We start from the raw sequence: 72,089 nt of genomic DNA on the forward strand, positions 1-72,089 counted from the left end.
ATTGTGGTTAAATACTTCATACACAACAGTTAAAATGTCGTCTTGGTGCTGTCTGTTCGTAATCAGTTACAAGAAACTTCATGTTTTCTGATTGGAAAAATAACAGTTAGCATATTAACTCAATATTTTCACATGAAATATAAAATACCGTTGCGGAACGCAGGAAGTCCGCGTCCGCCTTTCATGGAATACAAACAGTAAAACGTGAGGCGCCAATTGCCTCATTTGTCTTGAAACAATAGAATTCTTTTTTATATCATTAATCGATACATGTACATAGAGATTTACAGACACCGCGCAAGAACGGCAAAGATAAAGAATAATAGATTCTGTCGCTGCTACGCGATGGTTCATTTCTTTTACTTTACAATTGTTCGATAACTTTAGGCCATCAGGCGTGTACTGTTGAGCGTAGATTGATGTTTGTTAGACGAAAATTACTAATATTACACTGATGGATTAGTATGTTCCGGTAGTCAGCCTCGCTACAACGACCTTGTGATTACTAACCCTGTCTCCACTATGCTCTCTATTTCCTGCGGATTGTTCGTCGGTGGGACGCCTAGTATGTTATTCCATTTTTACTTATTGTAATTGCTTATATTAATTTTAGGAGAAAGAATTTTACACAATTTCGTACGACTTTAACCTTGTATTATCGCCGAAATGTCGAGGGTGGATCGACAACTCCACAAACTTTTCCTGTGTTAGTCGCCTACCTATTTGAAATGGGACAAAAAATTTTCTCGAATTTCACAGCAACGGCATCATTTAAATGGGGGGGGGGGGGAGGGGGGGAGGAAGATCGGCAAAAGGCGCCAATAAGTAAAGTTCGGTTGTCGTGTGACATTTCACACTTTATTGCGCTACACTGCGTTTGAGAAGAATTGGTGTAAGTGTCATAAGTGTGTGATTTGTTCCTCTCAGTTTACGATTGTACTCGTCAGTTCCCATAGAGTAGAACAGTGTTCACACACTTATACTTTAATAGTGTTCCGTTTCGTGGATTATTTTTATTGAAACGAAAGTTTGCAGATTTTGATTTCACATGAACATAGGCAGGAACTGATAGAAAAACGTACCATTGCACAAGATGAATCACCTAAAACTTCAAACTTCCTGGCAGATTAAAACTGTGTGCCGGACCGAGACTCGACCTCGGGACCTTTGCCTTTCGCGGGCAAGTGCTCTACCAACTGAGCTACCCAAGAACGAATCGCGCCCCGTCCTCGCAGCTTTAATTCCGTCAGTACCCCGTCTCCTACCTTCCAAACTTCACAGAACTCTTCTGCGAACTCGCCCTATAACAACCTCGTACCTAGCTTCTGCGCAGGTTGACTGACAGAAACTAGAATCGATGTCAAAACTTTTCAAAGTACGATATTTCGCACAAGAATTTTTCAGTGAACACCACTGACATTCTAATTTACCCTACTTTTAGTTTTTTAATGTCAACAGTCGTTGTTCCATTTAAAAAAGTGTATCTCTTTAAAAAAATGTACTTCTTAAGTATCATTACAATCTGTAGATTGGCTAACGATACAATCACCTGGCTATCAATCCATTCTGTGAAAACCGCATACGTGAATAGCACTTTCCGTTTCCGCAGTATCAACGGTGCAAGTCTTAAATGATTCACCCTCTATTGTCTTGACATTTCATTGATTATCTTACTAGGCACCATGAAAGTGTATTAAAAAAATAAGAATAAAAATAGAATTGTCTTTCGCTTGTTGTAAATTAGTGTATCTGTATAAACTCGTTACTAATTTTTTTTTATTCCTTTAGTCACCCAACGTAAAATTGAGCGTAAACGTCTGGTTAAAGACCTACTCACATTAATGCTACTGAAATGCAGTACGTCTGGAAGCGAAGCGCCCAGCGCAGATAGATGCTTCTTTTTCGTAGTATAAAGGAAAAAAGGTAAAAAAAAGTAGTATCGAGAAAAGAGAGAACAAAGTGTATTTTTGTTATCAGCTGAGGTTCCTGTCTTAACGTTATAATATGATAAAGAAACATACGAGGGTTGTCTCGAAAGTAAGTTCCGATCGGTCGCGAAATGTACACCACAGTGAAAACCCGATGAAGCACAGATGTTTTGGGTAGTGTCTCTAGTATGACCGTCGATCCCATCAAGACGCTCTTTTCAGCTGTGAGCGCACTGTGAGCGAGTAAAGGTGCCTAGAACAACTATGTTTCCCGCCAAGTAGGAGGGCCCACTGAGAGGCTTCGCCTTAATGCATGCAGCCCACCTAACACAATTGCCACGCACTTCCTTCTTCATGGCAATTATCAGCCGCACTCTGCAGGGACAGTGAAGGCGCTCCTGCAGCCTTTCCGATGCGAAGTGTTCGATAAACAACAACACAGCCCTAATTGGCTCGTCCTTAGTATCATCTCTGTTCACATGAAACTTGGTCGCTAGCTACGCACTACAGACCAGCTAGAGAATTATCGGAAAGCACAGACAGCTGCCTTCTATGACGATGGTGTTGGAAATTTGGTATAACGCTCCGAAAAATGTTTAAGTCGGAACGGCGACGCTGTAGAGAAGTATCTGGAAAGTGTAGCTAACTCTTGCAAATAAAATGTTTCTGATTTTCACTGTGGTTTCTATTTAGCGACTGATCGGAACTTACTTTCTGGACAGCCCTCGTATTTTATGTTAACTATATGTTGAAATGTAATCGCCAGCGCTCGAAACAACAACGAAATGACAATGTAGTGAACCATAATAGACATATGAGCGAAAAGACAAGGGAAAATGTTAAAAATGTTCCAAAACTACGTAAAAATCTTCTTATGTTCCTAATACCAGAGCTGTTCATTATAGTCGAGTATAACTCGTACTAACTCACCAAAACTGTCTACTTAAATTTCACTATTCGATAAACTATTTCTTCCAGCAATAAACGCACCACCACCAACTGAATATGTCTACCTTCTCTGTACGCTGTTAGATCCTTGATAAAAATTTGTCTTAACTTCTCTCCGCTTTTAGCCAGCTTTCAGTACAAATAAAGATTTCTACTTCAGTGTAGTGAAAGTGTTTGTGCCGCAACATCAGATCACATGTTCACCGGCCCTGATATTTTACTGTTTCTGACACATGAAGACTTCGGCCTCCCCCATGGTACCTCACTTCGTTTTCAATTGACGAAGGGAATTCATTCTCTGGCAAATCTGTCATTTGTTTTGACATCGTGTTAGTTAGCACCTCCTATGCTCTAAATGGTGGCTACCAGTTAACGTCTTGTTATCACGTCACATAGCAACGTCATCTATATCAAAAACAAGGAGCCGGAAGGAAGATAGTCTAGAATTCTTTCTAGGCTTTGGAAACGTATTTAAAACTAACGAGGGAGGGTGACATGTCCCCACTGAACGAAAGAGAACACCATAGCTTCCCGGTTGTCCAAGGAAATAAATCTGAAGAGTTGCAGGAGACCACACTACGATGTCCTCAAAAAGCTGTAGAGGCAGGAGGTAGATTACAAAGTGAAGATTATGTGGGAGGTGCTGTCAACAGACGATTCGCCCCCACACAGCTTGCCATGTGGCTTGTTCAGCAGCAGTAACAGAAACAACATTGTCGAACTAGCGGACATTTTACGTAGTCGGAGCCGTTAATACGAAGAAAGTGCGGTTATGAAATTTACAACTTTCACTTAACAAATGGTGTACAACATTTTGGTATCTGATGTTTCCTGACATGTAACCTGATCATCGGATCATTTTCCTTTGCAGAAAAAAGAAGAAAGTTAATCGTTTAACATCCCATTGACCACGATTTCATTAGAGACAAGACACAAGCCCTTTAAAAGGTATCACCCCGGCATTCTTGTAGGCGATATAGAGACAACAAGGAAAGCAATTTGAGGCCAGTACCTTAGGACGTCTTCAAGTCGCACATTTTTGTTCCGTAGAGAAGACTATGAAATCCTCAGTGTACTTAACTATGCTGGCTATCATTACGCAAGATATATGTCTTCAGAGGGACATCTGATTTCAGTAGGACGGTATCCCACACACAATGGCCGTTGGACATGTAGACTGACGTTTATGAAATTAACATAGGATAGTGATCGTGAGGAAATGGACCTTTGACGTGACCAGTACTTTCCTGCACGTCAAGTCTAATAATTTCTTCAAGTGCGGTTAAGATATCAATCAGTTTGATGGACTTTTTTTTTTTTTAAGTCACCAGTCGTCTGACCGCTTTGATGCGGCCGGCCATGATTTCCATTCCCGCAGCAACCACTTCAACTCAAAGAAACACTTGCTACCTACTTGATCAGTTATTTGCTGGATGCATTCCAACCTCTGTGTCTTTGTCTTTTTCTACAGTTTTACCCTCTACAGCTCTCTCTAGTACCGTGAAAGTTATTCCCTGATGTCGAAACACACGTCCTACCATCCCGTCCCTTCTTCTCGTCAGTGTTTTCTACATGCTCCACTCTTCGCCGATTCCAAGGAAAACCTTCTCATGCCTTATCTTATCAGTCTACCTAATTTTCAGCATTCTTCTGCAGCACCCCATCTTAGACGCTTCGCTTTTCTTGTGTTCCGGTTTCGTACAGTCCGTGATTCACAACCAACAATGTTTAAGGAATACAAACAACGTTCAAATGAAGGCCTATGTTTGACTCCTTTTGGTAGTGAATGTCCTCTTTTACTGTGCTAGTCTGTTTCTTGTCTTCCAAGCTTTGTACCTCAAGGGTTACTTTTCTTCCAAGGTAGCAGAATTCCTTATCTTCGTCTGCTTTGTGATCACCAATTTTTGTGTTTAGTTTCTCGTTATTCTGATTTCTGCAGCTTCGCATTACTTTCGACGTCCGTCAATTTACTTTCAATCTGTATTCTGTACACATTAACGTGTTTATTCCATTGAACAGGTATTGTAATTCCTCTTCATCTTCAGTCAGGATAGCAATGTGAACAGCGAATCTTATCACTGGTATGCTTTGACCAGAATTTTACTCCCACATTCAAACCTTTCTTTTATTTCCGTCATTACGTTTTAGATGTACAAACTGAACAGTAGCGCAGACAGAGTGCATCCTTGTATTACCACGTTTTTAAATCGAGCTTGTCTTTTTCTTCTTTTTTACAACGGAGGGGTATATGTTGAGAGGCCAGACAAACGTGTGGTTCCTGAAGAGGGGTAGCAGCCTTTTCTGTAGTTTTAGCCTCAACAGTCTGGATGATTGACTGATCTAGCCTTGTAACATCAACCAAAACCGCCTTGCTGTGCTGCTACTACGAATGGCTGAAGCCAAGGGGAAACTACAGTCGTAATTTTTCCCGAGGACATGCAACTTTACGGCATTGTTAAGTGATGATGGCGTCCTCTTGGGTAATATACTGCGGAGGTAAAATAGTCCCCCATTCGGATCTCCTAGCGGGGACTACTCAAGAGGACGTCGTTATCAGCAGAAACAAAACCGACGTTCAACGGATCGGTCCCTTAATCGGGCAGGTAGGTTAGAAAATTTAAAAAGGGAAGTGGATAGGTTATAGTTGGATATAGTGTGTATTAGAGAGGCTCGGTGGCAGGAGAAACAAGACTACAGGTTAGATGAATAAAGGGTTATAAATAATAAATCAAATAAGAGTAATACAGGAGTATGTTTAATAATAAATAAAAAATAGGAACACGGATAAGCTCCTATGAACAGCTTAGTGAACGCATGGTTGTAGCAAAGATAGACACGAAGCAGTACAAGTTTATATGCCAACTGGCTCCGCTGATGATGAAGAAATGTATGATGCGATGAAAGAAATAGTTAAGAGAGACGAAAATTTAATACTGCTGAGGAAAAGGAAGAGAAGGAAAAGTAGTAGGTGAAAATGGACTGGGAGTAAGGAATGAAAGATGAAGTCGCCTAGTTGAATTTTGCACAAAGCATTATTTAATCGTAGCTAACACTTGGCTTAAAAATGATGAAAGAAGGTTGCATAAGTAGAAGAGGTATGGAGACACTGGAAGATTTCAGATAGATTACATAAAGGTAAAAATGATAATGAGTGTATGCCATCGTTGGCCGGGAGGCCACCAAGTGCAAGTCTTACTTCATTCGATGCCACATTGGGTGACTTGCGCGCCGGTGATGAGGATGAAATGATGATGACAGTCCACGCGCGGAAATAAAATCCCCCGGCCGGGAATCGAACCCGGGCCCGCTTGCATGAGTGGCAAGCACGTTACCAACCACAAATCAGGAGGGCTGCATAATGGTAAGGCGGAGATTTACGAAACCGATTTCAAATTGTAACACTTCCAGGAGTAGGTGTCGACTCTGACCACAATTAATTGGTTATGAACTGTAGGTTAAACCTGAAGAAACGGCAAAAAGGTAGGAATTTAAGGAGATGGGACCTGGATGAACTGTAAGAACAGAGGCTGTAGAGAGTTTCACAGAGAGCATTAGGGAACGATTGACAAGAAAAGCGGAAAGAGATACAGTAGAAGAAGAATGGATAACTTCGAGAGATGAAGTAGTGAAGACAGCAGAGGATCAAGTGGCTAAAATGGCGAAGACTAGTAGAAATCAATGAGCAACAGAAGAGATATTGAATTTAATGGATGAAAGGAGAAAATATAAAAATGCAGTGAAAGAAACAGGCGAAACGGAACACAAACGTCTCAAAAATGAAACCGACAGGTAGTGCGAAATGGCTGAGCAGGAATGGCTAGAGGACAAACGTAAGGATGTAGAACCATGTATCACTAGGGGTAAGATAAATACTGTCTGCAGGAAAATGAAAGAGACTTTTGGAGAGAAGAGAACCACCTGTATGAATATCAAGAGCTCAGATGGAAAACCAGTTCTAAGCAAAGAAGGGAAAACAGAAAGGTGGCGGGAGTATATAGAGGATGTAGTTGAGAGAAATATTATGGAAATGGAAGAGGACGTGGATGAAGACGAAATGGGAGATATGATACTGCGTGAAGCATTTGACAGAGCACTGAAATACCTAAGTCGAAACAAGGCCCCGGGAGTAGACAATACCCCATTAGAACTACTGAAAGCCTTGGGAGAGCCAGGCATGTCAAAACTATTACATCTGGTGAGCAAGATGTATGAGAGAGGCGAAATACCTTTCCCTACCGAACTATCACTATAATAAGTCACGGCTGCAAAATACTAACACAAATTATTTACAGTCGAATGGAAGAACTGGTAGAAGCCGAAGATCAGTTTGGATTCCGTAGAGATGTTTGAACACGCGAGACAATACTGGCCCTACAACTCACATTAGAAGTTAGGTTAAGGAAAGACAAATCTACGTTCCTAGCATTTGTAGACTTAGAGAAAGCTTTTGACAATGCTGACTGGAATACTCTAGTTCCAGTTCTGAAGGTCGAAGGGGTAAAATACAGGGATCGAAAGGCTATTTACAATTTTTACAGAAACCAGATGGCAGTTATAAGAGTCGAGGGGCGCGAAAGGGAAGCAGTGGTTGAGAAAAGAGTGAGACAGGCTTCTGGTCTGTCCCAGATATTATTCAATCTGTATATTGGGAAAGCAGTAAATGAAACTAAAGAAAAATATGGAGAAGAAATAAAAAACTTAGAGGTTTGCCGACGACATTATAATTCTGCCAGAGACAGCAAAGGACCTGGAAGAGCAGCTGAATGGAATGGACAGTCCCTCGACAGGAGTATATGGACATCAACAAAAGCAAAACGAGGATAATGGAACGCAGTCTAATTAAGTCGGGTGATCCCGAGGTAATTAGATTAGAGAATGAGACACTTAATAGAGTAAATGAGTTTTGCTATTTTGGGAGTGAAATAACTGATGATGGTGGAAGTAGAGAGGATTTAAAATGTAGACTGGTTATGGCAAGGAAAGCGTTTCTGAAGCAGAGAAATTTATTAACATCGAGTATAGATTTAAGTGTCAGGAAGTCTTTCTGAAAATATTTTTATGGAGTGAAAGTGAAACATGGACGACAAGTAGTTCAGACAAGAAGAGAATAGAAGCTTTCGAAATTTGGTGCTACAGAATAACGCTGAAGATTAGATGGGTAGATCACGTAGCTAATGAGAAGGTACTGAATAGGATTGGGAAGAAGAGGGATTTGTCTCACAACTTGACTAGACGAAGGGATCTGTTGGTAGGACACCTTCTGAGTCATCAGAAAATCATGACTTTAGTACTGGAGGCGAGCGTGGAGGGTAAAAATCAAAGAGGGAGATCAAGGAATGAATACACTAAGCAGATTCAGAAGGATGTAGATTGCAGTAGTTATTCGGCGATGAAGAGGCCTGCACAGGATAGAGTAGCTTTGGAAGACGTCTGGCCAAATAAAGCAGAAGGCATAGATAACTCTTCTTTGCAATGTCTAAAATCATTGTGAGAGTGGCAACCAAACGGGAATTGGTTTGTTGAATCTTCGAGTCTTGAGAAATACTGTAGGTATTTCTGAAAAATACTACCCACACGTATTCGAAGATAACAGGAGCAGACAAGCGCGAGAACTATCTCGTTATTAGGTTAACAGTTTATTGAACGAAGTTGCTGACAAGAATAACACACTGAAGAACGAAAACCGAAGTTGCAGTTTTAGTACGTGATGATCTATTTGGCTTCAGGAAGGATAAAGTCACCAGAGAGGCATTTCTGACGTTGCGCTTGATACAGGAAGCAAGACGTAAGATAAATCAAGACACGTTCATAAGATCTGCTAGTCAAGAGAAAGCGCTCGACAACGTAAAAAGATGCAAGAGGTCCGAAATTAAGTGTAAGCCATAAGGAGATACAGGGTGGTCAGAAATAGTCTGAAAAATTTGTAAGGGTGGTTGTGCCGAATTATCTATCACTGCAGTTGGTCAACCAGGCTGATGTGCGTGCAAATTCAAGTGGCCTGCCAGAGGCAGTGTTATCAAACTTGTTCTCCGTTTGATTTCCTCAGACCTAACAAACATAACTTTTGCTCACCTTTCTTAAATTTATCACTTCCCATAGAGGCACATTGTACGTGGTGATGAGCGTTTGATCAAGTGATAACTCACTGACGCACAGAAGTCTGTGCATTACCGCATTTTAGCGCGTGCAAGTGCTTGGATTTTCGTGCGCAACGAATTAATTGACTAACTTCAGCTCTAAATAACTCAGTAACAGCGCAACGTATGTAATTTTTTTCTTAATAATTATTCTTGAGCACACGCTGTACTGCAAAAGTCTTACAAGTTTTTCAGACTGTTTCTGTCCACCCAATATACAGTACTTACGAGAAAAAGAGGAAAAGGTAAGAGCAGAAGACCAAGAAAGAAGCGCTATGGTTAGAAGCGGTACAGGAATGGAGTGTAGTCTTTGCCATCTACTGTTCCATCCACAAATCGAAAAAGCAGTTACGGAAATAATAAAAGGTTCTGGAGTGGGATTAAAGTTCAGGGTGGAAGAATATTGATAATAAAATTCGCTGATGACATTGACGTCCTAAGTGAAAGCGAGGACCTGTTAAATGGAATTGACTATTTAATGAGCACATACCATGGATTAAGAATAAACCGTAGAAAGATGAAAGTAATTAATAGCAGTATCTAAATTAGCAACAAAGTTAACATCAGATTCACGGACCAGTAATTAAAAGGTGGGATTCCCACAGCCTTGGAAACAAAATAATAAATGACGGACGAAGGAAGGACGACATGACAGCCATATTGCCACCGGCAAGGAGTGCGTTCTTGGTCAAAAGAAGTCCACTAGTATCAAACATCTGTATTAATTTGAGGACGAAATTTTTGAGAATGTACGTTCAGACCACCGCATAGTATGTAAGTGAATCGTGGACTGTAGAAAATCGGGAAAGAAGAGAATAGAATGGTTGAGATGTGGTACTATAGAAGGATGTTGGAAATCAGGTTGTCTGAAAAGATAAAGCATGAGAAAATTCTCTGTGGAATCGACGAGAAGAGAAGCATGTGGAAAATATTGACGCCTGGAAGAAACAAGATGAAAGGACATGAGTTAAGACGTCGATGAATAACTGCCATGGTACTTGAGGGTAAAAGCCGTAGGAGAAAACAGAGGCTGGAATATATCGAACGAATGATTGAACATGATGGCCTCCCTACTCTGAAATGAAGATGTTGGTACAAGAGAGGAATTCATGGCAGGACACAGCAAACTAGAAAAAATGGTTCAAATGGCTCTGAGCACTGTGGGACTTAACTGCTGTGGTCATCAGTCCCCTAGAACTTAGAACAACCTAAACCTAACCAACCTAAGGACGTCATACACATCCATGCCCGAGGCAGGATTCGAACCTGCGACCGTAGCGGTCGAGCGGTTCCTGACTGTAGCGCCTAGAACCGCTCGGCCACTCTGGCCGGCTAGCAAATTAGACAGAAGGCTGAGGGAAAAAAATACAAACGGGTTTCTCGAGAACAACGTCGCCTTTCTTCTAAAGATCTCATATAATCTTCGTGTGCGTCACAACAACACTTACCGATCTGTTACATTTCTAACAGCACGTTTGTATGTCTGTTTTCACAGCTCTCTCACTAGTTACTTAAAACGTTGGAACAATAAAATCAGTCACACTCGCGTCTTGTACAAGATTTCCTCTACAGATACTTTGCACTTTGCCAGAACCCTTCCAACAAATCCAAGTATTCTATTTCCTTTCCGCAGTATTAATTTCTTATAACTTCTTAGCATTACTCCTAATTGTTTATACTGTGTGACGTAGTCCAGAAGTCCACCACTAATCTTGTAACCAAATAATGTCAGGTTCATTCTTTGATGTAGTCATTTCATTACACAAAATGGAAATTTTGTCCAAGTCTTTCTGCATTTCTTTACGGTAGTCGGACGACGTGTTCCTGTGAGCAACAGAATCGCCAGCGAACAGTCAAATAATGCTAATGGCCCTGTCTGCATAATGCGTTTGTTAGCAGGAATCCTCGCAACTCTCCGTAAAGGACGGCGCGCCCTGCGACGACGTTTCGCCGATATTTGCGCCGCACAGGTGGGCGGGCGGCATCCTCGCAGGCGCTGTATGTCTCCAGGGAGCGGCCTCCGTTAAGCCAATAGAGCGACCCACGCCCCGGAATCTCGTCGCAGCGTCGCGATGGAGGCGGCGGAGAGCACCGGCGGCAGCAGCGCGCGTGGGCGGAGACCTGCTGTTAGCAGTAGAGGCGCTCTCGCTGACGTCACGCGCAGGGGACACGAAATTCCAGAGGTCTTGCAGAATCACTCGGCACTTAACACTCTAACCGCTTGTAATTTCTGTGCTGTAACCACAATAAAAATCTAGAAGATAACGTTTCACGTTACGAATGCTTGTAACCGTCATCTTACAGTTACAGCTAAGACCATACAAAAAGAAAAGAAAAGAAAAGAAAAGAAAAACATAAGAAAAGTCGATGAAGTGAAGCGTCACAGTAATATCATACCCAGGAATAAAAGACAGTTTTATGCAACTATTGAGATTTCCTACTTTCATTCCTTGTCTTCGAAGGTTTCTCGAAAGGAAGAAAAAGTACTGTGACCAATTCTGAACATTATTTGTTTGCTGTTTTAGTTGCTCTGCTCGTTATAAAGAAGTGTGCACAATTTTGCCTCTCCATCTTTTTATGCCTTCTGCCACTGTTTTCATCATTACATAACGAATTGCAATTTCGATTTGCCTGTCATCTGGTGTGTATTGCTTTCACAATCCTTTCTAAAGAATTAGTCAGTAATATTATTATCTTACAAACTGTACTAATCAGTTCATTTATCTCTTTAACATCTCCTAAGAGATTTGTCTTTTCCACTTATCTTTACTAATACGTCTCCATTCTTAACTGTTTTTGCCGAAATAATCTTCTCCAACCTCCTCTACATCCACATTTCAATTGCCTCCAGACTTTTTTCATCTTTTTGTCTCAATGTCAACATTTATGCACCACACAAAACCACAGTCCATACAAAATATTTAATCAGTATTTTTCACAGTTGTCTATTGAGTTTTTCATACAGCAGCAGCTTCTTCCTGTTGAACGCTTCTTCAACCATTGCTGTTTTGTCGTTTATTTCTTGAGAGCGTGGCGTACCCTAATTTACTAACGTTCTAACTATTAGAAATATTTTACTTTTTCAATTGTGACAAGTTCTGACCTTGTGATTGCAATATGAGGGCAACAGATAAACTACCCATCACAATAGACCAGAATGCAATTGATGGTCATATTCTCGCGACGTTTCGACTCTCTGTGAACGAAGATGCAATCGACAGCTTAAAGAACAGACTTGCGATTTACATCTTTTTGGTTTATTTTCATCTGCCACAAAAATCAAGATTCAAAAATAAGAGAAAAGAAATATATACATTTCTCGCCGCTGTGTCGTAAGGATGGCGACAGTTCAATATATCGTCTAAACACATCAGTGTACGAGCTACTTACTGTCAAAACTCTCCTCTTATTGACTTAAACCAACAGACACAAGAAATACAGAAATGAAAAGTGACAGAAATACGAACTGGCAGGAAGATCGAAATGTCAAAGTTCGGTGTCCCACTGATACCAAGGCCATTAGCAAGAGAACCCTAAGGTCGTATACAACGATCGGTGTACGAATGAACCGTTGCGTTTCTGAGGAAAACAACGCTTCGTACGCGTCAAGCGATTAAACGAATATCAATACAATATAATATTACTGTGATAAGAGGCACATATGAAGCCCGTGCCTCAGAAATATTTCTGCTTGATGCACTGTCTTAACCGAAATGCTATTTGCCTTGGTTAAGATAGTTTTCAGGTATTAATCAGATAACACATCACTTCTCTGATTCTAAATAAACCAGAACTAAATTGTATTTTCGCACTAAAAAGTGTAAAACCGGGAAAGAACAATTACATAATAAAATATAATACTGTGAGAACATGAGTAGTCAATTGAGTAAGGACCAATAAAACGTTGGCAGACGCGAATAACCACGGACATAGTGTGGTACGAGTAAACAAACTATTTCCATAATCATGAATGTAGGCAGTCACAAATAATATTTGCCGCGAAGAACGCATGACGATGACTGATTTGAGTGAATTAGAGATGCAGCAAGCAATAAAATGAAACTAACACATGCCCAGCGGTCCAACATGAACCGTTTTCATCATGTTCCAACACCATAACTTCGTTGTTAAGAGCCCTTAGTTTCCTTTTGAGTAAGATCTGGCACGTTCAGTAGATATTTTTGAAAGGCAGAAGCAGGAACATACTCCAAGTTGTTCGCTGTGAGATGAATCCGAGTCGGGCAGCTACCTCACGTTAATGGTGATTCTGTATGTGGCAGTGTTCACTTAGGGCGCGTTTTTGAAATGAAAATGCTGAAATTTGAGCCTTTTTTGTTTAAAATTTCCTCCATCCATTGATGTTATTCAAATGCAAACTGGAATTATTCTCCTGTAGTATGCTGCCAAACTCCATAAATATTGTTTATTCTGGAAGCCGTGACACGTTACGGCAAATCTCGATAAACTGACGTGCAACACAAAATGCTGACAGGGCGGTAATAAATTACAAAAAGTTATCACCAGTTTTTAAATTAATAATCCGGAATGAAACCCAACGCTTGATTGACACTAACACGCAGACAGCCTGTCTGAATACTGTTGAAATCTTCCACTGAAATTTTCACCCGAATAAAGACGGGGTGAACGGTTGATTTATTGCCTGGCAGCCTTTTCGTGGGAGATAATACCTCTCAGGTTAACACTCAAAGGATCTTGGAAGCTAATGGTTGCACCTGGCCTGACCAGAAAAATGTTAACAATTATCTGTTGAGGACTCAGTCAGTTATAAAACATCTGTGAAGTTCATAACTAATTTAACCCTTTATTTAGACGGATAGCAAAAAGCTGACTTCTGTGAAAGTTAATGGCAGAGACAAATAAATTGTGATTGAGTACATGAAGTCTATTTATTGGTCTACTGTTATTAAAGCGTTGTCATTAGTACATTGCAATGTGCACTTAAAATGTATTTAGGTAAGTTTATACTTGTTGTGTTGGCTCTTTGGGAGTCGAGATATACACAAACGAGGAAAGAGAGAAGTTGCGATGTCCGGGGCAGGAATTTAAAATGATCTGTACTTCACAGTTTTAGATCAATAGAACACTCTATTTCTAAAAAGGAAAGAAACATAACTTAACGTCTCGTTACGAAGTGGCTCCCTCTGCCTTCTTGTGCCCCCTACTTGCAATTACATTGACTTTCTATCACTATTTTGCAGCCTGCAGGCTAAGTATCGTCTTCCTATTACTCAGTACTGATGCTCTCGAAGTCTGCCACCGAACTGAGGCCGACTGGCTGTGGGCGGCTGGTTAAATCAGGCACTGAAGTCAGTCTTCCTGGAGGTATGGCGACGCCCGCTCATTCCACTGATGCCGTTTCGCGGCGCTGCGCTGTTCTACTAATCTGTTGCCTGTGTTACGCATTGCAGTGCCAGGTGACCCCCACAGAAGAAAGTGAGTACTGATGTCTCAGTGTTTTCTGATGAGGTACACAGCTGATAGTCATGCACGTTTTATTCAACCAAGAACAAGTAACACGACATCTTAATGCAGTGCAAGTTGCTAGGGTGGTCTATTTGTTAAAAAAAAAAAAAAAATTCTCGGAATTTCGACGTGTTGCTGCAGGTGCCAGTGCCTTTCCCTCTCTCATCCAAAGATTGTGGACACGATACAACTACACGAGACGAGTTGGACAAGTTCACCGATGGATTACAACCCCCTCGTGAAGACCGATATCTGGACAACTCTGCGCTGTGGCGCCGTACGGCTATCTCCAGACCACTACAGGGCAATCTCAAAAGGCCAATGGAGCCGCTGCATCTGATCAATGCGTCCGATCCGACTAAGGAACAAGTTACGAAAAAGGACCTTACGATCCACGCATCATGGACGAATACCAGGCTTGGCACGACAACAACTCGCAGCTCGCCTTCAGTTCTGCCGTTATTATGTCAATTGCCAGTTTTATCACTGGTGAAAATTGGTATTCACAGACAAGTCCAGATTTCCTCGGACGCAAGGTGATTACCCTATTTGTGTGTGCAGGCGCCGTAGTGAGCAGTACCTGCCAAATGCTCAGGAAATCGACCGTGGTCCACAAGCACTTTACCACTAGGAGTACATCGAATAGATCCTGCAGGACCATGTGGTGGCTGCAGCATACGGTGGTGCCCCTGAATTCCTTCTAATGCCAGGGTCTATGTGGCGGGTGTCAGCAGAGATGGTTAGCGAAGTCTGGACATACAAGTAATGGAACGGTCGCCGGTGAATTCCGGCCTAAACCCCACCTTTTGCACGTAGGACACTCTTGACAGACGTGTTCCTGTACCACCAGAGACTCTCCAAGAACTTAAATGCTCTCTCGTTGAAAAGTCGGTTCGGATATCACAGGGTGACCTCCGTAGACTTACGCAGAGCAAGCCACTTAGGTTTCAGGCAATGATAAACACTTATGGAGGGCATACACGTTACTAAAGTTCTCAAAATCCCATGAAAAGCACACAGGATAACGGGATCGCCGCGAGGGTTTAGTCGAGCGGTTTGAGGCGCTGCAGTCATGGACTGTGCGGCTGGTCCCGGCGGAGGTTCGAGTCCTCCCTCGGGCATGGGTGTGTGTGTTTGTCCTTAGGATAATTTAGGTTAAGTAGTGTGTAAGCTTAGGGACTGATGACCTTAGCAGTTAAGTCCCATAAGATTTCACACACACATTTTTGATAACGGGATCAATTATTGTTCTCACTTTGTTTTCGACATCTGTCTGACATTTCATTTTCTTTTATGTAAGCCAGCGAGGATGTATTGATGTTTTCTTGTTTACTTCATTTGTGTAATCTGTTAACATACCAAGTCCTCTGTTATTGCTCAATACAATATGGCTGACTCCCAAAGTCACATTCCTCTAATTTTTCGGAGCAGCGCTTTTTGTTAGACACTTTCAATAACAACGGCATAAAAATGAACGTATGAGTCGTCAACTAAGATGTTAAAGCATTTAATCAACACATACTTCATCAGCTCTGAGCGAGTAGTCCGTTATACTGATCTAAAGGAACTAAAAATAACTACCATAAAATTTACAGACGTTTCACTGATAATTCGAATTACTGCATACCTTACGTGAGTTCCCAATTAATTTTGTGTTCACTAATACTGAACTTACAAAAGATAACTGTTTTCCAATGTCTCAAATCACCTACTCGCGCCAGCTTCATTCCAGTGGGTACACAGTTTATGACGGATATGATATTTATGTTTGAACGCGGCTACGCTGTGTTTCCATTTGCTGTAATCCTGGCCGCGGTATTGTGATTTGTCCCTGGACACACACAAGCCATGTTTCCAGGTGGTGCGGCTATCGGTTTACTCTGCACACACCGGGGCCGGGTCACGTGACCTCGTGTGTGCTCGGGGGCTTCCAGCAAAATACGCCATGTTACGAGTCACTCCCTGGAGGACGCTGACAGGTCGTCGCGGACCCTGTGGACACCAACAGCTATTTTTGGTGCCCCGCGTTACTGTGAATCTGCAACACAAACAAAATCAATTTTGCACAGTGAATTTAATTTTGAATGTTTACCAAACCTGAGAGTGGTGGATGCAGATGTGAAACCCGATGAATGTATGCTGTGGTCGTACCGGTGTTCTTCCCACTTATTTTTTATGTGCCAAAAGGACAATAAAATGCATTTTCGAAGATAATGAAGCATGGAGTTGAATCTGTTGAAGAACGAGCAGCAATTACGGTGCCATTTAAAAAAATATGGCTTGAATTCGAGAAAACTGAGTTTCAAATACCTGCCCCATTAAGATGAATTACTTTTATGTGCTTATGATAAATCATTGTAAATGAGGGCTCAAATGCTTACTTCAGTGACGTCAGCACTAATGTTCTGCTCAAAATATTTTCATATCCAGCAACACTGATATCGATGGGACGTAAAAATTAATCTGTCTTGTAACAGGACTGACATGTGCTTACTTAAGATGGAATTCAAAAATCACATTTCTCAATGAACGCAAAAAATTTCTCATATTATTCTTGAAGTCAGGTGCTGTGAAAAAAGGGAAGTAAGAACATTTCTTACAAATATGTATTAAAATTGCCTTGATAGATGAATTGTAACATGTGGAAGTATGAATTAGAAAAGGCTACGAAATAAATATCTGATAAGGCTTAGTAAGAAACAAGATAGATTCATCGAATACGAGCTTGAAAAAGGCACCTTATCATTGTTTAGTGTCTCCCACTTACTTTGGACTTTAGGGTCATTTAGAATGTTCTATTAGAACCGTTATTGGTTCAAAATCCTCTCTCAGGGCAAAAAATCCACGAAAGAGGTAGACAAATTGGTTACAAATTGATATTTATACAGGTATCAATGGAAAATGCAAAATTGTGAACTTTGGTTGCCAATGGATGATTGAGCGATGCTGTAGCTTAGTTTCACCGTGCAGTTGGCAAACATAGTTACAGAGGATATGCCAGTATCAAAGCATGAAGTCTTTGCGAATTCCATTCCATGTACTCTGTTGTACAGTAACTATGCCTTGCAGACGGGTGCAGATGTCAAGATTTGAGAGAGGACGTGTACTTGGGGTCAAAGAAGGTTGGTTTAATCGGCGAATCGTTCGACATTTGAATAGGAGCGATGCCACTATTCGACGATAGTGGCGGAATGGGTGAACCCTGGCCGAACATATTGTAAAGAAGGAAGTGGTCGACATAGACAGACGACAGGCGTGAGGACCAAGGAGTGGTCCATGAGGTTCTCAGAACACTGGGTCCATCACTAACATCGATCCGACCTGCTAGTAATGCTTCTGTGACCACAAGGGCCATTGATAACCGGCTCACAGAAAGTGGACGGAGCTCATAGAGCCTCTTGCGCCGGCTATCCTTGTCCTCTGTATACCAAACTAGCCCGTTTGAGATGGTGTTTGGAACATTCAACCTGAAATCTCACTGACTGGGGTAGAATTGTTTTCAGTGATGAGGCTCGCTTCCAAGTGAGCCTCCATGACCAGTGAGGACGCTGGACAGTAATCTGATACCAGCCTGATTGTGCTCACCATACGGTCTGACAACAAGGAGTGATGATCTGGAGTGCCACTTCATTTCATTGCAGGACCGCTTTGGTTTTCATCCGCAGCACTCTTCCAGCACAGTGATACATCGGTGATATTCTACGTCCCATTTGGTTGCCCTTTATGGCAAACCAACCTCGGCTTGCATTTCAGCGAAATAATACCAACCCCCACAAGACGAAAGTTTCAACTGCCTGTTTTCAGGCTTGCCAAACCCTACCATGGCCAGCAATGTCACCAGATCTCCCCCCAGTTGGAAGAATTATGGGTAGGGACCTCTCACTAGCTCGGGATTTTAATGATCTAACACAGAGATCGAAAATAATTTGGGACAATATTCTTCAGCATATCCAACAAGTTTATAAGTCAACGTGAAGCCGAATAAATGCCTGCATAAAGGCCAGAAGTGGATCAACGCGGTATTGACTTACTCAGTTTGTGAAGCTCTTTCTCTTGAATAAATCATCCAATTTTTGTGCAACTGTCATCATTTTTTTTCTGTGTTCATCACATCTACGGAATTCCGTCCCATCAAGATAATTTCTTCGCGGTGCATCTTTTTTTTCTTCTTCTTCTTTTTGTTTTTTCCCTTGGCACGTATATTGAAGATAGCGACTTTCAAGCATACACTATGAATGATGTTTTCAAAATGTTCTAAAATGGAGTTCGAAAGTCTATTCACAATGGAGTTTCAGAAGATAGGAAAGGACAAAACACGTCGGAGAACGACAGACTGACTACGCTTCGGTATCATGATATCATGAAGGAAGAGTTATGGGCAGCTGTTATCACACGTAGACTTGGGAAGCAGTAAAAGTTGTTTCTCGGTGGCTCGGTGATTGGACCTCAAATCCTTAGGTTCAGAGTTCAATTCTTGGCCGGTACTTCGATAATGTCAGCGACTTGTCGCTTCCTTCCTTTGTGGCAGTTACTGTAACTGAGAAATGCTCAGTGATACCTTGGTTGCGAATCCACGTAAAACTGTTGGTTTCTACGTTACTGGGTGCTTATACCAATTCGAAGTTCAGAGGAAGATAGGAGCATACCATTTCCAATTAATCATCTCTAATAAAGCATCGTGATGATCAAATCAACCCTCAGAGTAATGACAACTTTACCTTTTACAGTAAATGAAATTCTAACTTTTTAGATATTTTAATGGTAGAGTGTTTAGACCTGGAGTGTTCTCAGTCATAACAAAATTTTACCAAGGCTTAAAGCAAATTATTCATGAGAAAGAAAAGTGACCAAATGCAGATATTTCTTCCAGTTCTGTTATTATTTCACATCATACTTTAATGTATTCAGCTATAACTGCTCCACTCAAGTGTATGAGTTTGTTAAAAAGACTCTCCTGGGTTTATGGCCACGTCGTATTTTATAAACGAACATTACGGCCCCTGTTTGCACTTTGGAGAGGCCACTTAGTGAAATGTCAAAACAGGACATGTGGAATGGGAGTGGAGGCCGAGGCCACAGAAGCAAAATAACAGTGAACAATCTTTATTTCACACAGTGTCTAGGCTGTACACGCCACAAATAAGTACATCTGACAAGGGATCACAGGAGCAATACATATATACAGTAAGTGAGTGGGAAAGAAACAATGTAGCTTACAACTAAGTATTCTGATTTATCATTTACCGAAACCAAGGCCGTAGGCAGAATTTATTTTGAGGGAATGGCCCGATTTAAAATATTATTTAATTAAAAAGCTTGATAAGAAAATTCCACACCTTATAATTAATTTTCTTAAAGATCTCTTTATAAGAAACACAAAAATGACACAAACATCATCCATTGTCAGAGACTATGGCATCACAGGCAAATATATATACATTTCATAACAAAAGAACTACCGAAGAAATTCAACCCATTTCAACAATTTCAGAAACCACTTAAATAATACCAGATTTATACTGGCTCACCAACAGGCACACACGACCAGACCCAGATGGCCCTACCTTACACTTCAAGTTGTCTTTCACTAAACACACAGCCAATGACGCCTGATAACGCTGCTCGTCACAGTAGCAAATAAAGCTTCCTAAGACACGGAAAGTCAGCAAGTAACTCTCCGATAAAGTACTAGACGCAATATGTGCACGTTACCAACTCTTTAGTGCACAAATGAAAGGTGTTGCATATTAATTGTACTCACTGCAAACCTCTTGTGCTTCAATAAACAATGTTATTCGGCGGGTCGATATCAAAAACTAAACAATAATAGTTGACCACGGAAATTCCTTGCCATTTTAATGAAGTATGTTCATCAATTGAAGATGAATTGGCGCACCCAAACTACTGCTGCACAGTTAAATTTAATATGTTATGGCACACATCTTGCCCTTTAATAACACATAACCATTAGTTAGAGAACAAAGCGACAACACAGTTATTAAGTACATCGAAGAAAAGGGCTGCTTCATTAATCTTGTTAACAGAAGAAGTCGCATGGGAATCACTTTTAGGAAACACAATTTTGACTTTAGGCAAAGTCAGATCGACATCATTACCCTTTTGTACAGGGTGTTTCAAAAATGACCGGTATATTTGAAACGGCAATACAAACTAAACGAGCAGCGATAGAAATACACCGTTTGTTGCAATATGCTTGGGACAACAGTACATTTTCAGGCGGACAAACTTTCGAAATTACAGTAGTTACAATTTTCAACAACACATGGCGCTGCAAGTAATGTGAAAGATATAGAAGACAACGCAGTCTGTGGGTGCGCCATTCTGTACGTCGTCTTTCTGCTGTAAGCGTGTGCTGTTCACAAGGTGCAAGTGTGCTGTGGACAACATGGTTTATTCCTTAGAACAGAGGATTTTTCTGGTGTTGGAATTCCACTGCCTAGAACACAGTGTTGTTGCAACAAGACGAAGTATTCAACGGCGGTTTAATGTAACAAAAGGACCGAAAAGCGATACAATAAAGGACCTGTTTGAAAAATTTCAACGGACTGGGAATGTGATGGATGAACGTGCTGGAAAGGTAGGGCGACCGCGTACGGCAACCACAGAGGGCAACGCGCAGCTAGTGCAGCAGGTGATCCAACAGCGGCCTCGGGTTTCCGTTCGCCGTGTTGCAGCTGCGGTCCAAATGACGCCAACGTCCACGTATCGTCTCATGCGCCAGAGTTTACACCTCTATCCATACAAAATTCAAACGCGGCAACCCCTCATTGCCGCTACCATTGCTGCACGAGAGACATTCGCTAACGATATAGGGCACAGGATTGATGACGGCGATATGCATGTGGGCAGCATTTGGTTTACTGACGAAGATTATTTTTACCTGGACGGATTCGTCAATAAACAGAACTGGCGCATATGGGGAACCGAAAAGCCCCATGTTGTAGTCCCATCGTCCCTGCATCCTCAAAAAGTACTGGTCTGGGCCGCCATTTCTTCCAAAGGAATCATTGGCCCATTTTTCAGATCCGAAACGATTACTGCATCACGCTATCTGGACATTCTTCGTGAATTTGTGGCTGTACAAACTGCCTTAGACGACACTGCGAACACCTCGTGGTTTATGCAAAATGGTGCCCGGCCACATCGCACGGCCGACGTCTTTAATTTCCTGAATGAATATTTCGATGATCGTGTGATTGCTTTGGGCTATCCTAAACATACAGGAGGCGGCGTGGATTGGCCTCCCTATTCGCCAGACATGAACCCCTGTGACTTCTTTCTGTGGGGACACTTGAAAGAATAGGTGTACCACCAGAATCCAGAAACAATTGAACAGCTGAAGCAGTACATCTCATCTGCATGTGAAGCCATTCCGCCAGACACGTTGTCAAAGGTTTCGGGTAATTTCATTCAGAGACTACGCCATATTATTGCTGCGCATGGTAGATATGTGGAAAATATCGTACTATAGAGTTTCCCAGACCGCAGCACCATCTGTTGTTGACAATTGTAACTACTGTAATTTCGAAAGTTTGTCTGCCTGAAAATTTACTGTTGTCCCAAGCATATTGCAACAAACGGTGTATTTCTATCGCTGCTCGTTTAGTTTGTATTGCCGTTTCAAATATACCGGTCATTTTTGAAACACCCTGTATTTTGATGTGTGTATATAGCCCAACATTTCGGCAACTATTGTTGAAATGCCTGGGCTAACAGGACAGAGCGGGATATGGTTGTGGAAAGGGGCCAAAATATGTTTCTGTCAGTTGTACTCAACAAACAAAATTTATTTGTCAACACACAATATTAAAACAAGGATGCAAAGCACTCAAAACTTTAATCGACCTCCGTTGATTAACTTTAGATCGTCTGAAGGACACACTCAAAATCCGAGACTCAAGGCCTAAGCAAGAAATTGAAACGCAAGGTTCTTCTGCAGGTTTTACCCAAAAATATTTCTAAATCCTCAATCTAAACAGGCTGAAGACCTTAGCAATTTAATTTTAATGGAACTTATCTGGTGGCCACATATTAAGCAATAAGAAGTGTTTCAGTCAAACGGCAGAAGGCCTTATCTTAAAATATTCCATGCAAAATTCGGCTGAAGGCCCTGTACAAAAGCATGACAATCTTACACCTTAAGAGCAAGACAACAAAATTAATTTAAGAGATATTAAAGCTCGGCTGAAGGCCGCACATCAGCAAATAATTTAACAGCTTAAGCCCTAGAAAGAAGAGTTTCAGTTTTAAAAGGCAGAAGGCCGTATCTTAAAATATTTCATATAAAATTCGGCTGAAGGCCACTATAAAGAATAACAATCTCATGCCTTATGAGCAAGACAAGAACGTTAATTTAAGAGATATTGATTCTCGGCTGAAGGCCAAACATCTACCAGATAACTAAAACCCAAGGAATGGCGCTCAGAAGTTTCCATGGGTCGGCCTGGCATTGTAACACTAACGCCCATTTATGTGAGACAGGGAGCCTGTCCTACGACTTCTTAATCTGAAGGCAACCCAACCGACAAACAACCGATCGATCAATCAACAACATCAGTTCTGCTACGTGCAACCAGCAAACGACCACAAGATTTCAATACAACGACACACAGAATATTGGCGCCCACAACGACCAACAACACCTCAGCTGTCGAACTACATGCCGCGCTGGACAGCAACAACACGGCGAGGAAAATATGCTGCAGAAAATTACGTGAATGACCAGGGCAGGTAATCCGAACGTCAACAGCCACAAGGCAGAAGATACCACTGGTCAACTTGAATAAGAGGGAATAAATTACGTTAAACTCCACGGGAAGACGGCTGGAATCTTAGCCGACTTGAATACACAAACGTTGTTGCTGGTGGAATGTCCCAAAAACGACAACCAGGATTAAACGAAGAAAAGTAAACAGTTGAGGCTCGACAGTAGGTTAAGTGAGAAGTCAACTTTCATGTCCAAGATCGGTGGGCAACGAACTTCGTGGCACTCGCAAGCAACACTTCACACTACAACCTCGCGTGCACACCGCTGCGGCCCTGGCCATACTCCGCCTGAGGGAGACTTCCTTCCTGCTCCACTCCAGCCCACCTACTGCCCAGGCCCGGAAACGGTGAAAGGACCAAATATACGTCGGCCAATGAGACGACCAACCGAACGACAAACCAACGGTCGTCCCGCTCCAATCTCCCTTCCTCGGACAGCTCATGTGTGTCGTCAGCGGTTGGTGAGCACAGGCTGTCCGCGCCTCACCGGCGCTCCACCCCCGACTTCACTGGTGCTGCGTCCCGACTGCTCCGATGGTCCGTCTCCAGGCGACTGCCATCCACACGACGACCCAGAAATACTATCGGGCGCTCCAGAGATGGTACGACAGTGTACTTATCGATACGAGCTGCTGCTGCCGCTCACGGACAAGTAAGCCAGGAAGTTAGAGACACGAGTATATTGAATAAGAAAAAGAGGTGGCAATATGGTAATAGAAGATGACAAACAATAAATGGCATGAACACAAGCCGTGCACGGCTCAATTGTAAGTAATTCTTCCGTATCCATATTCGGGTCGGGAATACGTCTTTACCGGCGTTGAGTTATCGGTTCAAAGCAGGAGGGTGTCTCGAGCGCTGGTGAGGAAAGTAATGGAGCCAGCGCATGCGCGCAGTGGGCGGTGTTGCTACAGCCGAGGCCGCCGATGGACGGTTGGCCACGGGAAGCGCGGCGGGAGGTACAGACGTGGAAGAGCGTTTTTCTGTCCCGTATGTGGATGATGGTGTGACGGAGAATCGCGCGAAGCTTTTCGTTTCCTGTGATTCCTCTTGGTGCGAGTGGGCCTATATAATACTCTATTCACTTCCTGTTGTTCGTGGCCCGTCGCGCCTATCTATACGGTCGTCAGTCCTTCAAACGTGCACCTCTTCCTGCTGTCTTGCTCTTGGTGTTTCTTGACACTTTGACATCAGGTTACAGATTACATGTTATAGTGATGCATCATACAGGGTGTTTCAAAAATGACCGGTATATTTGAAACGGCAATACAAACTAAACGAGCAGCGATAGAAATACACCGTTTGTTGCAATATGCTTGGGACAACAGTACATTTTCAGGCAGACAAACTTTCGAAATTACAGTAGTTACAATTGTCAACAACAGATGGCGCTGCGGTCTGGGAAACTCTATAGTACGATATTTTCCACATATCCACCATGCGTAGATATAATATGGCGTAGTCTCTGAATGAAATTACCCGAAACCTTTGACAACGTGTCTGGCGGAATGGCTTCACCTGCAGATGAGATGTACTGCTTCAGCTGTTCAATTGTTTCTAGATTCTGGCGGTACACCTATTCTTTCAAGTGTCCCCACAGAAAGAAGTCACAGGGGTTCATGTCTGGCGAATAGGGAGGCCAATCCACGCCGCCTCCTGTATGTTTAGGATAGCCCAAAGCAATCACACGATCATCGAAATATTCATTCAGGAAATTAAAGACGTCGGCCGTGCGATGTGGCCAGGCACCATTTTGCATAAACCACGAGGTGTTCGCAGTGTCGTCTAAGGCAGTTTGTACAGCCACAAATTCACGAAGAATGTCCAGATAGCGTGATGCAGTAATCGTTTCGGATCTGAAAAATGGGCCAATGATTCCTTTGGAAGAAATGGCGGCCCAGACCAGTACTTTTTGAGGATGCAGGGACGATGGGACTACAACATGGGGCTTTTCGGTTCCCCATATGCGCCAGTTCTGTTTATTGACGAATCCGTCCAGGTAAAAATAATCTTCGTCAGTAAACCAAATGCTGCCCACATGCATATCGCCGTCATCAATCCTGTGCCCTATATCGTTAGCGAATGTCTCTCGTGCAGCAATGGTAGCGGCAATGAGGGGTTGCCGCGTTTGAATTTTGTATGGATAGAGGTGTAAACTCTGGCGCATGAGACGATACGTGGACGTTGGCGTCATTTGGACCGCAGCTGCAACACGGCGAACGGAAACCCGAGGCCGCTGTTGGATCACCTGCTGCACTAGCTGCGCGTTGCCCTCTGTGGTTGCCGTACGCGGTCGCCCTACCTTTCCAGCACGTTCATCCATCACATTCCCAGTCCTTTGAAATTTTTCAAACAGGTCCTTTATTGTATCGCTTTTCGGTCCTTTGGTTACATTAAACCTCCGTTGAATACTTCGTCTTGTTGCAACAACACTGTGTTCTAGGCGGTGGAATTCCAACACCAGAAAAATCCTCTGTTCTAAGGAATAAACCATGTTGTCCACAGCACACTTGCACCTTGTGAACAGCACACGCTTACAGCAGAAAGACGACGTACAGAATGGCGCATCCACAGACTGCGTTGTCTTCTATATCTTTCACATCACTTGCAGCGCCATCTGTTGTTGAAAATTGTAACTACTGTAATTTCGAAAGTTTGTCCGCCTGAAAATGTACTGTTGTCCCAAGCATATTGCAACAAACGGTGTATTTCTATCGCTGCTCGTTTAGTTTGTATTGCCGTTTCAAATACACCGGTCATTTTTGAAACACTCTGTAAGTTTTGCATCACCCCGGTTCCCAGAAATCCTGAAAATAGGCATTGATCACAGACACAGTCCCTTTGACTCTTCAGAGATGTCACTAAAAGCCGCCCAAAGATGTAAACAACCGAGCATGAGCAGCGACTATTAGATGGAGGGGGTCTGACAGAAGATGAGTTCCAGTCGTTCCACCAGGAAGGAGGTACACGTGTTGTCTGTGGTTCATCAATGCCTAGACGGTCAATAACACGGTTTGATCGCTTCCGTATTGTTACTTCGTGCCAGGAAGAGCTCTCAACAAGGGAAGTGTCCAGGCGTCTTGGCGTGAACCAAAGCGACATTGTTCGGACATGGAGGAGATACAGAGAAACAGTAACTGTCGATGAAATGCCTCGCTCAGGCGTCCCAAGGGCAACTATTGCAGTGGACGACCGCTACCTAAGGATTACGGCTCGGAGGAACCCTGACAGCAACGCCATCACGTTTAATAATGCTTCTCGTGTACCCACAGGACGTCGTGTTACGACTCCAACTGTGCGCAGTAGGCTGCATGATGCAGCATTTTACTCCCGACATCCATAGCGAGGTCCATATTTGCAACCACGACACCATGCGGCGCGCTACAGACGGGCCCAAAATCATGCCGATTGGACCGCTCTGGACTGCCATCACGTTCTCTTCACCGATGAGTGTCGCATAAGCCTTCAACCAGACAATCGTCGAAGACGTTTGAAGGCAATCCCCGGCCAGGCTGAACGCCCTAGACACACTGTCCAGAGAGTGCAACAAGGTGGAGGTTCCCTGCTGTTTCGGGGTGGCATTATGTTGGGCCGACGTACGCCGCTGGTGGTAATGGAAGGCATCGTAACGGCTGTACGATACGTGAATGCCATCCTCCGTCCGATAGTGCAACCATATTGTCATCATATTGCCGAGGTATTCGTCTTCATGGAGGACAATTCACGCCGCCATGGTGCATATTTTGTGAATGACTTCCTTCTGGATAACGATATCGCTGGACTAGATTGGCCAGCATGTTCTCGAGACATAAACCCTATCGAACATGCCTGGGATATGTTGAAAAGGGCTGTTTATGGAACACGTGACCCACCAACCACTCTGAGAGATCTACGCCGAATCGCCGTTGAGCAGTGGGACAACGTGGACCAACAGTGCCTTGATGAACTTGTCGTTAGTGTGCCACGATAAATACAGGCATATTAATTCAAGACGACGTGCAACTGGGTATTAGAGGTACCGGTGTTTACAGTAATCTGGGCCACCACCTCTGAAGGTCTTCCAGTGGTTCAAATGGCTCTAAGACCATGGGACTTAACATCTGAGGTCATCAGCCCCTAGACTTAGAGCTACTTAAACCTAACGAACCTAAGGACATCACACGCATCCATGCCCAAGGCAGGAGTCGAACCTGCGACCGTAGCAGCAGCGCGGTTCCGGACTGAAGCGCCTAGAACCGCTCGGCCACAGCGGCCGGCTCTGAAGGTGTCTCTGTATGGTGGCACAATATGCAATGTGTGGTTTTCATGAGCAATAAAAAGGGCGGAAATGGTTTATGCTGATCTCTATTCCAATTTTCTGTACAGGTTCCAGAACTCTCGGAACTGACGTGAGGCAAAACCTTTTTTTGATGTGTGTAGTAGTATGACGATGCAGTAACGTGTCAGGGAAAGTTTCATTGAACGTAAAAACAGTTGTGGAAGCTCACACTTACATGTAAGCATGAAGAAACAGTTTTGGGTGCACCGAGGACACCACGCTAATATCGTGTAGCATCTCCTGTCACCTTCGTAATGGCTTTCAGAAGGAGAATTCTCTAGTTTCTTGAGGTACACCAGACACATCTCACTGACTATTGGGTCCTCTCCAGCTAAAAAATCACGCGGATGATGAGTGATACGTTGTGCTCAGTGAGGCAGAGTCCCAGATATTTTTTGTGTTGCTTAGGTCGAGTATTGTAGTAGACCAGTCGAAGCGTGTTGGGTGACCGACTTTTCGTCATAACAAAAAGCGTAAACTATCCAACCAAAATTATCAGGACAACAATCAGTGGACATTAATATGAGGTGTGTCCACTCTTATGACGCCTTTAAACCATCTAGGGAAGTAGTGGCAAAGAGGTTTCATTGCTTGTGGAGGTACGGCAGCCCGTTCTTCTTCAGGAGCAGAAACCAATAAAGGTAGTGAGGTTGGACAATGGTATCTGGAGCGAAGCGATGTTATGAAGTGTTCCTATGGGTTCAGATTCGGACTCCGGGCAGAACAGTCCATATCAGGTATTTTAATGTCCACAAATAGTTGCCTCACAGGTGGTGCTTTTTGACACGGTGAACTGTCATGCAGATAACAACAAATATCGTTCCCAGATTGTTTTTATACTGTAGTCAGTAATCAATCCTATAAAATGTGTTCATATCTTTCCGTATTTAGCGGTTTCTTAAGCGCAATAAGGGGGCCATACCCTAATAATTAAAACATTCCCACGTCTCGTCCGTAACTCGCTACTTGCGTTACACATGAAAATAGGTGATGTTCTAAATGCATTCGCCAAGCCCAGACCCTTCCATCGGATTCCACAGGGAGCAGCGTGATCCATCACTGCAAGTCACTTGTTATAAGTCATCCACTGTCTGCATCACATTGGGCGAGGCTCAGCACTGACTACAGAAGTGTGCGGCTTATGAGGAATAAAATTGTATCTCATTGATTTTAACTCGCTACACCCAGTCACTGTGCTAACTAGACTAGTGGTAGTTCTGGAACTCCTTCTGCTGATATGAAATTTCTTACAAACACAGGCCTCAGAGCTCGACTTCCCGTGCCCGTATTACGAGAGATCTACGAAAAAAAAGTGGTTCAACTGGCTCTGAGCACTATGGGACTTAACATCTGTGGTCAGCAGACCCCTTGACTTAGAACTACTTAAACCTAACTAACCTAAGGACATCACACACATCCATGCTCGAGGCAGGATTCGAACCTGCGAACGTAGAGATCGCGTGGTTCCAGACTGAAGCGCCTAGAACCGCTCGGCCACTCCGGCCGGCTGTGAGGTCTATGTGTCTTGATTTAGATGTGATTGTTTCTTCATCTTTCCACATCACAGTGACATGACTATGGCAGCTTTAGAAGAGTTGAAATGTCCTTAATAGATTCGTTACTCAGATGACTTCCAATGACGAGACAACCTTCGCCGAGCTCCCATGACTTGTCACATCCTGCTGCTATTTCTTCGCTACTGGCAACAGTCCCTGTCTGCTTTTATACTGGCCGATCCCCCACTCGTGAGACCTATTAATCAGTTCCGCTTTACAGGGGGTACTTGGGTACATGTGATCTGGTACTCTACACGTGCAGACCTGCGAACACATTGTTACCATTTTGTGAGATGGTGGTGTCATCAGAATACTCACCATGAAGATGTGTAAGATAGAACAATGTCTTGTGATCGAGAATGTTGAAATGTACATCTTGGTTCCTCTTTATAGTAATCTGATTGAATGAGCGCAAGTCATGTGCTAGGTTGACGGGTGATGTGCGTAGCATACCCCTAAGATGCTACAGATCTGATCGTCGGTGACCTACAGCGAAGGGAAGTTTCCCATAAAATCATACAAATTTAAAAGAATCAAGGTTGAGCGACGGATAACGTGTAATTAAGTACAGATTACTACAGGTGGCCCAGTTAAGCTTGAAAGTGTGGGTACCACACTTCACACGGATTGATTAATGACTACGAAAGGAAACAAAACGTCACTATAACAAATTGGTTTACTGGCGTAAGGCATCAAACAAAATGATTTGTCTACTCAGTCGAGTATTGACAAATATGTAATAGGTGTGACTGTTGAAGCTTTCCCGGCGGAGACAGATACGTAATGCTGTCAGGCCCAGGCGAGTTCAGTCTATGGAGCAGAATGAAGATATGAAGACACCCACCACTTCGACCTTCTGGCCGTTTTTTGGTGCCATGTTGTCAAGAATCGGAAGAGTCCTCGGAAGATACGGCATTAAGTATGTTTTTCAACCATCTGCAAAACTGAGAAACTTTTTGGGTTCGCTTAAGAATGATCTTGGTCAGAGGAATTGTGGTGTATACAAGATTTCTTGTCTCTGTGGGGCAGCTTATATAGGCCAGACATGTCGCACAGTACTAGAACGCTGCGATGAACATCAGCGTCATACACGCCTTCGTCAAGCAGAAAAGTCGGAAAGTGTTGAATATCCGTACAGCCGATAATCTCATCAACAGGGATCCGGGATTTCAACCGAGTGCAGCTTGGAACCCTGCTATTAAATCACGACGCCAAAATCAAGAATTTTCGGTAACAGACCCTGCATAACATTGGTTTAGTACTATCTTTGGTGAGTAACGTCTGGCTGCACTGTTAGTAAACTCAGCGTATAGCGCACGCACAGGGGAGCAGCTCTGTGAATTTCGGTTTGAGTATGGCAACATCCATCTGCAAATCATTGCGCATGCGCGATTTCCGCGCCTGCGCATTCATCGCATGCGTGTTCTAGAAACGGGGCGACGGTCAGTGGTACCAAACACCAGTAACGTTGAACCATCTGAAGATGTCCGATAGTTGCTCCGAGGAAATATTGTGGAATTTGCACAACGTGATCCGTCGGTAAACACGTAAAGACGATGTAATAAGTGGATTATAGCCTTGGCAAAGCAGGGTGGGTGCCAAAAGAAAGGGATAAAATAATGTCGCAAATATCGTCAGTAACAGCGAGAAAGTTTTTAATTGAAGAAAACGGTCAAGAAAAGCATGAACGAACATCAGTTGTTTGGTTAAAGCGCATAATGGGTATAGCTAGCTGTCTGTGAAAATTATTAGATTCGTGAAATGAAAACCTGAGGCAAATTGACTAACTTCACACATCCTTTCTATCGGTGGCTGCAATGACCGTGCATGTTTACCACTCATAAGCTGCGTCAGTGCAAGAGACGGCAGCAGTTGTGAATGAAAATTCTGCTTTCAGCTCGGCCTCTGTACTCTGCTCTAACTTGGAGACATCTCGCTCTTCGAAGAAATAAATTTTTAACCATTAGCTGTTTATTTTAAAACATATACGTCTACCAATTTCCGTAATGGCCCATCTTCGCAGGACGTCCGCCAACATCAAAAGTGAAAACCTGTTATGTACACAAAAATAACAAATCGTAACGAGAATGTGGCTACAACATTAAAAAGTGGAAACAGATGAGGCGGAAGCATATTTCCTGTTAGGCTGATAGAGCGTCAAAGGTATCTTAGTGAGAACCCACAATCAACAGTCAAATACAACACTTAACAGTAGTAACGAGCACACTTCACAATGAATAATTTCAAAGAGACAAACAATTGTAGAGGAATATATACAAGCGTCTTATCATAGATGGTAATGCCTACGATACATCTACTGGTGATAGTAGTGTAACTTTTTACCAGAGAGCTTCGTTTCAATTGCAGAAAACTAAGTGGAATATCTCTAATGATCATCTTTGGTTAGATAATTAGGGAGCCAGTGACACTGAAAGTCATCGTACTGACATAACTTCATAAGAAAGAAATGAAAAATCATCGCAACAGTGGAGATTCACGAAGATCTGCAAATATTTTAATGTATTATTCTTCAAGTAAAACTAAAGAAACAAATTCTTATAAACATAGGTCCACAAATGTCTGGTAACAGAGTTACAGCTAATAAAAGTTTTTGCCTGAAATTTAGCCACTTCGCTAATATGAAGCCATCACATAATTGTACGAGGTTAAAGTAAAGCACGATTTCCATTAATTTTGTTCTTATTGACCTGGTGAATGTAATAAAACATGTCCCAGACGTGTATCTGCAGTAGTTTTCCAGAACATCCAGAGAAGCAAAGAAATAATTTCGTAAAACTTTTAATTTATTAGCTACTTGGTCCAATTTGTTCGCTAAATTCCAGACAACTGCACAAAGTTTTTAACAGAAGTTGTATACAATTAAATTTTGAAAAAATGATGGTATTAACGTTAAGTGAAACTGTATGAATGTGTCTGTAAATTTGAGAAGCATCCCTATTTCATAAATAATCTACAAACTACAACAGCTACTATGTGGTTTCTCTTAAATAGACTATTGTTATTTTGTTCTTTCACTGAACAATATAGAAAACTATCTTGTTTCAAGGTTACGAAACGACTTAAACAACTCGCTAATGGTTGCCAACAATGACATAAACGTTTCTACGTTCTTAATGGAAAGTAAACGAATTTTCTTGTGTAATAAACTTTACTTCTCTGGGTGTTGTGGAAAACTGCTGCAGATACACATCTGGGACATGTTTTATTAGATTCACCAGGCCAATAACAACAAAATAAATGGAAATCGTGCATTACTTTAACTTTGTACAGTTTTGCAATGGCTTCATATTAGCGAAGTTGCTAAATTTCAGGCAAAATCTTTTATTAGCCATAACTCTGTAACTGAACAATTGCGGACCGTTGTTTATCTGAACTTTTTCCTTCAATTTTACTTGTAGAATGACATATGAAAGTAGCTGCATATCTTCGTGAATCATCCTGTATACCGAAACCTCATGCTACATGTCATCCTAAACTGGATGCAAAAATGACTAGTGTCAGCACAAGTAATCCAAAAATCATTATCCTGCTGACATAAAAAATTAAAGTAACTGTAATCTAACTGTGAAGAAGTGAACATCACTGATCGTATAAAATTGCTTTATAATTACTAGATATGTTTCTGTTGTCCAGTTTTGATGCTAGAGGCAATCTTTTCAAGGTACTACCTTCTTTGTTTCTACTTAATGCAACCATGAGGTCTTAAGCAGTTACACGTTACAATATTGGATGTTGATCATATTCATTGATTTAACGTCGCTCTTAATGCCATATAAATTGTGTTAACTTTGTTTTAGATTTAAGTGTCAAAAACAGATAATAATCAATGTACTATTTCACGACAGTTGGGTACCTGTGCACTCAGTAAGAAATGACGTGTAGCTCATGGTCTACATAGATGTTGACATATTGACATTGTATCCTTATTTCATTAAGAAATTTGCTTTTCTATGTTATCATCATGTGTCAACACAATAATTACTTTTTAATATACTTGACAGTTGTATATTTTTGCACTCAGTACAGGATGATGTGTAAGCCTGTGGTCTAGATATACAGTACGTTTACATTGCACCCATATGTTGTCAGCTAATGTACTTTCGTATGTTAACAGGATTACGACTTTTGGGTTATACATTAGTGCCCTTCTCCGGTCTAAGTACCTTGAAATGACCATCACATGTCACACAGAAACATGAGATAAATCATTATAGTTATTTTGACCATTCTATTCTAGCATATAAAATTGGGGAGCTACTTGACTGAGAAACGGTGGTCACAAAAACTGTCAATGGCCAGGAGAGTAATGTGCTGACCACATGCTCCATTGTATGCACATACCATGACACGTAAGGGCTGAAAATGACATAGCGGCCGAACGGTACCATTGGGTTTTCAAGGCCTGTACGGATAGTGTTACTGTAGTTTCTTTGTTTTTTTTTTTTAACTGGCATAGAAGAAAGTATATGAGTCTTTATCTAACCACTGTATAACCTGCCTTTGATTGTTGTATAAGGTTTATTTGTGATCATTCAGCCACTACCTAGATTATGACATATTTATGAGTTTCACTGTTGGTTCATTATTGATTATTTTGCACCCTGAGTACGATGCAAGTATAGTCATAGTTGTTTGGTTGTTAAGTTCCACTAGTACAATGGTTTTTAATTTGCTTGTTATGTAGCAAGGTCAACACGATAACTTTCACTGTCTCTGGTTCTCTAGCAATAAAACCAAAGGTGGTCAGTACAGATATTCCACTTAGCTCCTTGGAACTGAAACGAAGCACTCTGTTAAAAAGATACGTCATTACTGCCAGTAGATGTCTTACAGACGTTACCACCTATGACGTTAACTATAGACAATTATCTTTGCTCGTTTCATGTGCATATGATCCTCTATGATTTTTGTCCCTTCCACATTAATCACTGTGAAGCACGTTCATTACTACTGTAAATGCTGTATTTGACTTTTCATTGCGGTTTCTCACTATGACAGCTTTGAGATTGTATCAGCCTGGAAGGAAATATAAATCTATCTGACCTGTTTTCACTTAATAAGTACATATACGTATCTTCTACCCACATTCTTGTTAGATTATATTATGTTTTAGTACATTATATGTTTTAAGTTTCGAGTTGATAGACATCCTGTGAAGACTCTATATGACTGGTCCAGTTTTAAAATAAACAGCTGATGGTTGTAAATTACTTAATGGTTCTTGGTTGCCACTTAATCAAAACATCAAACATGTCGCTCTCTCTGGAGCCCTGGCTCAAGTGCGGAAACAAGTGTAGCCTGCAGCACCCCTGTAGCGAATATGTCGAGCACTGCTCCTGGGGCAAGTGTGTTCTCACATTACAAAACTTAGCTGGATCTATCAGTGTCTGAATCTCACCAGCCAGCTGTTGCAGACCTCGCAAGTTCTGACCAATGATAAATTTAACAATATCCTAATCTTCTGGACTTTGTCACGGTTAACCAGTAAAGTGTGGCATAAGGAAGAAGACAGATAATTTCTCCCACTACATAACAGGTACTTCTGCCAAAGTAATTACTATGAGCCAATCACAAAAACCCTTACTACAAATTGAAAAAAAAACAGCCCATCAAAGTGTAACAGCATTAAATGGCTGCTCCTATGCTCTGAAGGATCACGTTTCTCCTTTCCTTGACTCTTATCTGAGCTAAAAAGGACTCTTTTCTTTCTTTTCACATAATGAAGTTTTTACGGCAAACCACGCAGCCTCCTGGATGCTCATGCTAGACAGATATGGCAGATCTGTGCTGCTCTACACCTGTGTGCAGGTTGACTTACAGTGCCAAACAGCTTTATGACTCCACTGTTAATTTCCCTTGTCAACCAAAAGCCCTCAAGACTTACTCACTGTGTCAATATGGAAGGAGAAGTATAAATAATTAGCAATTTAGTTGTTAGTAGTAATGAATACCGCTTGCAGTTTTCATGTAGTGTAAATGATTTGGCGTTACTGATTACTGGTATCGACATATTGAACTATAAATCGGGTTGTGTGACTGTTTGGACACAAACTGACATGCAATACTTTAATACATGGTACAAAAAACACCCCCAGAACATCAGAGAACTACCAGTTGCCGTAACCACATCCTTAACACACCACGAGCTAAACGTATCATTCGGCCGTAGGTGCGCTCGATGCCTTTATCGCTTTAAGATGAGACAAAATTGCCACTCGCTAGATCACCTTACACGCCTCCAGTCAACTTTTGTTTGTCTTTGGGTCATCAGTCTTCTGATTGATACGATGCGGCCCTCAACGAAATCCTCTCCTGTGCCAACCACTTCATCCCACAGTAGTACTTGCAACCCATGTCCTCAATTTTTTGCCGGATTTATTCCATTCTCTGTCTTTCCCTACAGTTTTTGCCCTCTACACCTCCCTCTAGTAGCATGGAAGTCATTTCCTGACGTCTTAGCAGATATCCTATCAGCCTACCCCTTCTCACTGTCAGTGTTTTCCACATATTCCTTTCCTCTCCCATTCAGAAACTCCTTATTCCTCACTTTCTCAGTCCACCTAATTTTCAACATTCGTCTATAGCACCACATATCGATTCTCTTCTGCTCCTGTTTTCCCAGTCCATGTTACACTACTATACAACGCTGTGCCCAAACGCAGTTCTCAGAAATTTCTTCCTCAATTTCAGGCCTGTGTTTGGTATTAGTACGCTTCCCTTGGCCAGGAAAGCCCTTTTTTGCCAGTTTTAGTCAGCTTCCGATGTCCTCCCTATTCCGTCCATCAGAGGTTATTTTTCTGCCTCGATAGTAGAATTCCTTAACTTCATCTACTTCGTGACATCAATCCCTATGTTAGGTTTCTCACTGTTGTCATTTATGCTACTTCTCATTACTTTCGTTTTTTTTTCGATTTGGTCTCAATCCATATTCTGTACTCATTAGATTGTTCATTCCATTCAGCATATCATGTAATACTTCTTCTCTTTCACTCAGTATAGCAATGTCATCAGCGAATCGTATCACTGATGTCTTTTCACCTTGAATTTTAATACCACTCCTGCAATTTTTTTTTTTTCACATAATTACTTCTTTGATGTAAAGGTTGAACAATAGGGGAGAAAGACAACATCCGTGTCTTACACCCGTTTTAATCCCAGCACTTCGTTCTTGAACGTCCACTCTTATTATTCCCTTTCGGCTCTTGTGCATATTGTATATTACCCGCCTCTCCCTATAGCTTACCCCTATTTTTCTCAGGATGTCGCACATCTTCCACCATTTTACATTGTCGAGTGCTATTTCCAGGTCGATAAATCCTATGAAAGAGTTTAATTTTTCTTTACTCTTGATTTCATTATCAACCGCAACGTCAGAATTACCTCGTTGGTGCCTTTATCTTTCATAAAGGCAGACTGATTATCGTCGAACACATCCTCAATTTGCTTTTCCTTTCTTCTGTCTACTACACCTGTAACCAACTTGGAAGCATGGTTGTGCGATACTTCCCACACTTTACAGCTCTTGCAGTCTATGGAACTTGTGGATGACATTTTTCCGAAAATCAGATTGTATAGACTCTTACATTCAACATACCAACGTGAATAGTCGTTTTGGTGCCATTTCCACCAATGATTTTAGAAATTCTGGTGGAATGTTATCCTTCCCTTCTGCCTTATTTGGTATTAAGTCCTCCAAAGCTCTCTTAAATTCTGTTCGAATCTCCTATCTATTGTATATGGACTCCTGTTTCTTCTGCTATCACATCAGACAAATCTTCCCCCTGACAGAGGTCTTCATTGTACTCTTTCCACCTATCCACTCTCTCGTCTGCACTTTACAATGGAATTCCCCTTGCGCTCTTAATGTTACCACCTTTACTTTTAATTTTGCCGAAGGTTGTTTTGGCTTTCGTATATACTGAGTCAGTCCTGTCAACAATCACATATCGTTCGATTTCTGTACATTTGCTATGCAGCTATTTCGTCGTAGCTTCCCTGCACTTCCTGTTTATTTCATTTCTCGGCGCCTTGTACAGTTCGTAAATTTCCTTGCTCATTTTTGTACTTCCTTCTTTCATGAATCAACTGAAGTATTTCTTCTGTTACCCATGGCTTCTTTGCAGTTACTTTCTTTGTACCTATGGTTTTTTTTTCATCTTCTGTGACTGCCGTTTTTAGAGATATCCATTCCTGTTCAACTGTACTGCCTACTGGGCTATTCTTTATTGCTGTATCTACAGCCTTAGAGAACTTAAAGAGTATCTCGTCGTTCGTTAGTACTTCCGTATCCGACTTTTTTGTGTATTGATTATTCCTGACTAATCCCTTAAGCTTCAGCCTACTCTTCATCACTACTACATTGTGATCAGAGTCTATATCTGCTCCTTCGCATACCTTACAGTCGAGTATATCATTTCGGAATCTCTATCTGACGATGATGTAATCTAACTGAAATCTTCTGTATCACCCGGCCTTTTCCAAATATGCCTTCTCGTCTTGTGATTCTCGAACAGAGTATTTGCTATTACTAGCTGTAACTTATCACAGAACTCAGTTAGTCTTTCTCCTCTCTCGTTCCTTGTCCCAAGCCGATATTCTCCTGTAGCTTTTCCGCCTACTCCTTCTGCTAAACTGCAGTCCACTCCCCCATAACTATTAGATCGTCATCTCCATTTACATACTGCATTACCCTTCCTGTATCCTAATATAGTTTTTTTCTGTCTCTTCATGTTCAGCATGCGACGTTGGCATCCGTTGCTGAACTATCGTTGTCTATGTTGATTTGCTGTCGATTCTGATAAGAACAATCCTACCACTGAACTGTCACAGTAATACACTCTCTACCCTGCCTTCCCATTCATAAATAATCCTACTCCCATCATGCCATTTTCCGCTGCTGTTGATATTACCCTATACTCATCTGACCAGAAATTCTTTTCATTTTTACATTTGACTTCAATAACCTCTACTATATCTAGATTTAGCTCTTGCACTCCCCTTTTCAGATTTGCTAGCTTCTCTACCACGTTCAAGGTTATGACATTCCAAGCCCCGACTCGTAGATCGTTATTCTTCTGTTTGTTATTCTTGCTCTCACGGTCACCCCTCCGGAGTCTCTTGCCAATGGAGAGATTTTTCAGTTACGGGCCACATGTCCTAAAGATACGTATTATGTTTCTTTAATGCAGTGGTCTCCATTGCCTTCTGCATCCACATGCCATTGATAACTGTCAATTTTTTCGCTTTTAGGGGCAGTTTTCCACACCAAGGATAAGAGAGTGCCCTGAACCCTGTACGCTAATCCGCCCTCTTTGACAAGGGCTTTGGCAGAATGAGGATGACTTCTTATGGCGGAAGTCTTCCGGCGCCAATGCTGATTATGACGGGTTTTGAACCCGGGACGAAGGACGTTCTGATTACTAATCAAATCAAAGACGTCTAGTATTTTGTAGTTTGGCTATCTGAAACTTGTAGTTTACCTGTTGTGACGAGAAGCGACCTTCGTGATTTACTCGACTTAACTACCAGTTGTATGCAGTTGTTTTATCAATTTTTGCTCTAAAAACAGTTGACTGTGCATTCGCAGAGAGTCCGCAGCTCGTGGTCGTGCGGTAGCGTTCTCGCTTCCCGCGCCCGGTTTCCCGGGTTCGATTCCCGGCGGGGATCAGGGATTTTCTCTGCCTCGTGATGACTGGGTGTTGTGTGATGTCCTTAGGTTGGTTAGGTTTAAGTAGTTCTAAGTTCTAGGGGACTGATGACCATAGATGTTAAGTCCCATAGTGCTCAGAGGCATTTGAACCATTTTGAAGCATTCGCAGAGAGCATCATTTCCCGATACACTGTGTAACTTTTCCAAAGGTTTCCATTTGCTCATTACTGTGTTGCACAAGATACTTTTTAGCTGTACAGTTGTGTAAGTGTGGGAACATGACCCTCTAATTTCTTAATTACTTCCAACTCATACCTGCGATAGCATTATCGTCCGGTGCGTGAATATGCAGTTATAAACAATATTTTTGATGATACCTGTCAATAACTCTCCCGCTCCCAGGCTGATTTTTTAATGCAATAATTAACAGAATAGGAAAGTTCCATCACCGAAACGACTGTTCGTTGTGCCCCCTCCCCGCCTCCCCCGCGCCCCCCCCCCCTTCCCTGCACTAGAATGGTGCGGGCCTTTCGATCTTTGTGACTGTCAAAAGAGTGGAGTTCCTGTATTTCTATTTTCAACCAATCGCAGCCACGGAAATTTTTTGTCACTTTATGCTGGAGCCTTGCTGAGCGAAATTCGTGTTTGGGTGACGCCGCGACCATGTCACGAAATTGCCACGCTGGAACTTCCACAATGTTCCGATGGCATATTGCGGACAGTAGGCTTTACGTAGTACTGCACATTTTATGGTCTTAGACAGCTGCTATATAACAGAAATGTTAGAACACCGCTTTACTTGTAAGACTTAAGTTACTGTTGGGGGGCATATGACAACCTGGTGCCAGTTCTGTGCTAACCATTGTACTCCAATGTGACTAATATGCTTCTTAATGGGGTGAATACGTTGTATGGTGAGCTTATATAACCATTCTGCATTAATTAATATTTAATTCGAGCAATCTCTGTTCTCTCGAAAAACTACGATATTGACTACGTCATGCCAATCACCCTCTTGAGTAATTTCGACTGAATAAGGAAACAGACAGAACGACAACGTAAAGCATTCTCGCCATGGTGGTGAAGTTTCTTTGTCAAAAGACGACAATACCCTGAGTCCCGAGGAGTATGAACTTATTAGGGAGGAAATAACTCGCCTTTTACACATCAGTGGTTTTATAGCTTGACAGGCAATGAAAGTGGACAAGACAAAAGTTGACACCTTCGAAAGTGTCCGCCCCCGGTAGCTGAGTGGTCAGTGCGACAGATGTCAATCCTAAGGGCCCGGGTTCGATTCCCCGCTGGGTCAGAGATTTTCTCCGCTCAGGGACTGGGTGTTGTGTTGTCCTAATCATCATCATTTCATCCCAGTCGACGCGCAAGTCGCCGAAGTGGCGTCAAATCGAAAGACTTGCACCCGGCGGACAGCCTACCCGACGGGAGGCCCTAGCCACACGACATTTTACTTTTACCTTCAAAAGTACCTAGACGGGCTCCTCTTGCGCGTCCACCGTCTCAGATTTGCTTTGTGAGGGTCCAGGCAGCACGGCGTGTCTCGTGCAGGGCGGCAGCGGCGGTGGCGGCGGCGGGGGCGGCGGGGGCGGCGGGGGAGGCAACGTGATCGGCCGGCCGTAACCGACCCGGCGGTCCGCGCCAGGGCCGGGGCTGCCGCCGGTCGGTGTTGGCACCTTGTTAGCGAGGGATAATAAGCGCTTCTCGCCAGCGCTAATGACGTGAAAGAAGCCCTAATGACTGGACGAGCCTCCCTCTGCCGCCGCCGCTACCGCCGCCGCCTCCTCCGCCGCCCCCAGGCTCCGCTCCTCTTCAGCGCTGAAACGCGATAGCACAACACCGGCGGCAGGGGGCGGCTCGCTGCTGGCAGCTCGTCATAAGGCGACTCCGGTGCCCACTTTGAAGTCGTCACGCGCCGTTACCCCTCCAGCCAGCCACCTGCTCAGCGCCACCACCAGGTGTGCCCGCCAAAGGAAACGCGGAGGGCCATAGAGAGGTCTCCTTCCACTCGCGAAATTTTGAAACACCAAGCACAGGAAAAAGTGAAAGTGTGTCTTTGTGGAAGGGAGGGGATGGAACAACGTAAACAATACTAGTCAGCAGGCTTCCGTTAAGTTAAAATCTTCAACCAATAATCCTTCTCCACGGTAAGTGTGGAATAGTGCCTTTCTATTCAATGGCGATGGGACAGCAATAGTATCTACAAGAGTTAAGCCAATAACGCCCCTTCTTCTGCATCAGCGCGAGAATATTAGCCTATGACGATGCCCCACCAATGGTAGCCATAAGAACTTTAAACAATACTACCACTTCTCCAGCAAGAACGTGGGAAAACTCCACTTTATAACAGAACGCGACATTGGTCTCTGACAGTGTTCTAGCAGTAGTGGACTCCGGGAGATCCTGAGGTACATCCCAGCAGAAGGGTCGAAACGTCGATTATTTTAGAGGAAATATGGCGTGGCCTAATAACCCAGAAAATTTTAAGTTCAGTAAACAATGCGCTTTCCGAACCTTTATGTCGTCGTTTGAGGCTCACTCTTTTTATAATTGATCACACAAATTTTTACATTAACTTTGAGGCCAGCTGCCGTTCTGTCACCACCGTCATCAGTTAACTTAAAGGAAGGAAGTCGTGTGGGCGTTTGTCTGTGAGGCTTTTAAACATTGTTTACCTATAGTATTTTATGCAGTGGAGATTGAGTACGAGGCCAGCATTTGCCTAAATAAACACGGTAAGCCTCCTAAAACCACAATCAGGTTGTGTGTAAGAGGTGTCCGAAAGGGCAGAAAACATTTTTTTCCAGCAGCCACTATGAAGTAAGACATAAAGAACTTACAGAAATTGGGTGCAAGTGGGCATTATTTAAAACAATGGGGAAATTTGAAAATTTGAACTGGGCAGAAATTTGAACCAGGGTGTCCTGGTTTCAGGGCAAAGGCTTTGATCACTAAGCCATCCGGACACGTTGGTTCAGATGGCTCTGAGCACTATGAGACTTAATATCTGAGGTCATCAGTCCCATAGAACTTAGAACTACTTAAATCTAAATAACCTAAGGACATCACACACATCCATGCCCGAGGCAGGATTCGAACCTGCGATCGTAGTGCTCGCGCGGTTCCAAACTGAAGCGCCTAGAACCGCTTGGCCACTCCGGCCGGCCCGGACACATTGGTCTTCGGTACCGGGCAGACTACCCTAGTGCACCTCCAATCAGACTCAAATTCTCAACTTGTCCACAAATCATTAGCGTAGTGCCTCTCCAATACCCGCTGCATTTCGCAGATTCCTGCAGGACATAAGAAGCAGATAACACAGGGAAAGGGAGCATTCATGGCCAAGAGTCTGCTAGTATCAGACATTGCCCTTAATTTGAGGAAGAAGTTTCTGAGAACGCAAGTTTGGTGTACATTTTTGTATGGTAGGCAGTAATGGACAGTGTGAAAAACAGAACAGAGAAGGAACAAAGCGTTTGGGACATGGTGCTCTAGAAGAATATTGAAAATTAGGTCGATTAATAAGAAATGAGGCGGTTCTCTATAAAAATATTGGGGATAGGAACGTATGGAAAACATTAACCAGTAGGAAGATCGTGATGACAGGACATATGATACGACATCAAGGAAAAAATTGCATGTTGTTAAAGGGGTCTGTAGAGAGTAAAAACTATAGGGAAATACCGAGATTTGAATACATCCAACAAATAATTGAGAGCGTAGAATGAAAATACTACTCTGCGGTGAAGAGGTTAGTGCAGGAGAGGAAGTTGCGGCGGGTTGCCTCAAACCTGCCACAGGAATGATGATTGAAGCAAAAGTGGAAGATAATGGCATTAACACAAAGAATACGACAGCAGGCGAATACAGTACTAGTGTTGAACATCTGGGGCAAGTCGTACTGTGCAAGTATTTTGGAGTAACAGTGAGAAGCCATATAAAATGGGACTAAATAACGAAAGTGAGTGTAGGACAGCTGGGAAAGTGCACCACACCTGTAAACAGAATCTCATGCCCACGCTTTAAAGTGAGCTGTTCTGTTCTTCCAGCGCCTGGAGTCCTTATCAAGTATACGTGAGAACAGATATCTAAAAGAAGTTTCAGATTGGCTGTTAGGATCTTAGGAGAGTGAAACTGTGACAGAGATGTTAGGTCAGTTTTAATAGGAACCCTTGAAAGGAAGGCGAAATGGTTCATGTGGAGCCGGCCGCTGGTGGCCGAGGGGTTCTAGGCACTTCAGTCTGGAACCAAGCGACCGCTACGGTCGCATGTTCGAACCCTGCTTCAGGCATGGATGTGTGTGCTGTCCTTAGGTTAGTTAGGTTTACGTAGTTCTAAGTTCTAGGAGACTGATGACCTGAGATGTTAAGTCCCATAGTGCTCACAGCCATTTGAACCATTTATTGTTCATGTGGATGGCAAATGTTGCTAACTGGAGGAAGACTATGTGGCATATCCGTTGCGACTATCGAATACCTCGCGTAGAGATCATGAGGAAAAATAGGACAGACAATCATTAATACTGGTACGATCTACCCTTCGTCACGTACCGAACAGTGGCTTGCGTAGCACATGTGTAGACGTAAATGCAGAACAATAAGGAGTAGCACCCTAAACGTATCCCCTGTATTTATTCCAATGGTCGCTTTTTTGGGTGGTTTCGGGTACTAATTTATCATCTTCAAACCAGGCCTAGCGATTGCCCCGTTAGCTATACCTCTAACGTGTTAAATGCAATCACTGTACTGTAACATAAGCTCCAATGTGTGACTGACATGGGTCAGTTTCCAGTGCTTCATTGTATTGTAAATTCAACTGTTCAGTTTGACAATATAAGAGTGTTTCGCTGTCTATCACTAACGCTACTTTGTTTCACTGCTCACTAACGCTACTTGTTTTCACTGCTCTCGTATGGTAAAGAGAGATGATTGCAGAACAGTTAGTACACACTACGTGCATTCCTTGCAAGCTAGATGTAAGTTACTGTTGGTTATAGGCAACCATTATTCCAATTCCCCTCTCGACTATCATACATTTCTTGCATATTGACAACAGACTTCGTTTACGATGAGGTGAGATCAGATATCGCTATGCTTTGTAATCATTCTTATTTTGCCACTGTAGACTCGATGAAATAAAGCATCCGGATTGGACAGCAATATTATTTTTTGAAAATCTAAGACTATTTAGAAATATAAGTTGCATAAAAACATTGAGTAAAGAGAAACTATAGAGTTGTACGCTTCAGATCAGTGGAAAAGTGGAAGCATATTACGTGAAACGTGGAGAATGCAAATCCTCTAAGACGACTCCAAAACAATATTAGCCATTCCTTAGATGGAAAAATTGCTGAGATGTCCGCAGCTCGTGGTCTAGTGGCTACTGTTGCTGCCTTTAGATCACAGGGTCCCGGGTTTGATTCCCGGCCGGGTTAGGGAATTTCTCTGCCAGGGGACTGGGTGTTTGTGTTGTCCTCACCATTTCGTCGCCATCATCATTTGTGACAGTGACTAGATTGGTTGTAAAAAAATGGACTGTGTAAAATTTTGGACTGATGAGCGCGTAGTTGAGTGGCCTACAAACCAAACATCATCATCATCATTACTGAGATACTGAAGCAACAGTGAGAACAGCGTAGCGAGTCCCCGGTGCCAGCAAGCCTGTGACGGTTGTGACAAACTGTGGAGGCCCTCGACATCGGCAAAGGCAACCAGGCCTCCACCCACCTCATTAACACCTGCTGACGATATAGTACTGGCAGTGGTGGTGGATATATAATGTGGTGGTTTTCTGTACCAACTGAGGTGTCATATTTCGTCATGAGTATGGATACTAACCTTTTAGATCACTTAAGTTTTGCCATTAACTGCTATAGACGGGAGGTAGTGAGAGGTTTGTGTATGCAAACATCAGTAATGGATGATAAGTGGTGATAATTCTCACTGATCCTTGATCATTCCCACTTGAAAACGAAGTAGTCATCGCTCATGATTCCGTCGCTAAGAACGTTGTGATTATAAACACAATTAGGTAAGAAATGTGTGAAGTCACGTTCATGCCATACGAACTAACACAGCATCGCAGCAGTATTATTGCTGCACTGTGGTAAATCTCTGTCTTTTTTCAAAAAGAAGATAAAATAAAAACAAATTGTTCTATTTTAGCAGTGTTGTAGCTGACCAGCTAACTTACATAAGACTTCGTTGACTCTTGTCTGAGAAGTTACTGTCGTGTTCGGAATATAAATTGCATAAGGAGGATCACTGTAGAATAAGACAGGCAGAGAGGGATAAAGAGGAATATGATTACCTAGAACGACGTTGTAGGGCCCACTTACGATTCTTCATAAAAAAAGTCATGGGAAGTGTCAGGTACACGTATGTCCGAAAACGATTCGACGTTTTACAGTAGTAGAGGACAGGTACCTAATATGAGACACACTTTCGAAAATCCATTAATCCATTTGAAAGGCAAGAGTAAATGAAATTATATTTTTTAGCATGGTGGTAACATCTTGCATCATTTAATTCCACCATACATTTATTACGTTTTCAAATAAACAATCTCATTATTAAATCTTCACAAAAAAGACATTTCATAGAAAAGAGGTAAACTTTGCCTAATATGAGATATTAACAACATTTTTCTATTACTGAATAATGGCATGTGAACATGCAAATTTTACATATTTATTGATTTCTGTTGTCCTTCACTCACTTCTCACTACTTAGGTTTACTTTCACGACATTGTGGGCAAACAAAATTGTCTTCCGCAACATCTCAGATTTCATGAGACCAGTGATAAGCATTTCGTGCACTGTGCCCAAGTTTCCGCGTCTCTCGTTAGAAAAGCGACCTATACAGAATAGACGCTCTGCGTCATCGTCATCACTGCAAACTGAATCATCGCTATCATCAAGACGGAGATCGGATGCCGAGTCACTAGACGGTTCTTCAACTTTAGGAGTTCTTTTGAAGAGTCTCCACTCATCTCTCAGAACCACTTTTTGGCTGCTTCGTCCTTAGCTTCAACTGCTGATTTCTTCTGTTTAGATTCTTGTAAATGTCACATAATGAGCTGATGTTACTAACTTAGCAGACCACGAACTTGATGTTAGACCTGTTTGAATGGCCATATCTCCAGATGGCCTCGCGATCTGTGGAAGAGGTCTAAGGTCTATAGAGCTGACAACTCTAGTTTCATTTCCCTTTTCGGCATCTCTTTCTTGAGGAGGGCCGGCATGGCGACGAAGTGGAAACTCATGTTCCCTAAAAATGTTTCTGTGGCGTAGGATGAGACCTGTTTTTCTGAACGCATTCGCAGTTGCTTCCATTGTTGCTGCTCTGTTGTAAGCTGCCCCCTATAACGTGGCTATTAATAACGGAGTCACAACACGACCTGGGTTACCACGTTTTTGTCTCTTGGTGATACTAGATTTCCAAAGACCCCATAAATCCGACGTCAAGTGGCTCCATTTAATGCACTGAGTGACGTGGCAAATATACAATATGGGCATTGTTTTTTTGTTCCTTATGTAACACATCGAGATTGTTCTTGGGAACGACGTCCATCACGAATCAAAGTGACAAGGTGATTTGAAGACGGCTCTACATGGTTCATAAAATGGTCAGACCACTGAGTAGATATATGAATTTGTATCCAGCCACTAGCTGACACGCTAATATTGATCTTGCAGGCGACCCCTGCATCAGTTCCTGACTCATGTTCTTCTTTGGGAAGACGATTAGTGGCCGAACATAAACGCCAATTCCGTTTATACAAGTCACAATTGTGATGAGATTTCCCCTGTTCTGCTGAAATCAAGGCAGCAATTTCTCTCTTCCCTCTCATAACAATAACTCTGATATGGTTGTGCTGCACAGATGTCAACCAAGTTCCGTCAAAACTGAAGGGTCGGGGTGTTAATGGTTGATTTTAGAAAGCGCAGATTCATGAAAGAAAATCATCTCGCCACATTTTCTGAAGTAAAATCTTTAATTACTGCTGCTGTGAGGCTCTGAGGAGTTCTCATTGATAAAATGGGACGTCTCTTAAGGAAAGCTCGAGGCCATTTCTTTCCTGCTGAAGCCTTTTCTGAATTGTAGGGCTTTTTCAACATATTCCTGACTGTTAAAAGTGAGGCCATGCATCTTGTGGTCTTACATTTAAGATTATGAAATCGACCTTCCATTGTAAGGTAGTATTTCACTAATTCATCTTCCAATTGAGATGAATGAACAGGCCCTCTACAAAGACTAACCCCTACTAACTACTCGGATGTGCGAGTTTTATTCTTCATATACCTTTCCAAACTACGTTCTCGTCAGAACAAAATTTCTCACATACGTACTGGCACAAACCATGGCTTCATTATCCCATGTTTTCCTTTTCGTTGTCGATGCCATCTACGAAGAATATATACAATAGTCAGATGTCTCCCTCAAAACACTTCAGCCTCTAAGATTTTATTTGTTAAATTATATTTCAAAAGTCCTGAGAACAGAGTACTATGAATTTGGGGGAATACTGATTAACTTATGAACTAAAAAATACTGCCATCTGCCATAATAGAAAGGTCCAGAAAACATGACAACTTCCAATCATAGGACGAGTCGAAGTAATCCATGTTTACAGTAATGTAATAAAATTAATAAAATTAAAATAAACGCAGTGGTCAATGTTTTATTATAACAAATAAAGCTATATCATGATATTATTGTATAAATTACAAATAAAATATCGTGAGAGAACGGGGTCCACCTCCCTAATTGCGCGATTAGTATCTTAATATGAGACACTATCGCATATTTATCTTCCATACTATCGCATATTAGAATACTTGCCATCTTACACCACAAAAAATCAAGCTCTTGCTAACAACATTCATTGGAAAATGATCCTAATTTTGACTAATTATGGGTAATTAGATCACAAACAACAACAATAAAACAATACAGTAATATCCACTCACCATTAAGCAGAAATATTTGCATGTCACCGATGTCACAAAAATTGCAAACGCTGTACACTTTACAACAGCCTCTGCATACTCTGTCCGTCTCAACAATGGCGTCTTACTCGCTGTGTCGTCATCAGACACGCTGGAGACCTATTTCAGAAACTCCCCACCAGAGTTCAGCACCTACTATGAGAGCAGTCGAAGTGTCTCACATTAGGGAACTCTCGCATGATAGACACCTTCCCTCCATATTAAGTGCCCGCAGTTACTAGCTCGAACGTCCTGTTCACAGCTCATTAACTTATAGACACTTGTAGAAAACGTTGGAAATGTCCACTGCAGGTTTCGAAGACATGGACTCGTCACAAAACGACTGTGCCTCTCAAAAGTTTTCAAAAGCTCCCATGACTCACTTATAAGAATTCTCTACATTAGAAATTTGTGTTGCATCAATGATTCTGTAGATGTTCTCGTAGATTAAACTTTTACGATTACGTTCTGTCTGGTGTACAGTCAATGGAGCTGTTGGCATCCTACATATCCATCATGTTGACATCAGCCAGACCAGCTCTTATGATATGACAAAACTCGGTGGACAGTCATGACGATTAAGAGCGCATAATTTTCATATTGACAGGGTAATGTGTTCAGCTGCAAAATTTTATTCATGACATAAAAAAACACATTAATTACAGAAAAACGACGGTTTTCGGGACGTGTGTGTAAGCTTTAATTTCCTTTGATATATTTTAGTTTCGTTTCTTCTTTGGCACACACATCAAAGACTGTCAAAGAAATAGGAACCCATCTCTTTAAATGACATTTATAAACATGTGATTTTTCGATTTAACGATAAGTAATGAAAGGGAGATTTGTGGACGGCTAAAGAACGTAGGAACTATAACAAACATAAAGATGTATATAATTAGAATGGTAACTAATTTTCATTCTTTGACTTTATAATTTTTAACACTGTGCTGAATTCCAGTTTTACGTCCTTTTATGCAACATCGAATCTAACATTGGATAAACTGAGCCCTCTCAAAAGTAACAGCGACAGTCATGGCAAACTGAAAACTTGTGCCACGTTACTTCAGGGTGTGCACACCGTATAGCTGCAACATTCGCACCAGATTTGATGTGTAACGTAATCGCATTCATTCAAACAAAATGTAAGTATAAATAATTTACGTGCCTTAAAGCAACAAAGAATGCATAAATAATTTATGTGAATTAACGTAAAAAATTGTTTTACTATAACAAAATTAAAAATGTGGAATATTTGCAAAGGGAATGGGAGCATGTTACTATAGCTACAAAAAAAAATTGTTATTATAAATATTGTTCTAAAACTTGTTGCAAGGAAAGATGATTCGCTCTTCGCTCATATTTCTGAGGCCAGCTACAAGTTATGCAGTGGTCGTCTCCGTAAGAAAGAATACTGTGTATTTTACATCAAATAGTTCTTGAATGGCGGTCAGAAACTCCTTTCTGAAAATAATACTGTAAATAATTTTTGTTAAAGGAGTAGTCATTTTTGCGTATTTGTATGTGAAGAGCGCAATTTTAAATGAGTCGTACAAAAGTAATTACGACATAAATTATACTACGGGAAAAATCACAATGGTAGGTGTACGTTTATTATTACTATTATTATTATTAAAATTATTATTGGATTCTTTTTTCAGTTTCTTCAGAAACCTTCCAGCGAGTGAACGATAAATAAATTATATTTCCAGCTTAGATGGGCCATTTAATGTGGTAAAAAGAAAAAATAAATCAGAAATTCACAAGTTTCTTTCAAAGGTAGGCGGTAGGTTTGGAATTAAGTCCGGTAAGTAACGGTGGCCTGTCGTTATTATAATTACGGTTCACTTTGTTTAAAACATATTGACTTTTTTTACTCGTAAAACATACGAAGCAATAGAAAAGCAAGGTTCTGATGTAGTAAAAAATATATCAAATGTGTTGCAGAAAATACGTGTCTCGTATAATTAGAATGGCTTATGACGTCATCGTTAAATAACGTCATATTTTGATGTAGGTCAAACAAAACGAATTTTAATTAACAGTAATTTGGAGAAACTCAAAACATTGGAAATTCCACACTGAAGTAACCTTATGATACAGCGTGATCAAAACAGTGATAGTGTAAGTTTATCACTAGTTCTCTATGAAAACTTAATGACAGGGGTAAGGATATTTTATTTTTCATTTTTTGATTTCGTATAATCGTCCAGTAAGCAACTATGCGGTAGTATCTTATTATTTAAGTTGTCATTTCCTTCAGTGAACGTGTACCAGAATGACCACAGAGTTGGTTGAGAATATCTTACAAACCATAATCCACAAGGCAATAATCAATCAATTTGGCCGTGATAACTGTATGTGTGTGTGTGTGTGTGTGTGTGTGTGTGTGCGTGTGTGTGTTAGTGCAAGGCTTTGAGTATCACGTTACTACTACTAATCGACTAATTCGAACAACACAGTGTTCTAATAAGCAGCAAGGTGTTGGAACTGAGTTGGCAAATCTGCGTGAAGCGACTGTTGCTGTGCGCAGATACTGCTAGCGGTCGGCCATTGACCTGGACGACTGGTAATTATGCAGCCGGCGAGAGACGACTGCCCCCACCCTATTTGCAGCCGCCCCTCGTCCCTGTCCTCCTCCCCCTCCCCTCAGCCCCCTCACTCCCATCCCATGGGCGTGGCCGGCCGAACCTATTTGTTTTCCGACATTTAATTTATTCGCACGCTCCCGCTTCTGGGCTGTCCGCGACCGCCGCTGGTTCATTTAACACAACAATCGTGGCTCGGTGATCCGCATAACAAACGCGCCGAGCCGCCGCTGTTTGCTGACTTTTAAAAAGCCATTTGTATCTCAAACAAGCAATTCGATAGCGTAGGCGGGTCGGCTAGCAGCTACCCAGATGACAATAGTGACCAACGGCAGCGTTGCTTGCAGTCGGATTAGGCCAGCTGCACATGTAGCCCGTGTATGTACTCAGTCACCAATGTCGGGAGTGATATCTAAGTGAGCGGATGAATCCTAAGGTCCACATACGATGTACTGCATTATACAGTTCGTGTAGTAGCACACGGAGTTATCGAATGAATAAAGTACGCACCATATACGGCTCCCTTCCTCAGTAGAAACACGATTAGGCTTCTGGCCCACCTTACTGCTTATTTCTGAATGTCTATCTGAGCAGTATCTGGTGGCAAGTTCACGTCTCATGTCGCAGTCATAGCTCACTTACTACGCAAGATGCAAAAAACGAAGCACATTTTGGCATCTGTCAAATTACTTGGGAACATACTTTTTCTACGTAATGTTAAACGGGACGAGTGAGATAAATCTAATCTACGAATAGTTCTCAGATGTATTCTCGTTTCGTCGTGGTGGCAACAAACATCTTTGGTTTCTATATACACTCTGTGAATTAACAACAATGATCGCTGACGCAACAGTTAATGTACAGTTTCCACGTTTACAACTGTCTCCACATTAGATCCGAAACTGTTTGCAGCAACAACACGCCGCAGTTTCAAAAAAAAAAAAAAAAAAAAAAAAAAAAAAAGAAAAAAAATTAACGTTTCTCTCATCTGTGTTATATGGTTTCTCCTGAAGATGAATTTCTTCTCTGTCATCATAAACGTCATCTGCTTTGAAGTACTAAAACCATATTCATCGTATATTTATGAATCCTGTGCTCATACTTCTGAGTATTCTCGCACTTTAACATTTTGCGTCACGTGTTTCAAAGGCGTGTGTGGAGAAACTGCCTAGATACATGTAAAAAGCTGCTGAAAATTTGCGTTCGGTGCGACCAGTGTACCAGATCACCAGTCGTTAATGCTGCTCACAAATTCGGTTCAGCTGTGGCTCATTTCTCTGTCGAGTAAACTACTACACTATTCTGGTGCGTACCCCAAGCTTTCTCTGTAAAAAAATAGATTTCCTACACGCCAGAACATACAGACATTTTCTTGCTTCTTAAAATACTACAGGAGCCAAAAATCGAGCAGCAGTGAACATTAATAAGAGTAATAACGACGAATGATTTAGCTATGGAGTTTTCTGGAGCAGATTTTCTTCAGTTAAGTTGCCTTTCCCCAGTATAAAGTATTACCATATTACACTGTAGGAAGCACTGCAACTAACAACAAGATTTCTAGAAATGATTTCATTATAACTTCACTAGTTTTGGGCCTGAGTCCACTGTCGCTGGTAGAGTCGATTTTTTGCAAGTTTTACATTTGTGTCTTAGAATATATAAAAAATTTTGTGATGAAAACTTAACAAAATATTTTACATTTACGTCATAAAATTTAACAATTTTTTTGTGAATACATCATTTTACATTTATATATGCTCTACACATTGCACTTACTTCCTGAAAGGTCGTTATTTGCATATTACAGGGCTGAGATTTGATTTTCTCTTACAATCCATACCAATAAATGAACTCAACGTATATATATATATATATATATATATATATATATATATATATATATATATATGTGTGTGTGTGTGTGTGTGTGTGTGTGTGTGTGTGTGTGTGCGTGTGTGTGTGTGTGTGTGTGTGTGTGTGTGTGTGTGTTAATTCCTAACGGACCAAACTGCTAAGGTCATCGATCCCTAGACTTACACAATACTTAAATTAACTTAACCTAAATTATGCTTAAAACGACACACACACCCATGCCCGAGGGAGGACTCGAACCTCCGGCGAGAGAGGCCTCGCAATCCGTGACATGGCGCCTCACACCGCGTGGCCACTCCGCGCGGCTCAATAAACTGAACTGAAAACAAAATGGCGGGTATATATGTTTACATCGACTGCTAATTTAATGTGCCGAACAACGTCATACGTGTACAGATATGTTAGACTTCCGGAGTTACTTAAAAGATACTTCTACATAGTACAGATAATTTTATATAATTAGACATTTAATAATTTAGGTTTGCGAGATGCTGACAGTGGTCAATGGAGGATGTATCTCTATCAATTAATTACTGCTTCTATCGTTTCCAATTATACACTCCTGGAAATGGAAAAAAGAACACATTGACACTGGTGTGTCAGACCCACCATACTTGCTCCGGACACTGCGAGAGGGCTGTACAAGCAACGATCACACGCACGGCACAGCGGACACACCAGGAACCGCGGTGTTGGCCGTCGAATGGCGCTAGCTGCGCAGCATTTGTGCACCGCCGCCGTCAGTGTCAGCCAGTTTGCCGAGGCATATGGAGCTCCATCGCAGTCTTTAACACTGGTAGCATGCCGCGACAGCGTGGACGTGAACCGTATGTGCAGTTGACGGACTTTGAGCGAGGGCGTATAGGGGGCATGCGGTAGGCCGGGTGGACGTACCGCCGAATTGCTCAACACGTGGGGCGTGAGGTCTCCACAGTACATCGATGTTGTCGCCAGTGGTCGGCGGAAGGTGCACGTGCCCGTCGACCTGGGACCGGACCGCAGCGACGCACGGATGCACGCCAAGACCGTAGGATCCTACGCAGTGCCGTAGGGGACCGCACCGCCACTTCCCAGCAAATTAGGGACACTGTTGCTCCAGGGGTATCGGCGAGGACCATTCGCAACCGTCTCCATGAAGCTGGGCTACGGTCCCGCACACCGTTAGGCCGTCTTCCGCTCACGCCCCAACATCGTGCAGCCCGCCTCCAGTGGTGTCGCGACAGGCGTGAATGGAGGGACGAATGGAGACGTGTCGTCTTCAGCGATGAGAGTCGCTTCTGCCTTGGTGCCAATGATGGTCGTATGCGTGTTTGGCGCCGTGCAGGTGAGCGCCACAATCAGGACTGCATACGACCGAGGCACACAGGGCCAACACCCGGCATCATGGTGTGGAGAGCGATCTCCTACACTGGCCGTACACCACTGGTGATCGTCGAGGGGACACTGAATAGTGCACGGTACATCCAGACCGTCATCGAACCCATCGTTCTACCATTCCTAGACCGGCAAGGGAACTTGCTGTTCCAACAGGACAATGCACGTCCGCATGTATCCCGTGCCACCCAACGTGCTCTAGAAGGTGTAAGTCAACTACCCTGGCCAGCAAGATCTCCGGATCTGTCCCCCATTGAGCATGTTTGGGACTGGATGAAGCGTCGTCTCACGCGGTCTGCACGTCCAGCACGAACGCTGGTCCAACTGAGGCGCCAGGTGGAAATGGCATGGCAAGCCGTTCCACAGGACTACATCCAGCATCTCTACGATCGTCTCCATGGGAGAATAGCAGCCTGCATTGCTGCGAAAGGTGGATATACACTGTACTAGTGCCGACATTGTGCATGCTCTGTTGCCCGTGTCTATGTGCCTGTGGTTCTGTCAGTGTGATCATGTGATGTATCTGACCCCAGGAATGTGACAATAAAGTTTCCCCTTCCTGGGACAATGAATTCACGGTGTTCTTATTTCAATTTCCAGGAGTGTAGAAGTTGTATGAAATTTTGTTTTTTTTTAAATTCTAGTTGATCATTAGTACGCAATCATGCCTTATGTCAATGTGGGTTTACGTTTCTGGTTCCTCTTATAAATTCATCTGTACTTCTTTTTCGACAAAACGTAATATTTTTAAGTTGCCTTCGTCACTTATGTCTGTGTTTCCGTGTTGCGCCAATGAGTAGGAAAATTGACTTATTTAAGCTGCTGAGCCTGAGTGCATCCATGTGTTCACGGAATCGTTCATTGAAACTCATGTGATTTACTTCAGTTTTTAAATGGAAGTTGCGAGCAGTTTTGTGTTTATTTTTATTTTTCGTGAAGAAACTAATTCTGTTATTTTTGGAGCGAAATAGATTTGTAGTCTGTTACGACACTTTGCCTATGAATGGGATGCAGACATATTTCACAGAGTTTTGAGATGCTATTTGTGCTAAAGTGCAGTTTGTGTTGGACTTGGAAATATCTTTGCTGCTGTCCTTGTTTTTAATTCTATTGCGAAGTTTAGTGATGGTGTCAGAGATGTAACCATAATTTTGGGCAATTAGTTTGAATGTTTTTAGTCTTGTATTTTATTTTCAATGGCATAGGATTTTTTTCATTCGCTGAGTATTGTCCAATAATATATCATTTTGCGTTGCTCGAGGTGAGACGATGAACTGTTGATTGTGACATCTGTTATTGCTTGTTTTCTGTAAATTTTAAATTTATGTGTATCGTTTTATTTACTAATTTTTAGACACAAGAAATTTATGCCATTATCGGTTTCATGTTCTACAGTAAATTTTATGTTTTGATGTAGTTCGTTAAGCTGTTTTGAAAACTGATCGATTTCTTCTGTTGATCCATCAGATAAGTGTCTCATCCACATAGCGTCTGCAATACATTATTATTTTTCTTTCTTCCCAAGTTGGCAATGAAAACGAATGTTTTAAAATGATTTATCTAAATGTTGGCTAACAGGTTAGCTAGGCAACTGTCCATTGCAAGGTCATTTCCTGTTAATAAATGGCTGGAACAGTAGAGGAAATTGTTCAGTCTGCAAAAGAGCTTAACAAACTCCACCAAAAGATAAAATTTACTGTTCAACATCAAAAGTAAATTTAAAATATAGAAAATAGAAAATAGGTCCTAATTTTACGTAGTCCAGTTTTTAAACTTTATAATATAGCCACTGTCGCTAATGATGATGATGATGATGATGAAATGATGAGGACAACACAAATACCCAGTCGCCAGGCAGAGAAAATCCCCAACTCGACGGGGAATCGAGCCTGGAACCCAATGATCCAGAGACAGCAATGCTAGCCACTAGACAACGAGCTGTGGACAAAATGTGCGGAAAACCAACTATATCAGATGTCACAATCAGCACCTCATCATGTCGTCATGAGCAACACAAAATGGCGTATTATAGGGCAATGATCTACAGAATGAAAAAATCTCTTTGACGCTGAAGTTAAAATACAAGAACTAAAAACAATCAGACTATATTGGTAACAAATCTGAAACCCTAACTAAACTTCACAACAGAATAAAACAAATATACCAACAAAGGCAGCTCTAAGTACTAAACAGACAGTAATTTAGCTCAAACACCTCCACAAAACTCTGTGAAATACGTCTGCATACCATGCATTGATAAAGTGTCATATCAGATTCCAAACGTATTCTGTGCCAAATATATTAAAATTAAAACTTCCTGGCAGATTGAAACTGTGTACCCGACCGAGACGCGAACTCGGGACCTTTGCCTTTCGCGGGCAAGTGCTCTACCATCTGAGATACCGAAGCACGACTCACGCCCGGTCCTCACAGCTTTACTTCTGCCAGTATCTCGTCTCCTACCTTCCAAACTTTACAGAAGCTCTCCTGCGAACCTTGCAGAACCAGCACTCCTGAAAGAAAGGATACTGCGGAGACATGGCTTAGCCACAGCCTGGGGGATGTTTCCAGAATGAGATTTTCACTTTGCAGCGGAGTGTGCGCTGATATGAAACTTCCTGGCAGATTAAAACTGTGTGCCCGACCGAGACTCGAACTCGGGACAGGGCTTGAGTCGTGCTTCGGTAACTCAGATGGTAGAGCACTTGCCCGCGAAAGGCGAGGGTCCCGAGTTCGAGTATCGGTCGGGCACACAGTTTCAATCTGCCAGGAAGTTTCATATCAGTGCACACTCCGCTGCAGAGTGAAAATCTCATTCTGGAAACATCTCCGAGGCTGTGGCTAAGCCATGTCTCCGCAGTATCCTTTCTTTCAGGAGTGCTAGTTCTGGAAGGTTCGCAGGAGAGTTTCTGTAAAGTTTGGAAGGTAGGAGACGAGATACTGGCAGAAGTAAAGCTGTGAGGACCGGGCGTGAGTCGTGCTTCGGTAGCTCAGATGGCAGAGCACTTGCCCGCGAAAGGCAAAGGTCCCGATTTCGAGTCTCGGTCGGCCACACAGTTTTAATCTGCCAGGAAGTTTCATATCAGCGCACACTCCGCTGCAGAGTGAAAATCTCATTCTGGAAATATTAAAATTAGTTTTTCCAAAAACAATAATATGAATCAACAACTTGTTCGAGGCTTAAATCTAAAAACTGAAGTACACCACAGGTCTGGAATTTATAAACTAAATTGTTCTGTGTGACCCAAATTTTACATTGGCCAAACTGATAGGAGTTTCGATATACGATTCTGTCAACAAATGTATGCTCTCAGACTCAACAACTCAAATATGTCTACTTTCGCTACTCACTTGGCCCAACATGGAAACACAGACTTAAGTATCGAAGAAAATGTACAAATATTACATTCTACGCAAAAGGGAGTACAGATTAATTTGTTAGAGTAATTAGAAATGTACAATCACAATCACAGTGAACCTGGCTGGACACTTAATGATCAAGTAGAACTTACAAAACCAATTGTATCTCCGAAATTTCATACGTGTCCTATAGTTTGGAACGTTAGAATAGTAATTAACTGATAGAGATAGAACATCCTCCACTGGCCATCGCCACTATCTTTCGAAAATAAATTATGGAACGTCGAACTGTATAAAATTATCTATACAATGTGGAATTATCTTCGAAGTAACAGCAAAAGTACAACATATCTGTACACATATAACGTTCTTTGGCACATAAAATCAGCAGTCGATGTTAACAAATGATTTGAATATAATTAGATATTATTTTGGTGTTGACTATTTATCTCCCAGTTTAAATTTATTACGTTTTTGGATTTTTAATTAATAATTACTACTAGAGGTTAAGTTTATTTAACCGCTTATCATTATATTTTTTTCATTTTTGTTGTTTTGCTTTTAATAATTATGCTTTACTGTTCTTTTGCTAGATTGAGTCTTCTATACTGAGGCTAGTTTGATTCTTGTTTTCAGTTCGGTTCATTGATCAGTGTGGACTGTCAAAGAAAATCAAACCCTGCCCTATAATCCGTAAAAAAGGGCATTTCAGGAAGTAAGTGCAACATATAGAGCACATATAAATTCAAATGGATATCATCACAAAACTTTTTTAAATTCTATAATGTAGATCTGTATTCATAAAAATTTTGTTATACTTTCGGTCACAAATATAAAATTTGCGAAAATGCCAACGCTGCCATCTGACGATGGACTCAGCCTCGAAACTAGTAATGGTATAATAAAACGATTTCAGGAAAGCTTGTGGCTGGCTGCAGTATTTCTTGGAGCGTAATTTGCGAAAACAGCTGCGGTGTTTTCCAACGCTCGCTCTAAATTGATAAAATAAGTAACATATATCTTTTCTCCAGAAGCAAATACATTAAGAAAAGTAAATTAGTTGTGAAACCCGAAAGTCTGACAATAGTAGTAATAACAAGATAAATACTTCCAGTATTCAACGAATAATTGTAATCCGTTATTTTCTTTTATGCCGTCCGCTGCGGCACTAGCCAACGGATATAATCTTTCCATTCAAAACAATCCGCTGACTTGCAGCTCTGACTACAAAATTGCAATTAGTATCCAGCACTCATTAAGGTCAGCCTCAACACCAGAACGGAAATAAGGTCATCATAAGTCACTAGAATTCCAGAATGCTTCGCAACTGCTAGATATTGTGTTTATGGGAATTGGATGTATGTCCTCATCCCCATCTTCCCCCTCTCTCTGCCCATCAGCTCCTCCCCCTTTCTCTGTCTATCTCCTCCTTCCTCCTATATCTCCCTATCTTCTCCTCCTTCATCTACCTCTCTATCTCTCTTGTCTCTCTTTTTCCCTCTCTACGCCTTTTTCCTCCCTCCATTTGCCCCCCCCCCCCCCCCAATTTTGGAAATTTGTGGTAAGCTCTTATGAGAACAAACAGCTGAAGTCATCGTTCCCTAAGCTTACCCACTACTTAACCTAACTTAAACTAACTTACGCTAAGGACAACACATACACCCATGCCCGAGGGAGGACTCGAACCTCCGATGGGGGGAGCCGCGCGGATCGTGACAAGACCCCGCACTGCTCCCTGACCTTGAGCTTTGTTTGTTGTCATTGACAGCGAAACCTAAATTGGGAGTTGAAGTCGCTAAAACTGAAGAGGAAAATTGGTTGGAATCATTGACATACGGGATTTGGGAGGTCTCTGCCGCTGCTGAATCTGTAAACCGAGCGAGGTGGCGAAGTGATTGGTACAAGTGGGCTCACTTTCTGGAGGACGAAGGATAAAATCCACGTCCGACCATCCTGACTTACGCTTTCTTTGACTTCTCTAAATCGCTCCAGGCAAATGCTGGGACTGTTTCTTTGACCGAGTACGACCATTTGCTTCCCCATCCTTGGGACATTCCGAGCTTGTGCTGTGTCTCTAATTATCTTGATGTCGGTTGGACATTACACCCTAATCTTACTTGCTTCCTTGGACCTGTGAGGGTAGCAGCTACGATAACAGTATTTCACGTAGTCTTATTCTGCAAACGGGTAGGACTGCAAAGTTCAGACGATTTAGATTTTGTTTTAGTATTCCAGTCTTAAGCCAAACAAACGTAAATACAATTTTCTTGTTTTCTGTTAAAACCGACTGCAAGAAAGAAACTGAACCCGCAAATTTTGACGCAATAGCACTGCAGTTTCTCTCTCGCAATCGGCTTTAACACAGTTTTGATTATTTATATATATAAACCTTATCTGTCCAAATGTCATTGTGTAAAAATTTAAAGTAAATCGGACAAGCATTTTTAGAGATTTTTGCTGAAACACACATTGTATATCAAAAGGCGAAGATCAGTAACTCAGTCAAGTACATATCGACATTTTTGATAATAGTGCTGAGCCATTAGGTATATTCTTTGTCTGTCTGACCGTTTATTAAATTATTGCACAAAAATGTCTTGTGACAGCCAGAGCGAGAGCACCAGCAGCAGAGAGTACTGTTTGTATAAAGCGTTTATTTTGCATTTTGTTTACGACCTTCCACTAAGGAAGGGATTCTATTTGTGTTTATCTGCTCTGCATAGTAACTAACAAAAAAAATGGTTCAAATGGCTCTGAGCACTATGGGACTCAACTGCTGAGGTCATTAGTCCCCTAGAACCTAGAACTAGTTAAACCTAACTAACCTAAGGACATCACAAACATCCATGCCCGAGGCAGGATTCGAACCTGCGACCGTAGAGGTCTTGCGGTTCCAGACTGCAGCGCCTTTAACCGCACGGCCACTTCGGCCGGCAGTAACTAACAGTTCTTGATAAAACTTTACGTAGTTTTCGTGTTAGATTTCTTCGTGTTTTCTTGATCGTTTAGAACAGAAAGCGCCCTAAAACCGTCTTTTGTTTGTTTCGCGGCCGTTTGCCACTAGTCACCTGAATCAGCAGTTGTCTTGTGACAGCCAGAGCGAGAGCACCAGCAGCAGCGAGTACTGTTTGTATAAAGCGTTTTTGTACTTATTTGCTGCGCTTAGCTTTTAAATAGTTTTTCTGGGAAAACCTAGCGTAGTTTTCGCGTCTCGTATTTCAGTGAGTGTTTCTTGATTATCAGAGTAGCTCATCAGAAGATTATCTTGGGAATTTGTCACCGTATAGAGTAGGGTAAACATAGTCATGTGTAGGGACTGTGGTTGTTGTGAGGGGACGCAAGGAGAATTGGCCACTCTTCGGGGGCAGGTGGAGGCTTTGTCTGTTAGGCTCATCGAGATCGAGGCGCAGGCGTCGGCTCGTAGTGGCGTTAGGGCAACTGTGGTGAGACCTATGCCTACTTCGGTGGCCTTGGAATCACATGGAACCCCTGATGTCGCTGCGTCTTCCGGCAGTGAGCATCTTACCGGACAGCCATCACTCCAGGGTGAATGGCGGACAGTGGTGGGCTCGCGCGTGCCTGGCCGAAAGGCGAAGGTGGGATCTGGCCGCGTGGCAGCTGCCTTACCCCTTTCCAACAGGTACGGGGTGCTTCCTAGTGGTGATGATGTCGTTTCCGAGCCACCACAGGATGCCTCGCCTGTTGGGCCAGTGGCCGATTCTCCGGCAAGGTCCCGACAGTCACAGAGGGCGGGCCTATTAGTTATAGGGAGCTCCAACGTTAGGCGGGTTATGGAGCCCCTCAGGAAAATAGCGGGTAGGTCGGGGAAGAATGCCAGTGTGCACTCGGTGTGCTTGCCGGGGGGTCTCGTCCGTAATGTGGAGGAGGCCCTTCCGTCAGCTATTGAACGCACTGGGTGTGACCGGCTGCAGATAGTAGCACATGTCGGAACGAATGACGCCTGCCGCTTGGGTTCTGAGGCCATCCTTGGTTCCTTCCGGCGGCTGGCTGATTTGGTGAAGACAACCAGCATCGCACGCGGAGTGCAAGCTGAGCTTAATATCTGCAGCATAGTGCCCAGAGTCGATCGCGGTCCTCTGGTTTGGAGCCGTGTGGAGGGTCTAAACCAGAGGCTCAGACGACTCTGCGACTATAATGGTTGCAAATTCATCGACCTCCGTTATTGGGTGGAGAACTGTAGGGCCCCCCTAGACAGGTCAGGCGTGCACTACACACCGGAAGCAGCTACTAGGGTAGCAGAGTACGTGTGGCGTGCACACGGGGGTTTTTTAGGTTAGAGGGACCCCCCCCTTGGGCGAAACGATAAAATACCTGACGGCTTACCAGAGAGGACATTATCATCGTTGATAAAGAACGTCCGTCCTCAGAGACCAAAAACAGGAAAAGTTAACGTAATATTGGTAAACTGCAGGAGTATCCAGGGCAAGGTTCCTGAATTAGTATCTCTTATTGAAGGAAATAGTGCGCATATAGTATTAGGAACGGAAAGTTGGTTAAAACCGGAAGTGAACAGTAACGAAATCCTAGACACAGAATGGAATATATACCGCAAGGATAGGATAAACGCCAATGGTGGAGGAGTATTTATAGCAGTAAAGAATTCAATAATATCCAGTGAAGTTATTAGCGAATGCGAATGTGAAATAATCTGGGTTAAGTTAAGTATCAAAGGTGGGTCAGATATGATAGTCGGATGCTTCTATAGACCACCTGCATCAGCAACCGTAGTAGTTGAGCGCCTCAGAGAGAACCTGCAGAACGTCGTGAAGAAGTTTCGTGATCATACTATTGTAATAGGGGGAGACTTCAATCTACCAGGTATAGAATGGGATAGTCACACATTCAGAACTGGAGCCAGGGACAGAGACTCTTGTGACATTATCCTGACTGCCTTGTCCGAGAATTACTTCGAGCAGATAGTTAGAGAACCAACTCGTGAAGCTAACGTTTTAGACCTCATAGCAACAAATAGACCGGAACTTTTCGACTCCGTGAATGTAGAAGAGGGTATCAGTGATCATAAGTCAGTGGTTGCATCAATGACTACAAGTGTAATAAGAAATGCCAAGAAAGGAAGGAAAATATATTTGCTTAACAAGAGTGACAGGGCACAAATCGCAGAATATCTGAGTGACCACCATCAAACGTTCATTTCTGAGGAAGAGGATGTTGTTGTTGTTGTGGTCTTCAGTCCTGAGACTGGTTTGATGCAGCTCTCCATGCTACTCTATCCTGTGCAAGCTTTTTCATCTCCCAGTACCTACTGCAACCTACATCCTTCTGAATCTGCTTAGTGTATTCATCTCTTGGTCTCCCTCTACGATTTTTACCCTCCACACTGCCCTCCAATACTAAATTGGTGATCCCTTGATGCCTCAGAACATGTCCTACCAACCGATCCCTTCTTCTGGTCAAGTTGTGCCACAAACTTCTCTTCTCCCCAATCCTATTCAATACTTCCTCATTAGTTATGTGATCTACCCATCTAATCTTTAGCATTCTTCTGTAGCACCACATTTCGAAAGCTTCTATTCTCTTCTTGTCCAAACTATTTATCGTCCATGTTTCACTTCCATACATGGCTACACTCCATACGAATACTTTCAGAAATGACTTCCTGACAGTTAAATCTATACTCGATGTTATCAAATTTCTCTTCTTCAGAAACGCTTTCCTTGCCATTGCCAGCCTACATTTTATATCCTCTCTACTTCGACCATCATCAGTTATTTTGCTCCCCAAATAGCAAAACTCCTTTACTACTTTAAGTGCCTCATTTCCTAATCTAATTCCCTCAGCATCACCCGACTTAATTAGACTACATTCCATTATCCTTGTTTTGCTTTTGTTGATGTTCATCTTATATCCTCCTTTCAAGACACTGTCCATTCCATTCAACTGCTCTTCCAAGTCCTTTGCTGTCTCTGACAGAATTACAATGTCATCAGCGAACCTCAAAGTTTTTATTTCTTCTCCATGAATTTTAATACCTACTCCGAATTTTTCTTTTGTTTCCTTTACTGCTTGCTCAATATACAGATTGAACAACATCGGGGAGAGGCTACAACCCTGTCTTACTCCCTTCCCAACTACTGCTTCCCTTTCATGCCCCCCGACTCTTATAACTGCCATCTGGTTTCTGTACAAATTGTAAATAGCCTTTCGCTCCCTGTATTTTACCCCTGCCACCTTTAGAATTTGAAAGAGAGTATTCCAGTCAACATTGTCAAAAGCTTTCTCTAAGTCTACAAATGCTAGAAACGTAGGTTTGCCTTTCCTTAATCTTTCTTCTAAGATAAGTCGTAAGGTCAGTATTGCCTCACGTGTTCCAGTGTTTCTACGGAATCCAAACTGATCTTCCCCGAGGTTGGCTTCTACTAGTTTTTCCATTCGTCTGTAAAGAATTCGTGTTAGTATTTTGCAGCTGTGACTTATTAAGCTGATAGTTCGGTAATTTTCACATCTGTCAACACCTGCTTTCTTTGGGATTGGAATTATTATATTCTTCTTGAAGTCTGAGGGTATTTCGCCTGTTTCATACATCTTGCTCACCAGATGGTAGAGTTTTGTCAGGACTGGCTCTCCCACGGCCGTTAGTAGTTCCAATGGAATATTGTCTACTCCGGGGGCCTTGTTTCGACTCAGGTCTTTCAGTGCTCTGTCAAACTCTTCACGCAGTATCATATCTCCCATTTCATCTTCATCTACATCCTCTTCCATTTCCATAATATTGTCCTCAAGTACATCGCCCTTGTATAGACCCTCTATATACTCCTTCCACCTTTCTGCTTTCCCTTCTTTGCTTAGAACTGGGTTTCCATCTGAGCTCTTGATATTCATACAAGTCGTTCTCTTATCTCCAAAGGTCTCTTTAATTTTCCTGTAGGCGGTATCTATCTTACCCCTAGTGAGATAGGCCTCTACATCCTTACATTTGTCCTCTAGCCATCCCTGCTTAGCCATTTTGCACTTCCTGTCGATCTCATTTTTGAGACGTTTGTATTCCGTTTTGCCTGTTTCACTTACTGCATTTTTATATTTTCTCCTTTCATCAATTAAATTCAATATTTCTTCTGTTACCCAAGGATTTCTACTAGCCCTCGTCTTTTTACCTACTTGATCCTCTGCTGCCTTCACTACTTCATCCCTCAAAGCTACCCATTCTTCCTCTACTGTATTTCTTTCCCCCATTCCTGTCAATTGCTCCCTTATGCTCTCCCTGAATCTCTGTACAACCTCTGGTTCTTTTAGTTTATCCAGGTCCCATCTCCTTAAATTCCCACCTTTTTGCAGTTTCTTCAATTTTAATCTACAGGTCATAACCAATAGATTGTGGTCAGAGTCCACATCTGCCCCTGGAAATGTCTTACAATTTAAAACCTGGTTCCTAAATCTCTGTCTTACCATTATATAATCTATCTGATACCTTTTAGTATCTCCAGGGTTCTTCCATGTATACAACCTTCTTTCATGATTCTTAAACCAAGTGTTAGCTATGATTATGTTGTGCTCTGTGCAAAATTCTACCAGGCGGCTTCCTCTTTCATTTCTGTCCCCCAATCCATATTCACCTACTATGTTTCCTTCTCTCCCTTTTCCTACACTCGAATTCCAGTCACCCATGACTATTAAATTTTCGTCTCCCTTCACAATCTGAATAATTTCTTTTATTTCATCATACATTTCTTCAATTTCTTCGTCATCTGCAGAGCTAGTTGGCATATAAACTTGTACTACTGTAGTAGGTGTGGGCTTCGTATCTATCTTGGCCACAATAATGCGTTCACTATGCTGTTTGTAGTAGCTTACCCGCATTCCTATTTTCCTATTCATTATTAAACCTACTCCTGCATTACCCCTATTTGATTTTGTGTTTATAACCCTGTAGTCACCTGACCAGAAGTCTTGTTCCTCCTGCCACCGAACTTCACTAATTCCCACTATATCTAGCTTTAACCTATCCATTTCCCTTTTTAAATTTTCTAACCTACCTGCCCGATTAAGGGATCTGACATTCCACGCTCCGATCCGTAGAACGCCAGTTTTCTTTCTCCTGATAACGACATCCTCTTGAGTAGTCCCCGCCCGGAGATCCGAATGGGGGACTATTTTACCTCCGGAATATTTTACCCAAGAGGACGCCATCATCATGTAATCATACAGTAAAGCTGCATGCCCTCGGGAAAAATTACGGCTGTAGTTTCCCCTTGCTTTCAGCCGTTCGCAGTACCAGCACAGCAAGGCCGTTTTGGTTATTGTTACAAGGCCAGATCAGTCAATCATCCAGACTGTTGCCCCTGCAACTACTGAAAAGGCTGCTGCCCCTCTTCAGGAACCACACGTTTGTCTGGCCTCTCAACAGATACCCCTCCGTTGTGGTTGCACCTACGGTACGGCTATCTGTATCGCTGAGGCACGCAAGCCTCCCCACCAACGGCAAGGTCCATGGTTCATTGGGGGGGGAGGAAGAGGATGTGGAACAAAAATGGAAAAAATTCAGAAACATCGTCCAGTACGCCTTAGATAAGTTCGTACCGACTAAGGTCCAAAGCGAGGGGAAAGATCCACCGTGGTATAACAATCATGTACGAAAGGTACTACGGAAACAAAGAAAGCTTCATCATAGGTTTAAGAGTAGTCGAATCATAGCTGATAAGGAAAAGCTGAACGAAGCGAAAAAGAGCGTAAAGAGAGCAATGAGAGAAGCATTCAACGAATTCGAACATAAAACATTGGCAAACAATCTAAACAAGAACCCTAAAAAGTTTTGGTCATATGTAAAATCGGTAAGCGGATCTAAATCCCCTATTCAGTCACTCGTTGACCACGATGGCACCGAAACAGAGGACGACCGAAGAAAGGCAGAAATACTGAATTCAGTGTTCCGAAACTGTTTCACTGCGGAAAATCGTAACACGGTCCCTGACTTCAGCCGTCGCACGGACGCCAAAATGGAAAATATTGAAATAAACGATATCGGAATTGAAAAACAACTGCTATCACTTAGTACCGGAAAAGCATCCGGACCAGACGAGATACCCTTAAGATTCTACAGTGATTATGCTAAAGAACTTGCCCCCTTTCTATCAGCAATTTATTGTAGATCGCTGGAAGAACGTAAAGTACCTAGCGACTGGAAGAAAGCGAAGGTCGTTCCCATTTTCAAGAAGGGTCATAAATCAGATGCGAATAATTATAGGCCTATTTCGCTTACGTCAATCTGTTGTAGAATAATGGAACATGTTTTGTGTTCTCGTATTATGACGTTCTTAGATAATACAAATCTCCTTCATCATAACCAACATGGATTCCGCAAACAGAGATCATGTGAAACTCAGCTCGCCCTATTTGCCCAAGAAATTCACAGTGCCGTAGACACTGGCGAGCAGATTGATGCCGTATTCCTGGACTTCAGGAAGGCATTTGATACGGTTCCGCACTTACGTTTAGTGAAAAAAATACGAGCTTACGGAATATCGGACCAGGTTTGTGATTGGATTCAGGATTTCCTAGAAGAAAGAACACAACATGTCATTCTTAACGGTTCAAAATCTGCAGATGTAGAGGTAATTTCGGGAGTACCGCAGGGAAGCGTGATAGGACCTTTATTGTTTACAATATACATAAATGACTTAGTTGACAACATCGGTAGCTCCGTGAGGCTATTTGCAGATGACACGGTTGTCTACAAGAAAGTAGCAACATTAGAAGACTCGTACGTACTCCAGGAGGACCTGCAGAGGATTAATGCATGGTGCGACAGCTGGCAGCTTTCCCTAAACGTAGATAAATGTAATATAATGCGCATACATAGGGGCAGAAATCCATTCCAGTACGGTTATGCCATAGGTGGTAAATCATTGGAAGCGGTAACGACCGTAAAATACTTAGGAGTTACTATCTGGAGCGATCTGAAGTGGAATGATCACATAAAACAAATAGTGGGAAAAGCAGGCGCCAGGTTGAGATTCATAGGAAGAATTCTAAGAAAATGTGACTCATCGACGAAAGAAGTAGCTTACAAAACGCTTGTTCGTCCGATTCTTGAGTATTGCTCATCAGTATGGGACCCTTACCAGGTTGGATTAATAGAAGAGATAGACATGATCCAGCGAAAAGCAGCGCGATTCGTCATGGGGACATTTAGTCAGCGCGAGAGCGTTACGGAGATGCTGAACAAGCTCCAGTGGCGGACACTTCAAGAAAGGCGTTACGCAATACGGAGAGGTTTATTATCGAAATTACGAGAGAGCACATTCCGGGAAGAGATGGGCAACATATTACTACCGCCCACATATATCTCGCGTAATGATCACAACGAAAAGATCCGAGAAATTAGAGCAAATACGGAGACTTACAAGCAGTCGTTCTTCCCACGCACAATTCGTGAATGGAACAGGGAAGGGGGGATCAGATAGTGGTACAATAAGTACCCTCCGCCACACACCGTAAGGTGGCTCGCGGAGTATAGATGTAGATGTAGATGTAGATGAAAAATCTGAAGCAAATCCATCAAGAGATATTTGATGATAAAATTGAGCCTGTAATGCTATTGTAAATATAATACTGCCATTAATCTGTATATTTTAAAATCTTTTGTTCCGTAATAATTTTGAAAAATTAAGCAAATACTATCACGAGAGTAAGCTTTTGTTAAGTGTAGTTTATGTGTTTAAAATAATCTCTTTGACGTAGGTGGAATAAATGTATTAAAAATATTTTGTAAATAATTATGTAATATTTCAAGTACAGCTGTAATTAATTATGTCAATTTTGTATGTATATGCTGTCATGCAATTGTAGATGGTTCATACTTAGGGTTTTTGTAAGCAGGAGTATAAATTGAAAAGGTGTAGGGATCATACGTATAACGGAACTCCGTTCTGTGGTGGAATGGGAAAGGTGGTGGGGCGCGCCAGTGAGAATTGGCGCGCAAGTGGCTCAGAGTGTCGGTAGCTGCCCTGCAAGTGGTGAACACTCATTACGTTGGTCAAGCTCTAGAAGACTCGAATTTACCTGCAAGACTGGGCTTTGGCCTCGGACGTGTTGTATATGATTTGCGCAGTATGGCAATAAATTAATGGCTCAGAAATTTGCAATTTTATCATCGCCACCAAGAGGAAGACAGAGCTGTTAACATCAAGAGCCGTACTTGCGCAATGTTACTGCGCAACACCGCCTCACGCCACCTTCGACATCAGTAACAGGCCATCCATCTCCAATCAGCAAAATAAAAGTGTTAAATGTACCTTTGTGTTTAACCGTAATTTTCCTATTTCATTTACCTCAGTAGGGTCCTTACATAAACGAATTTATTCCAAGTATCCAGATGTTTAGTGAAGCTTGAATAATAGTAAATTACTGGCAATAGTACTGTTTTGGTAGTAAATTCTGAAAATCATTATTAAATACTAAAGTTTACACGTATCAGTTTAAGGGCCACCGCTTTGCGTGACTATGTGGATAAGTTTTCAATAGCATTTCTGAAAGTAAAGTAACACAACTGTTTAACTTCAACAATCTTAACAGTAATTGTTCGTGTTGCTTCTCCATGTCAAAGAAAGCCAGACAAATATTGGTGTTAGTAAAACATTAACAGACAACAGTCCTAAAGAAATGAAATTTAGTCGTGTTAAATAATAGTTTTGGCCATATGAATGATAGCTATAAGTTTAATTTTTTTTTGTATCGTTGTTGAAACATGTGTGTGTCTTCTTTAAATAATTATTGAGGTATAGTGATAAATTCCATAAGTAACAGAAAGTGGAATTAATAGTACTTACTGCCAAGTGACCGTAGTAAAATGGAAATTAAGTGGTTGTGTTTAAACTACTTAGTAAGTGAAAGTAGTTATTTATTCAGTGTCGAAAATTGACATCATCTTTTTGTGTAGACACTGTGCCCGATTTGGGCTGGCGGCCGTTTTATTAAGTGAAACAGTTTATTGTTATAACAGGCTTTGTCTGACTAAAGGTTTCCAAAAGTAATTATTTTCACTGCTTTTCCCACAAACCGTATGATTCGGAGAAAAATAGTTCGATACTTTACCGTTAGGTTGAAAACGGTTAAAATCTCTCTCCCAGAGTCGAAGGTTTGGAGTCTTAGTGCTGCGTGATTTTGTGGTGGTGTTCCTGCCGCTACTTACTACACAGTTCAGACATTTCGAATCGCGGATCTTCCGTCTTTACAGTGGTAGAACGTAAAAGTTCTGGTACCGTATTGACGAGAACGCGAAAGTACCGTTGCAAGCCCTTATGTAGTATATATAGGGTGTTTCAAAAATGACCGGTATATTTGAAACGGCAATAAAAACTAAACGAGCAGCGATAGAAACACACCGTTTGTTGCAATATGCTTGGGACAACAGTACATTTTCAGGCGGACAAACTTTCGAAATTACAGTAGTTACAATTTTCAACAACAGATGGCGCTGCAAGTGATGTGAAAGATATAGAAGACAACGCAGTCTGTGGGTGCGCCATTCTGTACGTCGTCTTTCTGCTGTAAGCCTGTGCTGTTCACAATGTGCAAGTGTGCTGTAGACAACATGGTTTATTCCTTAGAACAGAGGATTTTTCTGGTGTTGGAATTCCACCGCCTAGAACACAGTGTTGTTGCCACAAGACGAAGTTTTCAACGGAGGTTTAATGTAACTAAAGGACCGAAAAGCGATACAATAAAGGATCTGTTTGAAAGATTTCAACGGACTGGGAACGTGACGGATGAACGTGCTGGAAAGGTAGGGCGACCGCATATGGCAACCACAGAGGGCAACGCGCAGCTAGTGCAGCAGGTGATCCAACAGTGGCCTCGGGTTTCCGTTCGCCGTGTTCGCAGGGCATGGATGCAGTTGCGGTCCAAATGACGCCAACGTCCACGTATCGTCTCATGCGCCAGAGTTTACACCTCTATCCATACAACATTCAAACGCGGCAACCCCTCAGCGCCGCTACCATTGCTACCATTCGCTAACGATATAGTGCACAGGATTGATGACGGCGATATGCATGTGGGCAGCATTTGGTTTACTGACGAAGCTTATTTTTACCTGGACGGCTTCGTCAATAAACAGAACTGGCGCATATGGGGAACCGAAAAGCCCCATGTTGCAGTCCCATCGTCCCTGCATCCTCAAAACGTACTGGTCTGGGCCGCCATTTCTTCCAAAGGAATCATTGGCCCATTTTTCAGATCCGAAACGATTACTGCATCACGCTATCTGGACATTCTTCGTGAATTTGTGGCGGTACAAACTGCCCTAGACGACACTGCGAACACCTCGTGGTTTATGCAAGATGGTGCCCGACCACATCGCACGGACGACGTCTTTAATTTCCTGAATGCATATTTCGATGATCGTGTGATTGCTTTGGGCTATCCGTAACATACAGGAGGTGGCGTGGATTGGCCTCCCTATTCGCCAGACATGAACCCCTGTGACTTCTTTCTGTGGGGACACTTGAAAGACCAGGTTTACCGCCAGAATCCAGAAACAATTGAACAGCTGAAGCAGTACATCTCATCTGCATGTGAAGCCATTCCACCAGACACGTTGTCAAAGGTTTCGGGTAATTTCATTCAGAGACTACGCCATATTATTGCTACACATGGTGGATATGTGGAAAATATCGTACTATAGAGTTTCCCAGACCGCAGCGCCATCTGTTGTTGAAAATTGTAACTACTGTAATTTCGAAAGTTTGTCTGCCTGAAAATGTACTGTTGTCCCAAGCATATTGCAACAAACGGTGTATTTCTATCGCTGCTCGTTTAGTTTTTAGTGCCGTTTCAAATATACCGGTCATTTTTGAAACACCCTGCATTTATTTATATACCATATATAGGGTGTAAATTTTAAGTTGACAAACCAGAATAAATCGAAACATAAGCTTCACACGAAAAGGTGTGTAGAATCCAAAGGTGATTATTTTTAAGGGGGACATCTGGTGGTGCCAAAATTAGCCCGCCAAATGGGTCAACATTTGTAAAACTCTAATTCCTCTCTCTCAAACCCCACTCCATGGGGAGGGTTTTAGTTTTAGCGAATCAAAATTTATGAAGTAGATAAGTATTTTTTATTTATCAGTAACCTTTCCCACGAAAAAATGAGAACATGGATTTTCTTGAATTACAGCGCCTACTACCAAGAATCAAAACAAATGTTAGGACAAAATGTGCGTAGTTGTTTATGTAGAATCTGATTCTACAATAAAAAAATGGGGGTTCCCATTTGAAACCTTTAAGTTGCCTCCCCACTCCCTCCCCCACCCCTGTGGGCTAATTTTAGCACCAGCAGATGTCCCCCTCGAAACTAATAAACTTTGGATTCTACACATTTTTTCTTGTGAAGCTTATTTTTCGAGTTATTCTGGTTTGTCGACTTAAAATTTACACCCTGTATATTAAAAATATGTAACCTATGTCCGTCCGAACGTTTAGTAGAGTATCCTGTAACAATCTGAAGTAAATTGCTCATCTCCTTTTTGGAGATTTTTGATAACAACGTTAAACGACTTGTCTTTATACACTGAATGGCCGAATAAAATGCTACATCTGTCTAATATCATGTAGGGCCCCGTGAGCACGCAGAAGCGCCGCAAACGACGTGGCATGGACTTGAGTAATGTCTGAACTAGCGCTGGATGGGACTGACACTATGAATCCTGCACGGCTGCAAATAAATCCGTAAGAGTACGAGGGGGTGGAGATCCCTTCTGAACAGCACGTTGCAAGGCATCCCAGATATGTTCAATAGTGTTCATGTCTGGGGAGTTTGGTGGCCAGCGAAGTCTTTAAACTATGGAGCCACTCTGTAGAAATTCTGGATGTGTCAGGTGTCGCATTGTCCTGCTAGAATTTCCCAAGTCTGTCGGAATGCCCAATGGACATGAATGGATGCAGGTCATCAGACAGGATGCTTACGTACGTGTCACCTGTCAGAGTCGAATCTAGACTGCAAACGCCCTACACCGTTACAGAGCCTCCATAAATTTGAACAGTCTGACATGCAGGATGCATGGATTCATAAGGTTGGCTCTATATCCGTA

Source organism: Schistocerca serialis, chromosome 1 (assembly GCF_023864345.2).
Source record: "Schistocerca serialis cubense isolate TAMUIC-IGC-003099 chromosome 1, iqSchSeri2.2, whole genome shotgun sequence".
In the NCBI taxonomy this organism is placed as follows: Eukaryota; Metazoa; Arthropoda; class Insecta; order Orthoptera; family Acrididae; genus Schistocerca; species Schistocerca serialis.